Source organism: Cyprinus carpio, unplaced genomic scaffold, assembly GCF_018340385.1.
Source record: "Cyprinus carpio isolate SPL01 unplaced genomic scaffold, ASM1834038v1 S000006800, whole genome shotgun sequence".
Classification (NCBI taxonomy): domain Eukaryota; kingdom Metazoa; phylum Chordata; class Actinopteri; order Cypriniformes; family Cyprinidae; genus Cyprinus; species Cyprinus carpio.
The window spans coordinates 98531-170619 of record NW_024879386.1 but is presented as its reverse complement, the minus strand read 5'-3'; the positions used below and the strand labels follow the sequence as shown (position 1 = coordinate 170619).

Below are 72089 nucleotides of genomic sequence, written 5' to 3'. Positions count from 1 at the left end.
GTGGTTGCATCTTGTTTTTACAAAAGTTGCCTAGAATTTTAACTAGCTATCTACAGTACCTCAGAGGTTCCCAACCACTATCCTGGAGGCCCCCCAAACACGTGCATGTTTTTCATGTCTACTTAATCACACACACATTGATTCAGCTCATCAGCTCATTAGTAGAGACTCTACTAGTAGAGGCAAGACCTGAAGTAGAGACAAGACCTGAAATTGGTGTGTCAAGCAAAGGAGAGATGCAAAATGTGCAGTGTTTGGGGGGCCTCCAGGAACGTGGTTGGGAACCATTTGATCTACCTGGCTGCTTCATATAAAAAAACCACTGGAAACCACAGGAATTCCAAACAATGCAATACATCTGAAATTGTTGGAAAAGTGTGTGTGTGTGTGTGTGTGTGTGTGTATTTGTACAGGTGCATCTCAAAAAAATTAGAATGTCATGGAAAAGTTCATTTATTTCAGTAATTCAACTCCAATTGTGAAACTTGTGTATTAAATAAATTCATTGCACACAGACCGAAGTAGTTTAAGTCTTTGGTTCCTTTAATTGTGATGGTTTTGGGCTCACATTTAACAGAAACCCACCAATTCACTATCTCAACAAATTAGAATACTTCATAAAAAACAATTAAAAAAAAAGCAACTTGGGCTATGAGCTTCTCCACCCTTCCTCCAGACTCTAGGACCTTGGTTTCCAAATGTAATACAAAACTTGCTCTTATCTGAAAAGAGGACTTTAGACCACTGAGCAACAGTCCAGTTATTCTTCTCCTTAGCCCAGGTAAGACACCTCTGAAATTGTCTGCGGTTCAGCAAATTCCTTGACACGTCTGTGTGTGGTGGCTCTTGATGCCTTGGCCTTGTGAATTTCACTCAAATTCCGGAATCAATTTTGCCTGAGAATCCTCATAAGGCTGCAGTTCTCTAGGTTGGATGGTTGTGCATCTTTTTCTTCCACACTTTTCCTTCCACTCAACTTTCTGTTAATATGCTTGGATACAGCACTCTCTGAACAGCCAGCTTATTTGGCAATGAATGTTGCCAAATCAGATCAGCAGTCTTCCCCATTATTGAGTAGTCTAGTGAACCAAACTGAGATACCATTTTGAAGGTTCAGGAAACCTTTGCAGGTGTTTTGAGTTGATTAACTGATTGGAATGTCACCATATTCTAATTTGTTGAGATAGTGAATTGGTGGGTTTTTGTTAAATGTGAGCCACACAATTAAAGGAACCAAAGGCTTAAACTACTTCAGTATGTGTGCATTGAATTTATTTAATACACAAGTTTCACGATTTGAGTTGAATTACTGAAATAAATGAACTTTTCCATGACATTCTAATTTATTGAGATGCACCTGTATTGTAACTAATGTTATAAGCAAGAATATGTTATAAGTTATAAGAATGTTATAAGTCTTTTTTTAGACTTTCAGACTGCTGTATCACTGAAGAAGGTTATAAAGCTCTGGCTTCAGCTCTGAGATCGAACCCTTCACACCTGATAGAGCTGGATCTGACAGGAAATGATCCTGGACATTCAGGAGTGAAGGAGCTCAATGATATACTACAGGATGATTCCAGTAAATTAAAGGCCATCAGGTAATAAACCTTGAAATATTTAAAACTGAACCACAGATGTGAAATCAGCTGTATATCAACAGATTGAACAGATAAATAGATCAGTGTGGAATAGGAATGACGTGAACTGAATTAAACTGCAATTTCTAAGAATTTCAACTGACAACGTATCGTGTGGCAAAAATAATGTAAAAGGCACAAATTATCTAAAATTCTCATCTACTTCCTGTAGGTTTTTGAAAAGCCCTGCTGCAAAGGAAGCATGTGATTATCTCACTGAAGAAGTCTAGGTACAAGTCCATTAGTTCTGAAAGAACTGGATCTGAGTGAAGTTAATTTAGGACACCTGGATGGGGGGAGACTATCTGCTCTTTTTATGGACTCTCATAACAAACTGGAGAAAAATAAAGTGAGTTGTGAGCAGAGATCAAGAGCCTTGTTTATCATTATTAAAAGACTTTCAGTTACATGTGTGAGCAGAGATCAAGAGCTATTGATCTGATGTGTGTTAAATATATGCTGAATAATAACTTATGATGTTTTATTCTGTTTAGGCTGAATAATTGTAGGCTGACAGAGAAAAGCTGTTCAGTTCTAGCTACTGTTCTCTCTCCTCCAAAACCATCCTGAAAGAGATGAACCTGAACAAACACCTGTCTGCTGGACTCAGGAGTCAAAAGAGATCTGTGAGGGACTGAAGAATCCTGTGTGTGAACTGAAGATACTCAAGTTAGTACATTTCACCAACAGCTACAACAAATGCCACAGCAATGAGATTAATAGTGTACCTAGGGTGTTTTTGGGGACATTCACCAGGATACACACCAGTAAACTGAGGACCACCTTGACAATTTAGCTTTTTTTATGTCCTCATTTGTTTGACTATATAATAGCATTTAGCATGCACTAAAATGGTGTCTGGCCTTAAAATCTCATTTGTCCCAAAAATGCACTTTTAAGTGATTAAGTGTGTATAGTGTGTATGCCCCCCCACTGATTTGTGTATAATGCAGCGCCCTCTAGGAGGAACTGCACTTCCGGAAAGATACACACTTTGGGGATTCTGACCAATCAGAGGCCAGGGAGAATCAGGGCTCTATGGCGCTCCTATGGGCCATTGTAGGAATTGCACCTTTTGAATCGTTTATAAATTTGACCAATCACAAAGTCAATTACGTCATCATTATTAGACTGCGGAAGTTGCACATGAACGAATAAACAGATAATACAGTTGTTTAAAACAAGTTTACAGTATTTCGTTTTTAAATAAAGACTGACTTACCTACACTGAGTAGCAGGTGCACTCGTGACGTGTTTTCCGACTTTGAATCGTAAACTCGCAGTTTTGCCATAGACAGTAAAAGAAATGGACACAGCGACCCCATTGGAACTCAATTGAGACAAGTGAAGCCCGTTTTTAGCGCTTCCGTTTCTGACGCGCAGACTCAAACTGAGCTTGATGACGTCAGCAACCTGTCTGACAGATGTAAACCTTCTAGTAGCTGTGCGTGCAAACTGCCATGGTTAATCTTGCAGAGACGGCGAGTTTGAGCGGTGAGTTCTTTGGGCCTGAGTGAGCAGGAGTAAGTATTCTGATTAATTATTTTGTATAGTATTTTAAAATGTAACCGCCAGTACGCCATATCTCTTGACGTCTCCCCGATTGCCTGCGAGCTTCTCCTCCTGTCTGCACGGTAATTTCTCTACACTCGCGCGTCAGTCTCTGTGTAACGGCAGCGCGTGCAGCCCCTCCCCCGCCTCATCTCACGCGAAGAGCCGGATGCAGTTATGAAGCAGCGGAGCGCGAGAGCGGATTCAATGCAGACAATAAAGCACTATGTCCGCGCGATATTATAAAGTCCTAAACCAATCAGTCTGCATGAAGACGAATACAGATGGTTACTATTGATGTATGAGCAGTTTGATACGGGGGAGACGGGTTCAAAAGTGTGAACTTTTTGCCATTAAAAACTGTAATGAATCCTTTGTCCATAAATATCCCAGTGAAAGAAAAAAAAATATTGTTATCTACGTGTGCTAATAATAACTAAAGATCTGAAAAAAAAGATGTAATTTAAATTACCAATGCCTTATAGATAAAACAGAAAAAAGATTTATCCAGTGGCTACACAGATCTATCTGTGAGAGGTCACAAAAGCAGAAGGCCTTTCGAGGATTATTTATGTCTCTCAGTCTGATCCACATTATATTGAACATCTGTTAATGAACACTGATAAAGGGGGGCTTCATCTTTTGGAGTACAGTACTTTAAGTTACACTTTCATGATCAATTGGCTTAAACAGTTTAGAAAGAACCCAGTGTCTCTGTGGAACTTTATTCCCAATCATGTTTTGATTTTCTTCTCATGTGTAACTGTAAGATTGATAAAGCACCAGCTGTATGATCTGCTCTCCATAGACAGGTTCTCTGGGCTCGTCGTTAATATTCAAGCACTTTTCACCCCACAGATCTTTTATTTGGAATAACTAGGTTTTTATACAAGGGAAAATCCATATTTTTTCAGAGTTGGTTTGATAAAAACATACTATTGATCAGTCAGTTCATAACGTCAAGGGTTGTTATTTTCATATGAAGAATTTTTAGATTACTCTCAATTTCCTGTCTCTCCAAAATAATTGTCCATAGTTATGGGGTCTATCCCATCAGATGTAGCTGCTTTACTGAGAGATACTCATGCTTTGTCACCGGTTTCTCCTAATCTGGTTGATACTTTTGTTGGTAGATTATGTTTTGCATCTCCATGCAGTAATAATAATAGGATAGTTCGGTCATTATTTCAGCAGAATATTATTACTCTGCTAGCTGTGACTATTGGAATAATACAGTGGGTAACATCTGCTGGAAAAAAGTGTGGATGCTTCCTCATACTTATTTACTAACTAACAAAGTAAAGGAGATTTCCTACAAAACTCATAAATTCTGTCCTCAAAGCATTACATTAAAAAAGACTGAAAGGTGATATTTCCTCCAGTAGCTCTTTCCTGTGATGACTCTGCTGAAACTGTGCTTCATCTCTTCTGGAACGGTCCACTTACAAACAAATGCTGGCCAGATGTTTTAAGCTTCATAAGTACTAATATTTACAATGAATGTATTCTGTTTTGGAAGGACGTATTGGGTTTTACTGAGTATGAACCATCTAAAAATAAACTATTTTATGTAGTGAATCTGATTTTGCTTCTTGCTAAATTTCACCTCCACAGATGCAAATATTAAAACTCTAGACCTCTTTTCTTTTGTTTGTATAAAAGATTTTGAGCAATACCGTTCATTAATCAAGTTGTCTAAAAACAAAAAAAGCCTTAAAACTGTATCTGTGTGTAACTCTTTTCTAATCTTTAATGACATGTAAGTCTCAATTGTATTCTTTTAGGTTGTAATGTATTTTTATGTTGTACTTTTTTGTTGTTGTTGTTTCTACTTTATTTTTGTTATTATTGTCTACCACTTTTATGTTGATGGTTGTATTATTATATGTGTACTATTTCTTATTTTTGAGTATTAATAAAAATATATAAAAAAAAAGATAGGGGGGAGACGGACATTAGGCTTTGAATGCACATTTCTTCACAATTTAAGCAGATGGGCATGTTTACATTAGTTGATTTTTCAATGCGTTTAAGCCACAATAAGTATAGATAGTCTGTCTAAGGTTTGAATAAAATAGATCTGGTAATTTTCTCTGTGTATTCTGAGTTTATGAGCTCTTATGAGATGTCACTCGTCTCCCACAAACACTCAGGGTGAAGGCCGCTGATTAAATAACACAATCATATAAGTCCTGATTTCTTATCATTATTCATTGTTTATCATTATTATTGTTATTTATTCTTAGAGTATAATAATATTAAGTGATTATATATTAAGTATAAAAAAAAAGTTCTTAAAAGTATTACAAATCAGCTGACACATTCACATTTGGTTTAGAAATAATGTTTTCTTGACTTGATTATAAGAGTTCATCCCAAAGCTGCAGTGTGCTGATGAAGTTATAAGAGTGTGTCTCTCGCCCTTCCCCCACCTCAGCTGATCACCCCTCCCCCACACATCAGCACACACACACTGTTGAGCTGTTTGACTGACTCCTGTTGAACTATTAAGATTAACATATGCTGCAGTCCCTATAGGTGGAGAAATCCACGTGTAAATTAATTTATGGAAACATACACATTTTATGGTAAAACAAACCTCATTAGGCTATAATAAAAATTATAAATTCTAACCAATGTAGTTTAAACATTAGTAATTTTAATTATTTTATTATTACAATTAAATAAACTTCTTTAAATTAAATTAAATTCATTTCAATTAAATTAATTTCTTAAAAACACATTTAATTCTCACAGATTTGTGTCATTTGTTTTTTATGTGTAATTATGATATCCAAAAATCTGTCAAATCTAACTTTCACTCAGGTGCTTCAGGCATAGACGCTCATCTACAAGCATAACTTTTCATGGCCCTGATCACCCCTCCCCCACACAGCAGCACACTAATGTTCAACAGGAGTCAGTCAAACAGCTCAACAGTGTGTGTGCTGCTGTGTGGGGGGGGGGGTGATCAGCTGAGGTGGGGGAAGGGCGAGAAACACTGACACAAACTCTTCTAACTTCACTTCAGCAGCTTTGGGATGAACTCTAATCAAGTCAAGAAAACATTATTTCTACACCAAATTTGAATGTGTCAGCTGATTTGTAATACTTTTAGAACTTTTTGTTTATTATACAATTTGTAAGGAATATGTTTGTTTCCGATATTTTAAGTAGGACTTAATTTAAGAAATAATAGTGGAAGCTGGCTTTATTCCAATTAAAACACTACATTTTGATGAGAATGGAATTAAGGATCAAAATCATGATAATTGAAAATCCTTTTTTTTTCCTCATAGTAGATGATGGTTTATTACCTAATTAAGGATCAAAATCATGATAATTGATCATTAATATAATACAACAAATACATACTGTAAATAATTGTCACAGTATCTGGTTGACACGTCATCATAGTAGATGATGGTTTATTACCTGTTTAACATTTTACCTGAAGGACCACAGTATCAAACTCTCTGCCTCTCTACACTCGTACACTGAATGTGAGAAAACAAACAAAATAAACCAAAATCTGAAATTAATTTGACTGACAGAAGTATTATTTTTAAACTGTCATAGATATTGTGATAATATTGTTTTCATAATTTCTTTTGGCCACAGTTCTAAATGAAATGCTGTATACCTAAAAAGCAGACATTCATTAATGAATAGTATGAAATAGTTAAGACTCAACCACGTCCTCCTAAAATACCTCGTTCTAACACGCCCCACGTCTACGTCACAATGTGGGAAGATTTGCATAACGCCGCCCACGCAAAGAAAGAAGGTATAACTTTTATTCTCTCTGTTGCCGCCGGCGCCATATCGTGGAGTCGCTGTGTGTTTCATTGTGAAAGAGAAGCAACCTTGTTTGGTCTTCCAAATGAGGACACAACTAGAAATCAGTGGATAAGTTGAATTACAACACTGTTCCAGAACAGTCCAACCCTAATATTCAGATGTGTGCAGTGTATTTTACAGAGGACTGTTTCCTGTGAGATTAGACTACAATACCGGTGTATGTTTCTATAAAGTGGGGCAGTTCCAACTTTGCAAGGACAGTCTGGTGCTTCTGACTCACAGACTGTAAGTACGTTTACATATTTAAAGACTGTGCCACTGATGATTCAAACGTGAGTTTTAAGCAGTGTAGAGTAGCACTTGTTGTTTGTTGTTTCTCCGATCACAAATGCAGACATGGTTTTATGTTTACTCAGCGTGATACGCAACATGAAAAAAGACATTATAAGTCATTATAATCAGTAGTTATGTCCCCACTGGATGCAGCAAATGCCTTGTTTGTAATGGGTTTTATTGGTTTTGTCTCGTCGTGCTGGGACACGCATCACAGTATGTTAAGGGGCGTAACATTTCCATAGAGGGGGCATAGAGGAGAAACAATTGTAATAATATAGAGGAGAAACAATAATATACTTTATATGGAGAATAATGTGTTTTTTTTTTTTTACCTTAAACTGCATAAACACATTGCATTACACCAATTACTCAAAATAATGTTCTTTTTAGCAACATATGAACCCTTTAACACAATGTTGTGTAATATCCCTTTCCTATTCTTATTGTTCTAGATGTAAAATCTATAGGGAGAAAAGTTATGCTTGTAGATGAGTGTCTATGCCTGAAGCACCTAAGTGAAAGTTAGATTTTACAGATTTTTGCATATCATAATTACACATAAAAAAAAACAAATGACACCAATCTGTGAGAATTAAATGTGTTGTTAAGAAGTTAAGTTAGTTTATTTAATTGTAATAATAAAATGATTGAAATTACTAATGTTCAAACCACATTGGTTAGAATTTATAATTTGTATTATAGCCTAATGAGGTTTGTTTTACCATAAAATGTTTATGATGCCATAAATTAATTTACACGTGGATTTCTCCACCTATATGAAACATATGTTAATCATAATAGAACTTCTGCTTTAAGAAGAAAACCTCTGCCTTTTAACAAGAGATCTCTCTGTAACCAGCAACTGAATCGGAACACTCGCGATACTTGTCTGTCACGTGACGTTCGGTCTGCGCAATACAGCTGGAAGAACACAACACAAGATGTATTCGCTTTTATAATTTTTTTTTTTTTTGCTTTATATTTTAGGCGTCTCTTTACAGCATTGTTAAGTAATTAATTGATAGGAAAAGGTGTTTATGAGGTGTAAGTGCTTTACTGCTGTTTATTTTAAATACAAATAGACGGACGCACAACTTCAACGTGCAATCCAAAAACGTCACAACGTCATTTACATACACATGTCGGCGGATGACACGTGCCGATGACATCACCTCATTTATCCTCAATTTCCCGCGAAAGACCTACGCAGCGATTAAAGAGCAGAGGTGAGCTGTGATCATATAACGTTACTGTATAAAAACAGCTTCTGATCTATAATTTATGACAACGAAATTGAAAATATTAAAGGTAAATTTTAGTAGGATTTTAATTTCGTTGATAAGTATATATTATGTTAAGGAATTTGTTTCCTTGTCCAAATATATGGCATCTTTCATGCCATTTGATGATTTGTTGTACAGATATTTGTTTCTTTATGAATATCATTTGTGATAGTAGATATAATTGGTCAGATGACATATTAATAGGACTTGAGTCAAGTTGAGTTAATGGTTTCTCACGAGTCACGTGTTGTGTAATATAATCCTGTCAATAAACGATTAAGTATAAATTATGATTATCTACAACATATGGTGTTGTAAAGTATTGTAATATTCTGTTAATTAGCTGTAATAGACTGTAATTAATTAATTTTCGTTGTTTAATGGTTGGATCACTTATTATTATCGCAGATATTCCCTAGTGGGAAAATTGGGGACATATTTTATATGTATTGTATATTTAAACCATAGATGCACAGAATCCAACTATATCTATGTATGAAATGTGAACACGCATGTACAAATTCAGCTAAAGTCATTTCTTTCTGATATACAGATTTTTTTTTTTTTTTTTTTTTTTGTTTAATACATAAAATCATCTTACATAATGTAAAGAACATTGTGTGAAAATATAACCTTGATATCTGCAGCAACCACATCTTTGTCTTTTTGCTGCCCGAGACATTAAACCAGGAGAAAAGATTACTTACAGCTATGGAGACTGGGATTGGCAAGCCAAGGTACTCTCATTTCTCAAATCTGTTGTCATATTGATATCTGACTGTCTTTCTGTATGTTCTGTACATAGAACTCTTAAAGCTTTTCAAGCTTTTTTTGCAAAAGCTTTGTATAGTTGTTTGGTAACTAAAAGATTTAAAATTATTATCAGTGTTTCAAAAGATTATTCTACATTATTTTCTCCTCCCTTTTTATTTTCTCCTCCCTTTTGTGTTTTAAACATTATTTGTTCCAAATGCATTTGTCTTGCCCTTAAACTAAATCAATGCACTTTGAATTAAGCAAGCATTTATATTTACTTTTTGTTTACATCTGTGGTATTTTTTTTGTGTCTTTGGTCTTCTGTGCAGCGTTCATCACCTGCTCCTGTGACTGCTACATCATCCTCATCCTCATCCTCACCTGTGAGGAAAAGTTCATCACCTGCCCCTGTTACTGCTACATCATCCTCATCCTCACCTGTGAGGAAAAGTTCATCACCTGCCCCTGTTACTGCTACATCATCCTCATCCTCACCTGTGAGGAAAAGTTCATCACCTGCCCCTGTTACTGCTACATCATCCTCATCCTCACCTGCGAGGAAAAGTTCATCACCTGCCCCTGTTACTGCTACATCATCTTCATCTGTGAGGAATCATCCTCACCTGTGGAGGAAAAGTTCATCATCACCTGCCCCTGTTACTGCTACATCATCCTCATCCTCACCTGTGAGGAAAAGTTCATCACCTGCCCCTGTGACTGCTACATCCATCCTCATCCTCACCTGTGAGGAAAAGTTCATCACCTGCCCTGTTGACTGCTACATCATCCTCATCCTCACCTGTGAGGAAAAGTTCATCACCTGCCCCTGTGACTGCTACATCATCCTCATCCTCACCTGTGAGGAAAAGTTCATCACCTGCCCCTGTGACTGCTACATCATCCTCATCCTCACCTGTGAGGAAAAGTTCATCACCTGCCCCTGTGACTGCTACATCATCCTCATCCTCACCTGTGAGGAAAAGTTCATCACCTGCCCCTATGACTGCTACATCATCCTCATCCTCACCTGTGAGGAAAAGTTCATCACCTGCCCCTGTGACTGCTACATCATCCTCATCCTCACCTGTGAGGAAAAGTTCATCACCTGCTCCTGTGACTGCTACATCATCCTCATCCTCATCCTCACCTTTGAGGCAGAGTTCATCACCTGCCCTCACCTGTGAGGAAACGTTCATCATCTGCCCCTGTTACTGCGAGGAAAAGTTCATCACCTGCCCCTGTTACTGCTACATCATCCTCATCCTCACCTGTGAGGAAACGTTCATCACCTGCTCCTGTGACTGCTACATCATCCTCATCCTCACCTGTGAGGAAAAGTTCATCACCTGCCCCTGTGACTGCTACATCATCCTCACCTGTGAGGAAACGTTCATCACCTGCCCCTGTGACTGCTACATCATCCTCATCCTCACCTGTGAGGAAAAGTTCATCACCTGCCCCTGTGACTGCTACATCATCCTCATCCTCACCTGTGAGGAAAAGTTCATCACCTGCCCCTGTTACTGCTACATCATCCTCATCCTCACCTGTGAGGAAAAGTTCATCACCTGCCCCTGTGACTGCTACATCATCTTCACCTGTGAGGAAACGTTCATCACCTGCCCCTGTGACTGCATGCTTCCGGCTTTGCTACCCTTGTGAGGAAAAGTTCATCACCTGCCCCTGTGACTGCTACATCATCCTCATCCTCACCTGTGAGGAAAAGTTCATCACCTGCCCCTGTGACTGCTACATCATCCTAATCCTCACCTGTGAGGAAACGTTCATCACCTGCCCCTGTGACTGCTACATCATCCTCATCCTCACCTGTGAGGAAAAGTTCCATCACCTGCCCCTGTGACTGCTACATCATCCTCATCCTCACCTGTGAGGAAAAGTTCATCACCTGCCCCTGTGACTGTTACTGCTACATCCTCATCTCCATCATCTGCACCTGTGAGGAAAAAACGTCATCACCTGCCCCTGTGACTGCTACATCATCCTCATCCTCACCTGTGAGGAAAAGTTCATCACCTGCCCCTGTGACTGCTACATCATCCTCATCCTCACCTGTGAGGAAAAGTTCATCACCTGCCCCTGTGACTGCTACATCATCCTCATCCTCACCTGTGAGGAAACGTTCATCACCTGCCCCTGTGACTGCTACATCATCCTCATCCTCACCTGTGAGGAAACGTTCATCACCTGCCCCTGTGACTGCTACATCATCCTCATCCTCACCTGTGAGGAAAAGTTAATCACCTGCCCCTGTTTGACTGCTACATCATCCTCATCCTCACCTGTGAGGAAAAGTTCATCACCTGCCCCTGTGACTGCTACATCATCCTCATCCTCAACTACACATCAAAAAAAAAGTTCATCACCTGCCCCTGTGACTGCTACATCATCCTCATCCTCACCGGTGAGGGAAAAGTTCATCACCTGCCCCTGTGACTGCTACATCATCCTCATCCTCACCTGTGAGGAAAAGTTCATCACCTGCCCCTGTGACTGCTACATCATCCTCATCCTCACCTCACCTGTGAGGAAAGTTCATCACCTGCCCCTGTGACTGCTACATCATCCTCATCCTCACCTGTGAGGAAAAAGTTCATCACCTGCCCCTGTGACTGCTACATCATCCTCATCCTCACCTGTGAGGAAAAGTTCATCACCTGCCCCTGTGACTGCTACATCATCCTCGTCCTCATCCTCACCTGTGAGGAAAAGTTCATCACCTGCCCCTGTGACTGCTACATCATCCTCATCCTCACCTGTGAGGAAAAGTTCATCACATGGCCCCTGTGACTGCTACATCATCCCCATCCTCACCTGTGAGGAAAAGTTCATCACCTGCCCCTGTGACTGCTACATCATCCTCATCCTCACCTGTGAGGAAAAGTTCATCACCTGCCCCTGTGACTGCTACATGATCCTCATCCTCACCTGTGAGGAAAAGTTCATCACCTGCCCCTGTGACTGCTACATCATCCTCATCCTCACCTTCCTGTGAGGAAAAAAGTTCATCACCTGCCCCTGTTACTGCTACATCATCCTCATCCTCACCCTCACCTGTGAGGAAAAGTTCATCACCTGCTCGTGTGACTGCTACATCATCTTCATCCTCACCTGTGAGGAAACGTTCATCACCTGCCCCTGTGATACTGCTACATCATCCTCATCCTCACCTGTGAGGAAAAGTTCATCACCTGCCCCTGTGACTGCTACATCATCCTCATCCTCACCTGTGAGGAAAAGTTCATCACCTGCCCCTGTTACTGCTACATCATCCTCATCCTCACCTGTGAGGAAAAGTTCATCAAGAAAAAGACGGGTATTGTTGTATACTTTGTATGCTCTCTATAATTACCTCTCTTTGAAAATCATTTAGATATTGTCCTTAGTCAACCAAATGTTATTCAACAAGTTTTAAAAACATTTGGTTTAAGAAATTATTTTGAACAATTCGATTAAGCATTAATTTCTCTTATATTCTGGAAGTGCTTTTAATGATTTTATATATTTTTATGTTTACTTTTTGTTCACTTCTGTAGTGTTTTTGTTAGATCTCATACTTGTTGTAATTTAAATATGTCCTTATATGTCAGCAGGAGAGGTTTCAGTCAAGATTGGTCACACTACGGGAACATCATAACAATTGCTCCAAGCGCTTTAATAGAGCAGAAGTTGAAAAAACCAACAGAACAAAAAAGACTGCCATACTTGAGGATTGCGTTGTGAGTAATGTGTAAACATGATCATCACATTACTTTAACACCTCAGTGTATTTAAAGGGGTCATATTCTGCGTTTTCACTTTTGCAGCTCTAGGTTTTCGTCGGTCGAGAGGGAGCTGCTGTTGTAGTGGAGTATTGTTGTCATTGCCCCCCCCCCCCCCCCCCCCCAAAACAAAAGAAAGGAAAACTGATCCTGACTGAATCACTTATTAACTTAAATAAGAATCATCTATATTTAATGTATAGAGTGAAGATTATTTTTACATTAATTACTTCATAAAAATATCTGTAGTAGGCTATTTTTAGAAGCCTTTACTTGGCTACTATCTGAAAAGAAAACTATTTAATTTGTAATTGTGAGTAATATATTCATATATCATTTAGCTTGTAAGTAATACTTAGTGTTTAATTGCCTTCAGTAAGCCTGACAGTGTTTTATTACTATTTTTTGCTTTTGTGTTAGTGGCAGTTTCTTACTTAAAAAAAAAAAAAAAAAAAATAATACAAATTATTTGGAGGCTGCTTCATAAAAAACACAAGAAATCTGAGGGTTTGGCAGAGCTCAGGAGATTGGTCCTGCAATAATGTAAATTATTAGTAGTGTTATATAAAAAAAATTATAGTCTTATATATATAGTCGTGTTTTTTTTTTACAATTAAACATGAAAACCTATTCTAGAACACCTCCAAAAACAATATAAAGACTTCACAAAAGGACATAATATGACCCCTCTCAACTGCTAACGGTCATTAACCAGTTTCCTTTGTCATTTTAAGCTTTCCACTTATTTTTCTCTCTTATGTTTTGAAGGTATTCGAGTCTTCTGATGCACCATGTGCTATGTGTACCTCTGTAAAGGCATCACCACCCTCTCGCCCTTCTCCACTCCCCTCATCATCATCATCATCAGCTGCCCCTGTGATGGGCACATCATCTTCATCCTCCCCATCATCACCTGCCCCTTTGCCCTGTGATGCATCCACTTCTGTGATCTCTCCATCACAGGTGTCCCAGACACTCTCAATAAGGGAGGTGTGTAAATAAAATTAGTAAAGGATCTCTGGTAACACTTTCTATGAAGCCTGTATTTATAATACATTATAAGGGTATTCTTAAGGCATTATAATGAATGCATAACGCATTATAAAAAATCTTATAATATGTTGTATCATCTCATGAATATTCATAAGAACAGTTTTAATATATAATATAATATTTACTTATTTGTGGTTATAGCTTAAGAGTATGATGATTTATAACACAATGAACACGTTGCATCAACTTTTACAATGGATAATACTTTTCATAGTTATAATGTAATATAAGTGTCATATCTTTACTTAAAAGCAGTCAAAGACCACTTATAAGTATGGTAGTAATAATAATAATAATAATAATAATAAAAATAATACATTTTCTCTCAAACAGCCATAAGATCAGAAAACCGATCAGATGAATCTGTAATATGACACATTTACTTTGAACTATTTTTATTGTAATATTAGTTAGATTATTTTGATGGTACCCTTTAGACAGCTGTTGATAAGTAACTCTGCAACTACATATCAACTAGAGGTCATTAGAGTATTAGTATGTCTGCTGCTGATCAACAATCTGTTTCACAGAAAGATCAAGGTAGAAAGATCTGAAAACCATATTAACAACAATGAAATAATCATGATTTACTGAAAACATTTTATGCAGGCATCAATAACCAGTTTTTTCAAAATTATTAAAGTCTATACAGTGAAACAGTGTTAATTTGGTTATAACTCACTGAGTTTAGTTGTAATGATGATGCTTTTTTACATTTTATAGGTTCATCAATCCCTTCAAAAAGAAAATGGGAAGACTCTGAGGTAAAAGCAGTTGAAAAACATATGATGAAGTTCATAAAGACCTGCAGAGTTCCTGGTAAGCAAGACTGAGAGATGCATTAAAGCAGAGTCAGAAGCCTTAAAGGAACAAACATGGACTGGTGTGAAAAATTATGTGCGGAACAGGATCACAACTTGAGGTGGATTTTAGAGGCTACATTGCCTTTTACTGTAAAGTGAAGAACATGGTGAGGAAAATTTTAAAATTATCAATGCCATTTACACCATATCAAACTTTAATAACTTCTGTAAGGCCCTGTTATTCCCCGTTTCCACATCATACACTTTCCACATCATGCTCATCATTTTAAAGAAATTAGATAAAAGTTTAAGTAGAAAGATGTATAAAGAGGGAGAATTTGTTTGAGGACAGAAGGAAACAAAATGTTAACGAAGTAAACTAGACAGGAGAAGAGAGCGGAGTAAACGTAATATTGAAGTGATGGATTATGAGAAAGGACGAAGAGTCTAGAAAAAGACACTGTACTGACAAACTTTTCATTGTTTAACTTATTTTAGCATGTTGCCTTTGCTATTTCAGATGTGCACTTTCACAATGTGTGAATATTGTTTATTTGAAAGTGAAAGTGACGTGACATACAGCCAAGTATGGTGACCCATACTCAGAATTCGTGCTCTGTATTTAACCCATCTAAAGTGCACACACACACCATGAACACACACACACCGTGATAACCCGGAGCAGTGGGCAGCCATTTATGCTGCGGCGCCCGGGGAGCAGTTGGGGGTTCGGTGCCTTGCTCAAGGACACCTCAGTCGTGGTATTGCCAGCCCGAGACTCGAACCACCAACCTTAGGGTTAGGAGTCAAACTCTCTAACCACTAGGCCACGACTTCCCCTATTTGTTCAGTAATCACAACTGTTTAATATAGTTAGAAGATCACAGAAGTAAAGGGATGAAAGAGGGAGGAGTGTAGGTAAAGGTGAAGAAAAGGAGGAGCCAAGGTAAAGCAGAATAAAGAGGGAGGAGTGTAGGTAAAGAGGTGTGTTTGAGTTGAACTATAGTAGCCTTCTAGCTGTGTTTCTGCATGCAGATCAGTACAATGAACACCAAAGTGAGTACGTAGAACTAAATGTATCAAAACACAATACAATACACTTCATGGTTATTGTGTAGAGTCACGGCCAGTGAGAATGAAGTGTTGTCATGAAGCCAGGCACAGCTGATTTGAGGGCAGCATCAGTGTCTGATCTGGGTAGTTGGTCTCGTCTTGCTCTTGCTGTAGTTTGATGGCACATGTGATCACAAGACGGCTGCAACTCCAATCAAAGTCAAAGTCCAATCAAAATGTTCTAACCTAAAAGTGTTTGTTAGGAGGCAGTCGGTCTGCCCGACTACATATAAGGATAAGAATAGAGGAGGGGCAAAGGTAAAGAGGAAGAAAAGATGGAGGAGTGAAAGTAAAGGGGAAGAAAAGAGGGAGGAGTGAAGGTTAAGGGATGGAAAAGATGGAGGAGTAAAAGTGAAAAGGAGTGTGTGTGAGAATTGATGGATAGAGGTATTGGGAATTGATGGATAGAGGTATTGGAAAGGATTGTTGGGCATCATTTCCAAGTTCCTTGGTATGTTTGGCTTAACCCTCTGGAGTCTAAGGGTATTTTTGGGGCCTGGAGAAGTTTTGTCATGCCCTGACATTTTGTGCTTTTTTCAGTTTCTTATAAATATCTAAATGGCTAAAGTCCAATCTCACTGTAATCAGCACAAACTGGGCTATAATAATATGTGAGCAGCATGTATGTACATGATTGTGTTTTTGAGAAAAAAAATGTTATGCGTGGTTAGTGAAAAACTAAAAATGTTAAATCACTTGAATAAGGCAATAAAACACATACAGAACATTGGTTCCCGGGACTTTTGAGAACTGGAGCTTGTAGCCTAGAATTTTTCTTTCTAAATGATGTGAAAATCATCTTGTTTACTCACCTACAGAAAACAATATATTGATTTAAATTTTCTAAGACACTTTTTGTTGGTAAAAGTCATATGCGAGTAGGTGTCAACTATCATGAAAAAAGGCCTGCATAATGAGCTGCATAATGAGCAATTCAGTCAGCTGTGTCACTGAGAGGGATGAGTTACAAGAAAGAATGTGAGGACAAAATAAATGTATATAATTTTATGTTTGTAGTTTATTTAGAATATATTTAATTATACACAACATAATTTAATATTCACTTGTGAGTGCAGTTAAACAGTTTATTAGGAAAAATCAAAGCTGACTTTCAAACTGAATTTTTTGCATCATTACTCCAGTCACACAATCCTTCAGAAATCCTTTTAACAATCTTATTTTCTACAAAAAAACATTTATTGTTATTATTATTATCATCATTCTTATTATTATTATTATTATTATGTTGAAAAGAGCTGAGAATATTTTTTTTTGATAAAAGGGGGGATAAATTGAAAGAACAGCAATGTTTGTTACATTTGTTACAGTTACATTTATTGGTACATTTATATTATTTACATCAAGCTTTTGAATGGTATAGTAGTGTATATTGTTATTGAAACTTCATGATATTTCACTTGATTGTACATTTAGTCAGAAATTATAGTTTGGAAAAAGTCTTTGGAAAAAGTCTAACTAGTAAAATGTTTACACGTTATGTGAAAACTAGTACAAGTATATAAATAAATAAAAAGAGACTTACTCATGTTTATGATCTCTGCTGAATAAAGTGCTTCATTCTTTTTTTCTTAGGAAATCCAAATCTCAAATCCTCAACCACATCACATCTTTTTGGGGTGAATTATGTCTTATTCCTCTCATCGCGAAGCAAACAGTAAAATAAAAAAAAACCTGAAGAACAGTCTCGCTGCGTTGTCTTCTGTTGTGTGGGCGTATTCAAAAGCCGCGCGCTTCAGTGAAACATTTGAATCTCAAAAGCGCGCTCGGCGCGGGGGCGTGGTCGCATTAGAAGATAATGAAGGGAGACATGAAAAACGGACATCGCGTTGTTTTCATATGGATTACTTTATCACAGAATATTTGTTTTTGGCAGCACTTGCACAGTTTAAAAGTAGACATGTCAAGCTTTCTATAGATATCTCTCTCATGCCTCTGTGTTGAGTATTCACGGAGTTACAGTTCATTTTAATGACGCGTTTGTAAATGAAGATCAGCGCAGACAAAGGCTGCAGACAGAACTCCTGGTTTGTTATCTTTATTTTATAAGTGCACAAAGTTTTGTTGTTATTACGTCTGTATACAAAAAAAAGTAGACCCTTTACAGATTCGATTGATGTATTGCTCTTATCTGTACGATCAAAACTGAAAGTGTAATTTAAGTTCTTTTCGGGGTTATCAGGAGAAAATACCCCAAAACGCGTATACGCATTAATCGACTCCAGAGGCAGACCGGGCATGTTACCGGGCAGACCGACTGCCTCCTAACAAACGCTTTTAGGTTAGAACATTTTGATTGGACTTTGACTTTGATTGGAGTTGCAGCCGTCTTGTGATCACATGTGCCATCAAACTACAGCAAAAGCAAGACGAGACCAACTACCCAGATCAGACACTGATGCTGCCCTCAAATCAGCTGTGCAAGCAGTTGGAGTTTGTGTATCACTAGAGTCTCCAAAGTCACATTAAATTGGAGTTTGTGTATCATTAAAGTCTACAAAGTCACATTAAATTGGAGTTTGTGTATTACTAGAGTCTACAAAGTCACATTAAATTGGAGTTTGTGTATTACTAGAGTCTACAAAGTCACATTAAATTGGAGTTTGTGTATCACTAGAGTCTACAAAGTGACATTAAATTGGAGTTTGTGTATCACTGGAGTCCACAAAGTGACATTAAATTGGAGTTTGTGTATCACTAGAATCCCCAAAGTGACATTAAAGTGGAGTTTGTGTATCACTAGAATCCCCAAAGTGACATTAAAATGGAGTTTGTGTATCACTAGAGTCTCCAAAGTGACATTAAATTGGAGTTTGTGTATCACTAGTCCCCAAAGTGACATTAAATTGGAGTTTGTGTATTACTAGAGTCTACAAAAGTGTTTACAAAGTCTAGTTTACAAAGTCCTAGAGTCTACAAAGTGACATGAAAGTGGAGTTTGTGTATAACTAGAGTCTACAAAGTGACATTAAATTGGAGTTTGTGTATCACTAGAGTCTACAAAGTGACATTAAATTGGAGTTTGTGTATCAGAGTCCCCAAAGTGACATTAAATTGGAGTTTGTGTATCACTAGAGTCCCAAAGTGACATTAAATTGGAGTTTGTGTATCACTAGAGTCCCCAAAGTGACATTAAATTGGAGTTTGTGTATCACTAGTCACCAAAGTGACATTAAAATGGAGTTTGTGTATCACTAGAGTCTACAAAGTGACATTAAATTGGAGTTTGTGTATCACTAGAGTCTACAAAGTGACATTAAATTGGAGTTTGTGTATCACTAGAGTCTACAAAGTGACATTAAATTGGAGTTTGTGTATCACTAGAGTCCCCAAAGTGACATTAAAGTGGAGTTTGTGTATCACTATAGTCTACAAAGTGACATTAAATTGGAGTTTGTGTATCACTAGGGTCCCCAAAGTGACATTAAATTGGAGTTTGTGTATCACTAGAGTCTACAAAGTGACATTAAATTGGAGTTTGTGTGTCATTAAAGTCTACAAAGTGACATTAAATTGGAGTTTGTGTATCACTAGAGTCCCCAAAGTGACATTAAATTGGAGTTTGTGTATCACTAGAGTCCCCAAAGTGACATTAAATTGGAGTTTGTGTATCACTAGAGTCTACAAAGTGACATTAAATCGGAGTTTGTGTATCACTAGAGTCTACAAAGTGACATTAAATTCGAGTTTGTGTATCACTGGAGTCCACAAAGTGATTAAATTGGAGTCTGTGTATCAAAGAGTCTACAAAGTGACATTAAATTGGAGTTTGTGTATCACTAGAGTCTACCAAAGTGACATTAAATTGGAGTTTGTGTATCACTAGAGTCTACAAAGTGACATCTAAATTGGAGTTTGTGTATCACTAGAGTCCCCAAAGTGACATTAAATTGGAGTTTGGTGTATCACTAGAGTCTACAAAGTGACATTAAATTGGAGTTTGTATATCACTAGAGTCCCCAAAGTGACATTAAATTGGAGTTTGTGTATCACTAGAGTCTACAAAGTCACATTAAATTGGAGTTTGTGTATCATTAGAGTCTACAAAGTCACATTAAATTGGAGTTTGTGTATCACTAGAGTCTCCAAAGTGACATTAAATTGGAGTTTGTGTATCACTAGAGTCTACAAAGTGACATTAAATTGGAGTTTGTGTATCATTAAAGTCTACAAAGTGACATTAAATTGGAGTTTGTGTATCACTAGAGTCCCAAAGTGACATTAAATTGGAGTTTGTGTATCACTAGAGTCCCCAAAGTGACATTAAATTGGAGTTTGTGTATCACTAGAGTCTACAAAGTCACATTAGATTGGAGTTTGTGTATCACTAGAGTCTACAAAGTGACATTAAATTCGAGTTTGTGTATCACTGGAGTCCACAAAGTGACATTAAATTGGAGTTTGTGTATCACTAGATTCCACAAAGTGACATTAAATTGGAGTTTGTGTATTACTAGAGTCTACAAAGTGACATTAAATTGGAGTTTGTGTATCACTAGTGTCCCCAAAGTCACATTAAATTCGAGTTTGTGTATCACTAAAGTCTACAAAGTGACATTAAATTGGAGTTTGTGTATCACTAGAGTCTCCAAAGTGACATTAAATTGGAGTTTGTGTATCACTAGAGTCTACAAAGTCACATTAAAGTGGAGTTTGTGTATCACTATAGTCTACAAAGTGACATTAAATTGGAGTTTGTGTATCACTAGAGTCTACAAAGTATAAGTTTGTGTATTAAAAGTGATTGGAGTTTGTGTATATCACTAGAGTCTACAAAGTGACATTAAATTGGAGTTTGTGTATCACTAGAGTCTACAAATTCACACATTAAATTCGAGTTTGTGTATCACTATAGTCTACAAAGTCACATTGAATTGAAGTTTGTGTATCATTAGAGTCCCCAAAGTGACATTAAATTGGAGTTTGTGTATCACTATAGTCTACAAAGTCACATTGAATTGAAGTTTGTGTATCATCACATTAAATTGGAGTTTGTGTAGTCTACAAAGTCACATTAAATTGGAGTTTGTGTATCACTAGAGTCTCCAAAGTGACATTAAATTGGAGTTTGTGTATTACTAGTCTACAAAGTCACATTAAATTGGAGTTTGTGTATCACTAGAGTCTACAAAGTCACATTAAATTGGAGTGTTGTGTATCACTAGAGTCTACAAAGTCACATTAAATTGGAGTTTGTGTATCACTAGAGTCTACAAAGTCACATTAAATTGGAGTTTGTGTATCACTAGAGTCTACAAAGTCACATTAAACTGGAGTTTGTGTATCACTAGAGTCTACAGTCACATTAGATTGGAGTTTGTGTATCACTAGAGTCTACAAAGTCACATTAAATTGGAGTTTGTGTATCACTAGAGTCTACAAAGTCACATTAATTTGGAGTTTGTGTGTCACCACTGTATTCCAAACATTGAAGTCATTCACTTGACAATTTAAGTAATTTTTATTTGTATAGAACTTTTTACAATCATCAGAAAGTCATGTCTTAAATGTTTTATGGATAGTATTTTTGAAAATAAATACAAATTGAACTAGAGAGGTGCAGGCAGTTGTCATGGCATGATTCTTTGCCATAGAGACACTTGTTTTTAAAGTAATAATTATTACTGTTCTGTGATCTTCATTAGGCATTTCCCTGGGGCTGAAATGTTTTATATTTTTTGTTGAAATCATGAACAGGATCCCTTTTTTTTTTTATTGTTTATTGGCAGTGGCCTACATCTTGTGCTCCTATTAATGACAATGCAGGTGTGATGGCCTAATTGTTAAAAGTAACCAATCATAAATGAGTAGGAAAAAAACATTTTCAGTTATGCAGTGGAAAAGCTTACCAATCCATAACCATCAAATAGGAAAAAACAACTTTACCATGTCAAACGTTTACGTCATATTCCAATATTTGAACTTGGAATTGTACTTCTGTTTCTAATTAGCATAAATTATATGTATCTTCTAAAAGTCCTTAAAGTATATCACAACCAGAGATTGTGTATCAACATAGTCCTCAAAGTTTCACTTGATAAGAGTTTGTGTTTGTCCTCAAATTGGACATAAAAAATACTGTCCCCAAAGTGAGGTAAAAAGTCAGGTCTGTAAAGAAGGTTTTAATTGAAAATATCAAGTGATATTTGTACTGAAGGCTTCATCTGTAACGGTGCAACTTTTTTTAGCCAATTGGCAATTTTTTTTAATTTATTTGTTTTTGTTAAGCAGTATATTATAAAATTTTACACATCGACGTCATGGTTCCATAAAACATGAAAACATAAGTGTGAAAACATATTGTAACGGCAGGGTAAGAGTTGTAGATCCAAGTGCGAGCTTTTATTAAAACACAGCGTGGTGAAAACAGGCAAGGTCCGAACACCAGCAAACAGGAATATCCAAGGGCAAAACAGAATTGTAATCCACAAACGTTCAATGGTCAGGGCAGGCAGCAAAACATTCACAAAACACAAGGCAACAGTCCAAGGTCAAAAGTTCTGTTTGGCATGGCCATGCTTATACGGCTACCAAACAGGAAGTAACCATAGAGGAAGCAGAGGGAGTGGTAACAGTCAGGGCATAGGTGAGAGCTCCCTTTGCTGGCTTGGCATTACATATTCATTACATATACATTCATGGACGGCCTCCTTGGCCATGACAGGACAGACAGTGATTTCATGAATGATCTCCATGGCCGTGACAAGGCAGACATTGACTTCCGAAGTGACCGCCACCCTCCTCTGGAGTTTCTGCAATGGATGCCGCCACCTCCAGAGGTTCTGCAACGGGTGCCCAGGAGCAGACCCCTGAACAGGAAAGGCCTCTGAGGCAGACTCATGGCCAGGAGAGGCCTCTGGAGCAGACTCATGGACAGGAAAGGCCTCTGCAGCAGATTAGTGGACAGGAGAGGCCTCTGGGGCCTCAATGTGCAGCCTACACACACACACACACGATGGCAACCTCCATAACAGGAATCAATGATTTCAAGGTAACAGTCTCTGTGATAGCCAGTGCTGAGGCCCTAGTGATGCTAGCTGCTTGCACTGACATTAGTGGCGGGTCCATCACACTGGCAATCAGTCCTGGCCCAAGCTCCACATCCTCAGGATGGATACTATAGCCCTTAAAAATTCCTTAGGGGAAACTTGCTTGGCAGCAGTGGCATGTATGGGGCTCAGGTGTGGTGGCCATCTTGGCTGGGGACTCAGGCGTGGGGCAGCTGTCTTGGCTGGGGGCTCAGGCATGGGTGGCTATCTTGACTGGGGGGTCAGGCATTTCGGAAGAACGGCTGAGATGTGGCGAGACTCTGGAAGGTCTGCTGAGATGTGGCAAGACTCTGGAAGATCTGCTGAGATGTGACAAGAATCTGGAAGATCGACTTAAAGGTGACGAGACTCTGGAAGATCAGCTGAGAAGTGACGAGACTCTGGAATGGTGGCCATTTTGTGAAGAGACTTCTGAGTAGCGGCCATCTTGCGATGAGCCTCTGGGCAAGAAGCCATCTTGTCAAGAGACTCTTGTGTAGCAGCCATTTTGCACCAAAGCTCTTGAATAGCGGCCATGTTCTGAATCAGCTCTTGAATGGATTGAGAAGGCTCAGGCTTGGCAGACATGAAGCTAGCAGGCATGGCATGAGCAGACCCTGGAGTAGCAGGCATGATGTTAGCAAACTCTTGCTTGGCAGACATGATGTAATCAGCCTTAGACTTGGTAGACATGGCATGAGTGAACTTTGACTTAACTGGCATGGTGTAAGCAGGTCCTCGAGTAGCAGGCATGACGTGAGCAGGCGGTGGTTTGGCAGACATGACATGAGCAGGCTTTTGGGCTTGGCAGGCGTGATATAAGTTGGTGCAGGAATGGCAGCCATGTTGTGAACACAGTCTCTGGCATGGAGGCAGCCATTTTGTGAACAGGCTCAGGTGTGGCATAAACTGTTCCTGACATGATGATACTGACATGGGGGGCAACTGCAGGATTGCAGGGTCCCTCATCCGCAACACCCACAGTGAATGCAGAGCCTCTCAACCACAATGCAAAGTCTATGTACTGCTCAAGAGTCCAATGTGGGGTATTGTGTGGCATTAAACATGATATGTCCTTGTGTAAACCATAATAGAAAATGTCTTTCATGAAAGTGTCATTGAAGTTTACCTTATAGCAAAGTCCACAAAAGTCCTCCACATAATCCTAAACTGAGTGATTACCTTGACGGAGTTGAACAAGGCGTGATGCTGGATCCAAGGTGATCTGTGTTTGAAAAGCTGCTGGATCTATGGAAGGCAAAGTATTCTGTAATGGCAGGACTCAGACAAGCATTGTAGATCCAAGTGTGAGCTTTTATAAAAACACAGCATGCTCAAAACAGGCAAGGTCCAAACACCAGCTATCAGGAATATCCAAGGGCAAAACATAATTGTAATCCAGAAACATGCAATGGTCAGGGCAGAGAGCAAAACATTTACAAAACACAAGGCAAATGGTCCAATTTCAAAATCCAAATGGGCAATCCAAAGTAACAAAACAAAACAAGACAAAGAAAAACAAGACAATGGATTGAAAACAAGATAATGGCTTTGGCAGGGAAAACGCTTGGTAAGAGTCTGCATCAGCAAAACAATACTTTGCCAGTTCTGTTTGGCATGGCCATGCTTATATGGCTGCCAAACAGGAAGTAACCATAGACCAAGCAAAGGAAGCAGTAACAGTCAGTGCAGAGGTGGGAGATCCCTCTGCTGGCTTGGCATTACATAAATGCAAAAGTGTGTATATTGTGGTACAATTATAAACATATAGAAGTATGTTATATAAAGCCCATAGTAATCATCTGTTTTCTTCATATTCATTTTATTACCTAACTCTTTCCCTGCCACTGACCTTTTTTTTTTAGACAAAGCTTCACTGCCATTGACAGAATAGTACAGCTTTCTGTGTATGGAAGAAAAATAATGCCATATGTCTTTGAACAAAAAAAAAGCATGTTGAATAGCACTAACTGAAAAAAAAAAAAAAAATGAAAAATTTGTCATTAATCACTTAACCCCTAAAGAGATACTCCATCGCAAAATGAAAAATTTGTCATTAATCACTTAACCCCATGTTGTTTTTCAAACCTGTAAAAGCTTTGTTGCCTTCGGAACAAAATGTAAGATATTTTGGATGAAAACCAACAGGATTGAGACTGTCCCATAGGCTGCCAAATAAATAACACTGTCAAGGTCCAGAAAACTATGAAAAAGCATCATCAGAATAGTCTATCTGCCATCAGTGATTCAAAATTGTTGAATAATGTTGTTATTTTTCATTTTCTTTCTTCGTGTACAAAAAGTATCCTTATTGCTTCATAACGTTACGGTTGAATCAACATGTTTTTTTTTTTACATGTAATTACGATTTGATTTGAAAGCAAAACAGTGCATCGGTGCAGCGTAGCTGACACAGAAGAGCGTACGCCATCTGCGTACAGCTCAGAATTACTAAAATGGTGCTTCACTGATTTGGAGAGACACAGAGGAGAAGAATTGTTGAATAAAGTCCTTATTTTTTATTCCTTTGTGTACAAAAAGTATTCTCATCGCTTCATAACGTTTACGGTTGAATCATTGATGGCAGATGGACTATTCTGATGATGCTTTTCATACTTTCCTGGACCTTGACACTGTTATTTATTTTGGCAGTCTATGGGACAGTCTCAAGCCTACCGGTTTTTTATCCAAAAAATCTTAAATTGCGTTCCGAAGAAGAACAAAGCTTTTACGGGTTTGGAACGACGTGGGGTAAGTGATTAATGACAAAATGTTCATTTTGAGGTAGAGTAACCCTTTAAGTGTTTTCTCCTCCTTTCCATGGATTCAAGGGGGGAAATAAAACATCATCAGTGGTCAAGGAGCTTGTTTTACCATAGAATATCACTGGTCACTGTTGGACAGTGTTATTCCTGCTTCCTGCTTGCCTTGCTGCTGTTTTGTGATCGTAGCTCCATGTAGCTTTGTTTTTCTGTAAAATCTTTATCTTACTATCACTTCCTGTCGTTTAAAAGTGATAGAATATAACTTAATTCTCACCATATTTCTGATATTGTCTATCAATCTAATCTGATTAATTTGATCATTCAATTTTATTTTAAATCCGTGAGTGCAGTGCTCCTGCATCGCATTAGCACTCGTTAGCTTGTCATTAGCATTTCCATTCGTGCCTATCATTGTTTTCTTTTCTCCTCTCCTCTCTCTTGCTACTCTCTCTCTCCGGTTTTTTTCACAAGTTCATCAAACAACTGTGGTAAGAATATTTCATCAAGCACGGTGAATAATGGCTTCTGCTGCTATTGTTATTTGCACTGCTTGCCACATGTATACTTTATCTATCTCTGTCAGTGATGAGGGATTCACATGTGATAAATGCAGGTAAAAATAGTTAAATAGTTAAATAAATAGTTAAGCTTACAGAGAAGATTTCAGAATTAGAGACACACATCCAAACTTTAATTGAGGACAGTAAGAATGTGAGGGCTCTAGATACGGCTTTGGATTTGTCTAACTCAGGGAGTCCTGTAAATTGTTCGGTTCCGGTAACAGTACCTCTGCAGCAGGGCAAACTGGGTGACAGTAAGGGGGCATAGTTGCGGGTCAAAAAAAAAAAAATGCTCCTCTGTTCCGATCAAAACATTAAACAGGTTCTCCCCACTCAGCGATGCACCCACTGAGAAACCTGATGAAAGTGCTCTAGTTTTGGCGATTCTATTGTACGGAACGTGAATATAGAGACACCAGTCACCATAGTCCAATGTTTACCGGGAGCCAGAGCGCCTGACATCTTGGCAAATTTAAAAGTGCTGGCTAATGCTAAATGTAAATACAATAAGATTTTTATTCATGCCAGCGCTAATGATATTCAACTTCGCCAGTCGGAGATCCCTAAAAATAACATTAAAGAGGTGTGTGAACTTGCAAGCACGATGTCAGACACTGTAATATGCTCTGGTCCCCTCCCTGCTTACTGTGGTGATGAGATGCATAGCAGATTTTTCTTCACTCAATGGCTGGGATGTCTAAGTGGTGCCCGCAGAATAACATAGGTTTCATAGACGATTGGACGAGCTTTTGGGACAGACCTGACCTGTTGAAAAGGAGATGGTCTTGAACCCTCCTGGGGTGGTGCCGCTCTTCTCTCTGGAAATATGGCACATAGTCTTAGAGTTTGCACTTGACTAACTGGGGCCTAGGTCAGGAAGCAGACAGACTGACTTAACTGTCCGTCTGCTAGCTGCCTCACGCCACAGAAATCAGCTACTACTTCTCAGCACATAGAGGACTCTTTCACCTAGATATCACACTACAGAGACTGTTTCTGTTCCCTGAACTAGAAAATACAAAAAACGTCCAAAAAATTTAAGAGTAACAATTTACAGATGTAATACGGATAAACAAATGATAAAGCTTGACTTATTGAATATCAGGTCCCTTTCTACAAAACCACTTTTGGTAAATGATATGATCACTGATGATAATCTAGATGTGCTATGTTTGTAAAAACCTGATGATTACATTCTTTTTAAATTAGTCTAACCCCAAGATCACACTATAGAGACTGTGTCTGTTCCCCAAACTAGAAAATACAAAAAACGTCCAAACCAATTTAAGAGAGTAACAATTTAATTGAGGTTCAACAAATAAAAAACAGATGCAATATGGATAAACAAATGATAAAGCTTGGCTTATTGAATATCAGGTCCCTTTCCACAAAAGCACTTTTTGTAAATAATATGATCACTGATGATAATCTAGATGTGCTATGTTTGTAAAACCTGATGATTACATTCTTTTAAATTAGTCTAACCCCCAAGATTTCTGTTATAAACATGAGCCACGACCAAAAGGTAAAGGGGGAGGTGTTGCTTCAATTTATAACAATGTTTTCAGGATTTCTCAGAGGACAGGCTTTTCAAGTATAACTCATTTGAAGTAATGGTACTTCATATAACATTATCCAGAGAAACAAATGTTAATGATAAGTCCCTGTGATGTTTGTACTGGCTACTGTATACAGGCCACCAGGGCACCATACAGACTTTATTAAAAAGTGTGCTGATTTTACATCTGAGTTAGTGCTGGCTGCAGATGAAGTTTTTTGTTGTTGGTGATTTTAATATCCATGTTGATAATGAAAAAAAAAAATGTACTGGGATCAGCATTTATAGACATTCTGAACTCTATGGGTGTTAGACAACAAGATTCAGGACCTACTCATTGTCAAAATCATACTCTAGATTGTCTAATACTGTCACATGTAAATGATGTTGATGGTGTTTAAATTATGCAGCCAAGCGATGATATCTCAGATCATTATTTACTTTTGTGCAAAACTTCATATAGCTAAAACTGTAAATTCTACTTCTTATTATAAGTATGGTAGAAACCATCACTTCTACCACAAAAGACTGCTGGCAAGTACTCTTCCTGATGTATCCGAATTCCTTAGCATATCCAAAACCTCAGAACAACTTGATGATGTAACAGAAACTATGGACTCTCTCTTTTAGCATTTTAACCTCTTAGCCTGCAACCCGACGTGTGCATTCTCAACTCCCCATGTTTGCATGTGACCAATATTTATCGAATTGATTAAATGAAACGGGACAAATTTAATCTTGACAAACTATATATCATTATTAAGATCTAAGCCCCAAGCATCGACACACATCCACAGCTTTTCAATGGAAAGTTTATAAAGAATGTATTTGCTAAATCTGTGTAAGCAGTACACATCAAAACATGAAGAATGAAAACACAGTACATACCAGATTTGTTGTTATAACGAGTCATAAACACATCCACAGCTGTAAATCCCGGTTTAGTTATAAAGGTAAGGGTCCACTGAACGACATCTCATGGAGCACGTTTAGTCCAATGAAGCAATAACGTTGTAATATGGATGATAATTCCTTTGTTTACGTTTCAGTTCTTCAGGGACAGAATTGTTTGTGTCCGTTATGGAATAACTCATGCTCAGAAACTGCATCTTGGTAGTAAAAAAGCGGCATGGTTTTGTAGCGTATAGTGTAGTGTATAGTGTCACAAACTTAATGAGACAATCCACAAAAAAAAAAGTGAAACGCTGAAAGAAAGGCGGAAGATAGTTTATTTGAATTCTGGCGCTCGGCTCGTGACGCGCACTCTGTCATCTGATGGGGGCGGGGGCCCCAGAACAAAAATTGTGAGAACTGTTTTTATTTTTCAACAGTTTTCATATATGTGTGATTGTATTTTATGTTGAATGTGCCTGTATCTGCATGATTACCATCTGTTTTGAGTGCAAATCAGCTAGCTATTACTGTGTAATCACAGCAATCAATTTAAACGCCATCTATATGAATAGAGAGTGCTTTATTGACTTTATGGCGCATTAGTATTATTACCATCTCTATAACTGGCCATCAGCACATCAGCACGTATTTTCAGTGTAATTCATTGTAAATTCTGCATTTCTAGCACTCTCTGGATAATTTTTCTTATTTTTCTTTTTTTTTTAACTAAAATAATTCTTATTGAATTTTCTTTTGCTCAAATAAATCACTTATATGATGTATAAGTTTCTGTCTTGTGTTCTATAATTGAAAAAAAAAATGCAGTGGTATGTTTAATGACTAAAGATTTGTAGAAGCCTTCAATACAGTTGTTAAATACTCTTTATATTTTTATTTTTTTTTTTGGGGGGGGGGGGGGGCATAGTCTCAAAAATGTTTGCAGGGATCTCATTTTCATGATATCTTCTTCAGATTTGAAATAGAAACTTATGAGACATGTCACTTTCAACCTTAAAACTTTTCTAGATTGCTCCAGGACTCATGTATTTTATATCAAATAAAAATATAAAAAAAAATCAGTGTGGTAAAAAAAAAAATAATAATAATAACTCAAGGCACTTCAGTGTCTATAACTTTTAATATTTTTGAGCATTATCAAATCTGGTTGATAAAAAGTAAAGCCCAAAGGGTCTTCTTTCCAAAGACACCAAAAAATTATGTGTGTTACACACTGAAGTAAGGAACTGTTACTATTTTAAGTTAGGTAGGGCACTTTCAGCTGTGAGTCCCATAATGGGGGGTGCTGGCTAACAGGTTAAATTCTTGTTTTTATTGTTTGTAGACTTTCAGACTGCAGTATCACTGAAGAAGGATATCTAGCTCTGGCTTCAGCTCTGAGATCAAACCCTTCACACCTGATAGAGCTGGATCTGACAGGAAATGATCCTGGACAATCAGGAGTGAAGGAGCTCAATGATTTACTTCAGGATCCAAACTTTCAACTGAAGACACTGAGGTGAGTGATATTAAAAATAATAACATTCAATAGTCTTAAACCCATTTTAGCTGAAAGAGAATGAAACTGACAAAAATAAATTTATAAAAACTTTGGAATAAGTAAAATGCATTTTACATGTTTGTGAAAATAAAATATATGGCATGCTATGTCAATACATTTCATTTCATCAGGTTTTTGGGTCCTGTTGCTGATGAAGCCTGTCAGTATGTGACTGGAATTTTGGGTAAAAACCCGTTACTCCTGAGAGAGCTGAATCTGAGTTTACATGAATTAGGACACACAAGAGTGAATCAGATCGCTGCTCTACTGCAGGATAAACACTGTAAAACTCAATACACTGATGTGAGTAGTTTTAGTTCAGGTTTTTTTCAAGAATCACTTAATACTGGCATCAGTATTCAAGCATGCTGTATTTGTAAATATCCCTCTCCTGTTTAATATTTTAGGCTGTGTGATTGTGGTCTAACAGACGAAAGCTGCTCAGCTCTCGCTACAGTCCTGAGATCAAACTCGACTCTGAAAGAACTTGACTTGAGCAACAATAATCTGCAAGATTCAGGAGTGAAGAAACTCCAGAATGGATTAGAAGATACAAACTGCACACTGGAGAACCTCAGGTGAGTTCAATTAACCCTTTGTTTGGTTTTAATAATATTATTTTCTTTTGTTCAAAGTTTACATTACTGTAGTAAAGAGTTTAGTGTAGTAAAACATTATCTGTGCAGAAGAGGTTTTATATTATAAAACTCTTTCACTGATATTAATTTTAGATAATAGATCTGATTAGATAATTGGTCATTTCAAACTTCTTTTCTCTAGACTTTCAAACTGCTGTATTTCTGAAGAAGGTTATACAGCTCTGGCTTCTGCTTTGAGATCAAACCCTTCACACCTGATAGAGCTGGATCTCACAGGAAATGATCCTGGACAAACAGGAGTGAAGCAGCTCAATGATTTACTACAGGATCCAAACTGTCAACTGAAGACACTGAAGTGAGAGATGATGAAAAAAATACAAAATAAATTATATGCATGTGAATTATTTATAGACACTGCATGAAAAGGTCAGTTTCCGGACTGTTCACGTCAGCGCAAAAAAAAAACCCATAAATGGAACGTTTCCCGCAGTTTCCATCTATGTGCTCTGGCATTTTTTATCTCCTTAAAATCCAGGCAGTTAAATCTCCGTAAACGGACACTTGTGTCTCAGTAAACATCTATAAATTACTGTACACTTAGGATGTTTTAATGCTACGTGCCTTCTATACAAAAAAATGCGTCATATGCACTTATAAAAAACTGTCAACAAAGCCACAAAACACCGCAAGGCATCAACAAAAACTCAATTTTTATTTTTCAGCAAATGCAAGACTGCAAACATTTAATAGGACTGCAAATATTATTGAACAAACTCAGCAGGACTGCAACATCATTTAGATTAAGAAAGAATATTTTAAATATTTTGTAAAGACAGACACTTCGAGTAAATTATTAAAATGAATAAAAATAATAATGATAATTTTGAAAAGAAACAATAAAAAAAATGTATACTAACCAAAAGACAAACACAATAATGAATACACCTCAATGGACACTGCAAAGTCAGGACAGTGAATACTGCTCTCTCAATCAGACACACACAAACATATTCTACAGCTCTAATGGCACCATCAGGACCATGCCATGTTTTTTCATTTAATGCTCTCTTTCAGAAGCTACAGAAGATACTGTTATGCTCACCTGCCTGTAGCCTTCTAGAAATCCTGAAGACCTTGATTAGCTTCAGGTCTGTTTAATTAGAGTTGAAGCAAAACTCTGCAGGACAGTAGCCCTCCAGGACTGAGTTTGCCCCTCTGTGCCCTAGCAGAATATACAATCATTTTAACAAAATAAGAGGGATCATAATGTATGCTATTTATATTTAGTACCGTCATGAATAAGCAATTTTACATAATAGATATTCACATTTACTGATTTTATAAAAATGAAAGTGTATAATTTATAAAAATGTTCAAAAGTTTACATACACTGGATGACCCACAGCTGTTTTTGTTTTAGGATAGTTTTTCATGAGTCCAAAGCAGTTCAACTGCCTGCTGTTCTTTAGAAAAATCCTCCAAGTCCCACAAATTCTTTGGTTTTCCAGCATCTTCTGCATATTTGGCCCCTGTCTGACAATGACTAGTAATTCTGAGATATAGCTTTTCACTCTGAGGAAGAATGAAGGACTCATACACAACTATTATAAAAGGTGAAAGCATTGTCCATTGATGTTCCAGAAGGAAACACAATGCATTAAGTGTTGGGGGTGTACATTTGAACAGGATGATAAGTAAATGTTTCTTGTTTTGTTTAAAGATCATATCTGTTCATTTAGTGCTGCCCTTCAGAAGTTACATACTTTTTTTAATACTGATTTTCATAACAAATTAGTAGATTTCCCTGATCATCCAATTCAAGTAGTTCACACCCTGTGTCTCTTAATAAATTGTGTTGCTTTCTTGAAAATCAATAAACACATTTACCTTTTGAAATAGTTGTGTATGAGTCCCTCAATTGTCCTCAGTGTAAAAAAATACATCTGAAATCATACATTCATTGCTGGAAAGGGTTCAAATATGCAAAAGATGCTGGAAAACCTGAGAAAGTGAAGGATCTGGAGGATCATTTAAACTCTTCAGGACAAAGGGCTCGTGGATCACTATCCCAAAAAAAACGAAACACTAAATAATTTAATTTAATCAGCTATAATTCTGACTAGCAGACTAAATGTAATAAAATTATATTTCATTTCAGTGAAATAGCAATACCCCTATCATCCTCATGTGGAAACTGTCACCGGTGGTTCAAAAGGTTCATATTTTCACAGTCCTTCAGATGAATGGTTGGTCCTGGGAACATAGGATCCTGTAAAAATATAATAAAACACACTTTCTATAAATACATTGTACAATTTTAATTGTTTAAACACAAGTAAGAATGATGAACATAACATGATAATACAAATGTAATAAAAAAGGCAGTTATTTTGTTACCAGAACTATACAGCAATTCACAAGGTCACATAATTATTTATAATAGACAGAATAAGCATATTTGGCCTGCTGTCGTCTGGTGAGAAAAGCAGCGATATATAGACTTACTCTTATGCTAATTGGTTGGATTATCTGAAAATTTTTCTTCTAAACTTTGTTAAAATAAACTTCATTAATAATTGAAAAAACAACAACAACAACAAAAACAAAGCTAGTCAAAGTGATTTAGTAACTGAATAAAAAAAAACTGTAGTAATAGAATGGTATTCGAAAACTGTTCAAGTTACAGTGTCCCAATATTTTCTTTAAAGAGCAGGTCAGATGGTATTTTAAAGTGTCCCAATATTGTATTGGAGTACCCTACATCAGGTTTTAAATGCATCTAATGTCAGGAAAACATTGTAATTTTCTCAGAATATACATTTAATATTAGAGTCATTTGCCAATGATTAGGAAATTATTAGTTTCAAGTAAGTTCGGAGCAAGCCCCTCCGTTCCTCAAGCCTACTCTGCTCTGATTGGTCAGCTGGCCAAACCTGTTGTGATTGGCACAGAGATGAGTCCTTGAGCCAGTAAGCCAGCGCTACCATTGACAAAGCACCTTTACATAAAACCAATAATATAGTCAAATCCGTTCTTATAATGACATAAAATACAAAAACACTTATGCAAGCGAAACATACAAAAAACTAAAGTTTAGCTGCTAAACTGTGAACACTAGGTGGATACGTTAGCCGAGTGCTAACGTGACTAACTGATTAAACAATACAGTTTGTAAACCAAAATATGTCTACTGTAATGTTTGAAGAATGACAGACAAAAGACGCTTGGTCTTAACTTTTAACCAGAACGGAGAACAGTTGTATCACAGGAGCACCAGCCGAAATCACTCATCTCTCCCGCATTAACCCTGTAACTGCCAGTGTAGCACAATAAACAGCAGTTTCACAATTATTATAAGTCTGTGTGCTACACTACATTCTTTATTATTAAACAAAGTAATTAGAACAACGTCAGTGTACAATAATCGACATATTCTTAGGTTCACTGCAAATTTTTAGAACTACTCAGTAAGACAGTAATATCGTGCTTTACCTGGAAACCTAAAGCTGCACTAGGTATACATCACATATTGGCACAAAAAAATTATATTTTTTTCAGCACTCAATTGAAAATGTACACCTAACGTATCAATCGTACTACTTACAGGTCGTGGTTCAGAGAGCTTGTTAGTCCAAATTAAGAAGATTAGAAGCCAAGGAAGATAAAAGCCCAGATTAGAGAAGCAGTTCTTGATAAAATGACAAGCACACAACAAAAGGCCTTGAATTGTATTTCTGTGGTATCCTTGAACACCGCGTCTTCTCAACATGATGTAAACGCACTAATAGCAAAAGTGTTTGTGGGCAGATCAGACTCTGTTCTTATTGCGCAGGCAGGCGGGGGATTATGCAAATGTGTTACCCAGTGACGTACACCAGTAACAGGCAAAAGAGTCGAAAATATAATGAATCGTTACGGCGATTCAGAACCGACTCTCTCTTTTGAGACACAATATCTTTATTTATCATGCACTTTTTTTGATTAACAACTTTGCAGATTGTTTTCATTTAAGGATAGCTACGTTATAAACTGTAAAAGAGAGATTTTTCAAAAACCCATCTGACCTGCTCTTTAAAGACCAGCAGTTTTCCAGAAGAATGGAAACATTTGCTATCTGACCTAAAAACATTATATATATGATAAATGATGATATATTAACAAATGAAGACACACCATTTCTCCTCAAAGGCTGTCTCCAGTGAATCAGAAGTCAGCTGCAGTGTTTGGAGACTCTGAAATCAGATGAGCAGAAAGTAACAATGGGGAATATGTAACCAACTAGCTAAACTAACGTTAATTAATAAACATGTAACTTATATTGTATTAAAAGCTAACTTTTAAAAATGTAACATTATGTATCAGTTGCTAAGTTAACAGTTAACATTAGCAGTTTATCAAGTTATCTAGACTAATTTAACAACATAAACCCACTCAAATATATCCATTACAAACAACACTTAACATTAAGCTTTGGTAAATAGCTTATTTAAAATTCTTCCTTACTTTCTTCTGATATAAATCTCTCTGGACGCTGTGATCATGCGCTGACTGAAGGCCACTGAAGCGGGAACAAACGGATTGAAACAACACCGGACTATAAATACAGTTAGAGAGAAAAAAAATACAACATTGAAAAATAAACAACTCGAAAAAAAAGTAATTTAAATGGGTTTATGAATTTATACTAACCTTCGTCTGATGTAAATCTCTCAGACATTCAGCACGCACAACAGCGAAGCACTTGAAGTGGGAATAAACAACTCGAAACATCTTTATGCTAGAAATACAACGTTTTAATGTTATGTTCTTGTAAACATGTTTTTCAAAATGGTTTTATGTATTCACACTTACCTTCGTCTGAGGTAAATCTCCCAGAAGTGACCGAACGCTGTCAGCCAGTAGCCCCTCACTGCAGAACACAAGCTGTCCTGTCAGCACACCCGCGCAAATTCAAACAACAAGCGGCGGGAGGGGTAAGAACAGTGAGTCGATTCCGAAAAGATTCGATTCAAGGGCGTCAAGAATTGCAAGTCTCGTGTAAATCAGCTCTAAATACGAGGTCTGGAATGTCAGTGGCGTGATATATTACTGTTCATTACCTATATTACCAAACTACAACAAACTATAAAGCACTACCGTGAATAATGTGGATTTTATTTTATTATATTCTCACTCCAATTTTGCGATTCTGTTCAAAAGATATGTTTAGATTCATTCAATTCGGATGAATTTAAACTAGCCTACATATTTAAAATGACAGGACGATTATTTTTAACTGAAAAACACCATTAAAAAACACCACAACTATTACACCAACAATTATAAAAAAAAAAACATGATTATTGTACTTAAAATAAATAATTAAAAACATGATTATTGTACTCATCATGGTACACTAACCATAGTTTTACCTGGTCGCCTATGTGTAGTAAAACTGCCGTTATACAAATGGCAGTCAAACTGCCCAAAAACATAGTATACACTATTATAAAACCATGGTTAATTTTTATAAGGGCTGGTGTACTGGAAACCTCTGGACACGTCCAGTGTAAGCAATCAGAAAATATCCTGAATCTGGAAATCTCTGTGTATCTCAAGTGTATGGTCGTGTATGGGACTCAGCACCCTTGCCTGGGAAATTTTCGTACATGGGTCGTACACCTTAAGTTTCACTGAAATTTTCCATGTCAGATTTATCCCGGGAATTCCTCTTTTCACGCAGTGAGATGTATTATTTCCCTAACAGAGTAAGTGCCTTTGACAACTTTAAAAGACATTCAAGTCAAGTCAAGTCAAGTCACGTCACCTTTATTTATATAGCGCTTTAAACAAAAAACATTCCAACAAAGCAAAAAGTCAAGTCAAGTCACCTTTATTTATATAGCGCTTTAAACAAAATACATTGCATCAAAAGCAACTGAACAACATTCATTAGGAAAACAGTGTGCCAATAATGCAAAATGACAGTTAAAGGCAGTTTATCATTGAATTCAGTGATGTCATCTCTGTTCAGTTAAATAGTGTCTGTGCATTTATTTGCAATCAAGTCAACGATATCGCTATAACGATATAACTTTCCTCTATGCACGTGACTTAGAGATATGTGTACTTCTCCATCTTCCACTCAAAAGCAGCTCTCCAGGCTGTCTTCCCATGGCACAGTTAGTTCAACCATGATGACTGTTCTTGTGATAGTAGACCAGAGCAAGGTGCCTGGCCCAGAGGAAGGTTACGGCTGCGGGAAATTCAGCTGGTGGTCAGGATCAGCTCTCAGCTCCCAGTTGCCTTCGGGTGATGGCAGGGATCACTCCTATGTGGTGCTTCCAAGCTCCTCAGCCCCTTGCCTCACAAACTGGTTTCAGGGCATGAGATGTTTATTGAAATGTTCAAAGTAAAACTGTTAAGATTAACAAGAGCTTTCATTACAAACAATGTTTGATAATCTTAACATGTTTTGTAATATAATGCATATTGAATTGAATCCTGCTTCAACTTCCCTTCTCCAGGTTTTTGAGTCTTGCTGCAGATCAAGCCTGTCAGTTTTTGACTGCAGTTATGTGTAAAAACCCGTTACTCCTGAGAGAGCTCAATCTGAGTGAACGTGAACTAGGAGACACACGAGTGATTCAGATCGCTGCTCTACTGCAGGATAAACACTGTAAACTCAGCACACTGATGTGAGTATCTTACAACATTTCACATGTCACTACGAATAGATACTAGTAATGTTACATTAGTTGATAATTCTGATTCAAGTTAGTCCAGTTTTTCTCTTAGCATCACAAAAAAAAAAAAAAAAAAAATCACAAAAATACAGCTTCACTATGAATACACAGATGTCTTTCCTAGCTGAGTTACAAAAAAAAGTTTTCAGCTGAAAATTTCAATATAAGTTAAATTTAAGTGCACATTCAAGGTTTGGACAAAATATTGTAAACGCATGGGAAAAATCCAATATTTTATTCAGGTGTTTTGCACCATTGTCTATAATACAGCTTCCTTCTCAAAATTAGCAATATATTGTTATAGCATTTTTATGTTAATGTTAATAATAAGTACAGTTGTTTGTTAATGTGTTACTTCTCATTTTTAAACTTCTAACAGAAACAACCTTTGATTTTTTTTTTAATGTATTAGTAACATTATTAACATTATGATGCCATTGCTCATTGTAAGTTCATGTTAACTAGTTATTTATTTTATTTACCATTTTTTTTACAAAATTATACCTTATTGTAGAGTTTACTGAGCAGAAATTAAACAACAGATGTAACAACTTAATAACAAATAACAAACTTTGTGCTATTTGTAATGCACTTGTAGTGATAATTTCTGAGTCAATTTAAAATGACAAATTACTGTCAGACATGGCAAGAAAATCCTCCAAAAACTTGATGATTATCATAAAATTGACATTTTCTTTTTCTTTCTCTTTTCAGTTTGTGTAGATGCAGTATTACAGAGAAACAATGTATCATTCTGACTTCAGCTCTGAAATTAAATCCATCTCTCTTGAGAGAACTGGAACTCAGTGAGAATGAACTAAAAAACATAGGAGTGAATCACTTATGTGATGTACTTAAGGATTCACAATGTAAACTGGAGAGATTGAGGTGAGGAACATTCACATACAAGAATCAAAGACTTAGGTTGCTTTCCACACTGGCACATTTGGTGCACACCCAGGTTTCATTGACGTCAGAGTTTGGTTTATTTGGATGATGAGAATGCTGTCTTCCGAACTCCGGTGCACAACTGCGAACCATACTCGGGTCCGCTTAAAAAGGGTGGTCTGGGGGTACGGTTCAAGTGAACTCTGTTACGGTTCAGTGCTGATGTGAACACACTCGTACCAAATCGTGGAAGTGAACCGCTATAAATGTTGTATTATTTGATAAAATGTGTGTGTTTTGTGTATGTGTTGCACTCACTTTCCTGATGCGTGTGACTGACACGCTGCAAACAGAGAGCTGTATACTTCATTTCTGTTCACCCTTCAGCGTTCTTTAGATCATTTGCAGTACATTCGTAAGACAGACTTACAGTAAGTGCCATTATGTACCGAATCTCTGTAAACAAAAATTAACAGTTTCAAAAAAAACGTAAATATATAAAAGTGCAGAAAGCAATCTTATTCGTTTGCCGCCTATTCCTGCGCCGTTGTTACTAAGCAATGGGGGTAAACAGCTGCTGGCTTGATGACGCAAATGAACCGCTGTTCGGACCCCAAATGAAATAATATGAACGCAGCCTAGTGTGGGCATGGGGAGCAATTGAACTGGGTTTGGACCAGGGTAAGCGAACCAAGTGTGAAAGCATCCTTAAAGTCACTTGAACACTCTAAAGCAAAACAGTTTTTTACACAGGCAAAAATATAGCTGATCTATGTTTTAAGATTTATATTCACAATTTACAGACAAGATTAAACTATTTACATGCTGTTTTCTAATATCTTTATTGCATTATAGTAGTATATGTTTAATAATGCATCACGCTATTAGCAGCCCCTACACTCTATTACTATTATCTATTATCTACTATTATAAATGTCACTTTAGATGCAGATCAGAGACTCCTATGCACTGCAAAGACAAATTTGTGATGCTGATGTTTTGATAAAGATCTGATACTGAGTTTGGCATAAAAGATTATGTACATTTAGTAAGGTTAGAAAAATCTTCCCCTTTAAAGATTAAATATCCCCCTCAATTCAATAATAAAAATATATTGGACAGTGGTTTGCTGTTTGTTTGACAGACAAAAAAAAAAAAAAAAAACATTGTATTACCCACCTAAAATAATGTAAAATACAAACTAATGACATATGTTTTAGGCTTTCAGACTGCAGTATCACTGAAGAAGGTTATAAAGCTCTGGCTTCAGCTCTGAGATCAAACCCTTCACACCTGATAGAGCTGGATCTGACAGGAAATGATCCTGGACAATCAGGAGTGAAGAAGCTCAGTGATTTACTACAGGATGATTCCTGTAAATTAAAGATCATCAGGTAATACATTGAAACACTGAAATATTTAAAACTGAACCACAGATGTGAAATCAGCTGTATGACAATAGAGGGGTCAAATAGACCAGTGTGGAAAAGGAATAACATTAATTTAATTCAAATGTAATTCAGAGAAATTCAACAGACACACAACAGAAGTTGTGATGACGTTATATAAAAACACTAAATTAACTAACTAATGATCTAAAATTTGTATCTTCTTTCTGTAGGTTTCTGAAAAGTCCTGCTGCACAGGAAGCATGTGATTATCTCACCAAAGTTCTGGGTAAAAGTCCATTATTTCTGACAGAACTGGATCTGAGTGAAGATAAAATTGGAGATTTGGATTGGGAGAAGCTCTCTGCTCTTTTGGTGGACTCTCATAGCAAACTGGAGAAAATAAAGTTAGTGATGTTATACATTTATAACTTTTGTTCACCATTACTAAAGACTGGCAGTCACATGTGATCAGATATAAAGGCCTGTTGATCTAATGTGTGTTGAATATGTCCTGAATTATTAATTAATGCTGTTTTATTCTGTTTAGGCTGAATAATTGTGAGCTGACAGAGAAAAGCTGTTCAGTTCTAGCAATTGTTCTCTCCTCCAAAACCACCCTGAAAGAGATGAACCTGAACAACAGCCGTCTTCTGGATTCAGGAGTCAAAGTGATCTGTGAGGGACTGAAGAATACTGTGTGTGAGCTGGAGATACTCAAGTAAGTACATTTTACCATCAGTTACACTCAACAGCACAGCAGTGAGATCAGTATTACACATTGGCAGATTATGGAAATATTATAATATATATATATATATATATATATATGTGTGTGTGTGTGTGTGTGTGTGTGTGTGTGTGTGTGTGAGTGTGAGTGTGTGTGTGTGTATATATATATATATATATTAGTGGTGGGCCGTTATCGGCATTAACGTGCTGCGTTAATGTGAGACTCTCGGGCGATAAAAAAAATATCGCCGTTAATCTATTCTCAAAGTTGGGTTGGGAGCTGGGTCTATACTATGCAAGCTATAATGACTTTCACCTTGATATTTTAGCGAGGATGTATACCTATCCGAATTGCACTGTAGGGGGCGGGAGAACGAGTCTTCGAACCTGTGGTGTATGCCTACTGTGAAATTACCCACATCAAAACGTGACGTGCTAACATGGATGCAGCTAAGAAGCCGCGGGTTTGCTTCAGGGAAATTTTTTAAGAAGCTTCCCAATGGAAACCTTGACAAGACTCACGCCTGTTTCACACATACTCTGTCTGCAGTGCGTATGCAGTCCGTGTGCGTTACGCAGAAGCAGCACGGACTCATACTCATTGTGCTTTCACACAGGACACATTTGCAGTTCCGCTACGTAAACGATCACTGCACTGCTGCAGACGCACCGCTCCTGGAATGCACTGACGGGCCGCAACCGCGTGAACGCTGGAATTCGTTAACATGGGCGCGTAAAAAAATACGCAACGCATACACACTGCAGATGGAAAACATGAGATGAGCCCCTTTTACAACTTTACAAATTCTTAAATAACTTACAGATTCATCTTGAAAAAGTTAGTAAATCATCCCCTAAATCCCTGGTCTAATGCGCCACCTTGAAAAACCCATTCTCAAAGACTTACTTTTAGTCATTATTTTATTTGGGTAGCACACATATTTTGAATGCCTTCGCAGAATTCAAATGAGCCATTTTAATCTAGATTAATCTAGATTAATTCCAAGATTACAGTGAGATTAATCTAGATTAAAAAAAAATATCTATGCCCACCACTAATTTTTTTATATATATATATATGTATATTTGCAGGGTGCGATTTGCCGGGGGGGATGGGGGGGATTTCCCCCCCTCTGGTCTATGCATCCCTGCCTCTGCTGAATAACTTTTATCCCCGGTGGGGGATAAAAACATCATGCAAACCCGCTCAGACATCCAGATCTGAATCAAATGATTCGCGATACACGCTTTGAAGTCCCGATCTGAAGCAAAATGATTCACGATACAACGCTCTGACGTCCAGATCTGAATCAAATGATTCGCGATACGCGATCCGATTGGAGAGCTTCGAAACAGGGAATCATTTTGCGACGGAAGCGTTTCAGAGTTTCAAAAAAGCTCCGTTGTGTTCTTTCATCGCTTTCTCTATGTAATTTGTTGTTTGAATAACCCCTGGACATTAAATCATTACAATTTAATAGGCCCTAACGTAGGCCTACAATGTTTTTATTAAACTGAGATCACACTAAATACAATTTCCGTCGTATTAAAATCATTTCCATAAAAATTTTCAAAAGCATCCCCCCCTCTGTTTTTTCAACAAATCGCACCCTGTATATATGTGTGTTCACCTCCAGAAATAGGAAAACATGTAAGATTACCAGTTTTCTAACTAAAACTAAATTCTAAATTTGTTAACCCCTTTGTGGTCAAGGATCGTCAACGGCCCCAGATTATTATTGTTTCACTTTCACAGCACGTTAAACATCACTCTCTTACTTGATCTGGACAAACTGTGCATCAGCTGAAAGTTTAAAGACTCTTAAAATAAAAGTGTACTAATAATTTCTTAAATAGTCTGATGTATTTTGATGCTAGCGTTAGCTCTAATGCTGCTAATAGCAGGTGCAGTTCTTCTATGTCTTCTTCATAATGCAATTTTTTTCATAATAATTAATGTAAGGTCATAAGAAAATGTTTTGTTGTATTTTTATAGTAAGACTTTTGATAATGGAGGGGTAAAAGTTTACTGAGATTAAAGCGATGTGGCTTGTAAACCTTGAAATACCAGAATAAAGGCTAATAATGGTGGAATAAAAACAAAAGAATAGTGATAAAAGAATAATGCGGATAATGTGTCATGCCTGGCGGAGGTGTGAAAGACTCATTTTGTGAGAACAATAGAATCATGAAATGGGGCAGTATTCAGAGCCAAACATACAAGTGATACACACAGCAGAGCTTTACATGAGAGATTACAGAAGATGACAAGTGTCATAAATCATCTGATTAGCCTCCTCTAAAAACACACACATGACATGGCCTTAGAAAATATATCAACTTCAGTCAAGTATCCTTTGGTTGTTGTACAGTAGGCTTGACCATGGCTGCGTCCGAAATGGCATACTTCCCTACATGGCTGCGTCCGAAATGGCATACTTCCCTACTATATAATATGGAAAAAAGCAGTACGCGACAAATTAGTATGTTTGAATCTTTTGCGTTCATAAAAGAGTAGGCGAGAATTGCAATAATTCTCGCGAGATTCAGTTGTACGTATACTTACTTTGCGTTCTGATATGCCTACTCGCCTACTATATAGTAGGGAAAAAGAGTATGTGAAGAAAGAAGTACGTTCGAAACCTCAGTACTCATAAAACAGTAGGCGGAGAAAGAAATCCCCGAAATCCCCGGATGTCCTACTGCTTCAGCCCAGATTCTGGAGTGTTCATCGATGGACACTTTTCAATCCCAGGATGCCACGCGACAGGATACGTCATCATCGAACGTGAAGGAGAGCAGTGACGAGGGTGTTTACAAAGGTGAGTATTATAAAGCAAAACACGGTTCCCGTGTGTTAAAATCATATTTGTTGAGCTACTGTAAACTTGTTTGCTAAAAGTCTGAGCTCCATTGTTGAGCTACTGTAAACTTGATTTGTAAAGGTGTAAAGACGATAGCCATTAACATGTTTTATTATGTATAGCGAACAGCTGAGCTCCAGTAAGCACATGTACGTCTCCAAAGTGGATTTACATAAGCCATATACATCTTAAAGATGATTAAATGTCTATTTAATATGAGACAGGAAAATGTTCTAAGAGAATTGCAGATGAGAAAATCACAACAGGAACAGACATCTGAGTGAGATATGTGTGTGTTATTATGTAGAATTCACTGTCAACACTGCTTTAGAAGAATGTAAGTCATGTAAATAAACAAATCTACGTAAAGTAAGTAAACATAAGTTATCTATTTCATTTGACTATTATTTGTTGATAAATTGAGGAACATTTGTGTTGGATAAAAAGTGAGTGAACACATCAGCATCTAGCTCAACATGTAAATGCAGTATATCACAGATAAATCACAGAGGAGACTGACTCTTGTCTGGCTGTTACAGGGACAGATGAGACACATTTGTGTTTATCTGATGAAGAGTGACTGACGAAGGAATGCTGCCATCAAAGACTCTCAGTGAGTACACTACATTCATCAATAAAACATCTTTGAAATCTTAGGTTGTAGTTTATTTTAATTATTTCAAACAGAGTTATCACAGCACTTTTCTGATTCTTGATTGCTGTTCATTTCATGCAGATCTTTTGTGGTGGAGCAGGTGACAGCGGCATCTGTGGAAAAAGGAAAACCTGAAGCCAAAATATAAAGTAAGATAATTGTTACCTCTAATTTAGAAATGAAATGACACTGTGCTGTTAAAATGACTGCTTTTGTTTTGTGTTTGTGCATCTTTGCAGGATCTGAAATGTGTGGAGACTGCTGTCTGCACTGAGGATGTAAAGTCCACAGCATCATCCTGGAAATGGTCAAGTGTCATGGATGAAACGCTCCATCACTGCATCTCCTCTTGTTTTCTCATCAGGACCGGAAGCTGCTGTGGTCTCTTCATCCCCTGTGAGCCCAGAGCCAGCGAGAGCATCTAGAGAAAGACCAAAAAACACTGAAGATGTGATTTTGGTCAAGTTTGTTCTGCTGGTTTCTGTTCATACAACATCAGTCAATAAAACCTGAGTTTCAGAAACTTCAAAAGCACCATCAAATAATGTCATGAAGAATCTGAAAGTCAGGCTCAATTAATCACATTTATATTTATTCATTTGTCAGAAACTTTTTATCTGAAGTGACTTACAGTGCTCTTATTACAGGACCTCAATCCCTCTGGAGCCACCTGGAGTAAAGACACACCGGTGGAGACAACTGCAGAGATTGATCCAGCAACCTTCTGCTGACCAGTGCAGTTCACTACACCACAGAAGTAATGAAGCTTTATCAAATTAGCATGCAATTGTTAAAATATGAAATTAAATATAGCAATCAGAATCAGAAAGAGTCAGAAAAGAGCTTTATTGCCATAACCTTCCAATACACAGAGACAACAACACACAGAAAAAAAATAAATAAAAAATTGCTAATAAATAAGTGTATAACAAATTGTGCTATAAATTATAATGGAATAGGATTGAATAAGATGCAGGGATATACTAGGATGGAGGGGTAACAAATAAATCTAAGGATATTGCACGTTTTTATTGCAATAAATAAATAGAATGCTGACAACATGAGATATAAAGTGTTTTTCTCTGTGTAAATGTTTTTCAGGTAGTAGTGCTCATGGAGAGCAGCACACAGATGTTTGGAGCAGACACAGCAGCAGTCAGATTGTCCCGCACATGTTCAGTGTTGTGTGGTTCAGGGTCTTCATCATGGTCTTCCTCATCCTATCTGTGCACTCAGACAAGGACTCGATGTCCCTCTCTCATCATGATCAGATTCAGTCTGACTGCATCAGTGAGGGTCCTGATGGACGGATGTGGGTTCACCATCTGTAAACTTTCAAAAACAGAACAATGTTTGAATAAAGCTTTGTTTCATGTGTTGTTGACTTGTATTTATTTATTGTGATGGTTATTTTTATTTATTCTTTTACTCATTTATTCATGTCTCCTGTTGTTGTCAGTAACACATGCATTCATTCATTACTTGACTGAATGTTTAGATGTATTCATCTTGGCTGCATTTGTCTAGTGTGAAGTCATGCATAGCTGTGGCATATGAAAAAAACGAATTACAATTTTTTTGTTTTACAAAAAAATATATAATTATTAGTCACCATTTACGATTATTATTGTTGATAAGTGTTGGGGTGGGCTAGAAAGGCTTTCTGAGGTAATCTTCATTTCTAAGTAGTAATACTTACAGTGTAAAATCAACAGTCTTCTCCAAAGGTGAGATCTAATATTAATTCAAATTTTACTTTTTTTTAATGTTGGCAGACTTTCAGACTGCAGTTTCACTGAAGAAGGTTATAAAGCTCTGGCTTCAGCTCTGAGATCAAAACCCTTCACACACTGACAGAGGCTGGATCTCACAGGAAATGAATCCTGGACAATCAGGACCAATGAAGAAGCTTAGTGATTTACTACAGGATGATTCCTGTAAATTAAAGAACATCAGGTAATACACTGAAACATTGAAATATTTAAAACTGAACACACAGATGTGAAATCAGCTGTATGATAATAGAGGGGTCAAACAGACCAGTGTGGAAAAGGAATAACATGAATTGAATTCAAATGCAATTCAGAGAAATTCAACAGACTCACAACAGAAGTTGTGACAACGTTATATAAAAACACTAAATTAAATAACTAATGATCTAAATTTTTATCTTCTTTCTGTAGGTTTCTGAAAAGTCCTGCTGCACAGGAAGCGTGTGATTATCTGACCAAAGTTCTGGGTAAAAGTCCATTATTTTTGACAGAACTGGATCTGAGTGAAGATAAAATTGGAGAAATGGAGATTTGGATTGGGAGAAAGCTCTCTGCTCTTTTTGGTGGACTCTCATAGCAAAACTGGAGAAAATAAGGTTAGTGATGTGTATACATTTATAACTTTTGTTTATCATTACTAAAGACTGGCAGTCACATGTGATCAGATATAAAATCAACGCCTGTTGATCTGATGTGTGTTGAATATGTCCTGAATATTAATTATAATGCTGTTTTATTTCTGTTTAGGCTGAATAATTGTGAGCTGACAGAGAAAAGCTGTTCAGTTCTAGCTACTGTTCTCTCCTCCAAAACCATCCTGAAAGAGATGAACCTGAACAACAGCCGTCTTCTGGACTCAGGAGTTAAAGTGATCTGTGAGGGACTGAAGAATACTGTGTGTGAGCTGGAGATACTCAAGTGAGTACATTTTACCATCAACTACACTCAACAGCACAGCAGTGAGATCAGACTTGCACATTGGCAGATTATGGAAATATATATATATATTTATATATAATATATATATATATATATATGTACATGATATATATATATATATATATATATATATATAATTATATATATATATGTATGATACATATATATATATATATATATGTACATATATATATATATATATATATATATATATATATATGTACATATATATATATATACTTATATATATATATATAATATATTATATATATATCTGTATATAGTAGATATATATATATCTATATATATATATATATATATATATATATATATATATATATATATATATAGTACATATATATATATATATATATAATATATATATATATATATATATATACCGCCACGCGTACTGCCTCCGCAGGGCCGCAAGCGTTAACTGCAAGTCAGTCCCGTGTTAAAATCATTTTGCGAAACTAGCACCAGGTGGCGCAAAGGGACGGATTGCGAACTGAATGTTATTGTAAAATGTTGGTTTGTAAACAGAGATGAAAGGAAGACGTAAAACAACAATAGCATTATGATATACAATATAACATCCTTAAAAGCCATTAAAAAAAATAGGATTGTCTTAGGCTACAGCATCTACTACTAATCAAAAATTTAAAGAAAGGCCTTTTACACAAAGGCTCTTATGCATGCTATTGTTATTAAACAGTCATAACATGAATTCAGTTCAGCTGGAAGGGGTTGGTTTTTTTAGGGGGTAGGTATGTATAGCTTGTGGGGGTTGAAATAAAGGTGTGAATTTCTTACCTCCGTGAAGTTGGGCACCCCATAAAAAGGAATAATCACCAAAACTATGCCATTCGTTTGTGCTACGTTTTGTGCTGATTTGTGCCGCAAAAATGAACGTTTGTGCTGGTTTGGTGTTTGAGATATGAAACATTCTTTTTTTGACCGTGTGACGTCACTCTCCACCCACCATGTTGCCCAAATCGCTGTAAACCAGCGCAGTTCGTTTGTGCTCGATTTGTGCCCATTTGTGCCGTTAAATCAAACACTGTATCTATTTCCTTCCGTAGATATAACCAAAATATTTTCGGAGGCCGTGACGTCACTCTCCACCCCAGTTCGTCTAAATCGCACAAAACTGGTGTCATTCGTTTGTGCTCGATTTGATCCGTTTTTGTGCTGTTGAAATGAACATCAAATATATTTCTCCTTCTTAGAAATACCAAAAACAATTCTGGGCAGTGACGTCACTCTCCACCCCATGGCGTCCGAATCTCTCCAAACCGGTGCCGTTCGTTTGTGCTCGATTTGTGCTGGTTTGTGCCGTTCAAAAGAAACCCTGTAACTATGACACCTTCTTTTATATATATAAAAAATAACCTTTTTTCGAACAGTGACGTCACTCTCCACCCCATGCAATCTAAATGCTTCCAAACCGGTGCCATTCGTTTGTGCTCGATTTGTGCTGGTTTGTGCTGTTCAAATTTGTATTGTATCTATTTCCCGTCGTCAAAAATAACAAATACAAAAACGGGCCAGTGACGTCCCTCCAAACCGGTGCCGTTCGTTTGTGAGGTATTTGACCTCGGTTAAGTTGGCCCCCCACCCAACGCAAAACGTCAGCAAAATAGTCTCAATCGTTGTGCTGTAAAATTTGTCGTTTGTGCCGCTTTGGTTTCTTTTGATTAAAATAATATTTATAGGTCAATCTGAGGTCACTCAGCCCCCCCCCCCACATACTCCAAATTCACCCCAAATAGACTTGTTTGTTTGTGCTCCGTTTGTGCTGGTTTGTGCCGGTAAAAGAAACACCATGACCTCTTCTTAAAGATAACAGAAACATTACTCTCCTCCCTGTTTAGCGTGGCCGCCAGAGTTAAAAAAAAATTTTAAAAAATAAAATAAAATAAAAAGTGCTCGTACTGCCTTAAAATTTTAAGTTTAGTAAGCTCCAAGTTTTACTAACTTCATATTTCAAAGTTCACTAAGCTTAAGTTTCAAGGCAGCATCATTCTGTTTCATTTGGTGTTTGATTTGTGCCATTAGAATATCAAACATCTAGGTCTATACCCACAAATATTCGTTAATATTAATAATATTAATTAGGTCATATAGCCTATATAGCCTAATTCCAGGTGATCTCCACATCCATTAGCTATAGGCTATATGTCACTGTTATTGCATGGTATTACTGCCATTGAACAGTTAATATTATTATATTAATATTATGTAAAACTTTTTTTCTGTCCCCCTTACAAACGACTATTTATCGCACTGCATAATAAGACAAAAAGGACATAATGGACTGTAGAAAAGTGCTTAAATATATAATAGCCTTAACCTATAGCTGAACATGTGAAAAAAAAGACCACAAAAAAATTATAGATAGGCATACTGTAGATACATATAAAAGAGGTAAAAACGTTTTATGAATATTTGCAATCAAAAAACATCTAAGCAAAAACGAAAAGAACGCCGTTGGCATGGACTGAGAGCTTCCTAAATTAGCATATATTTGTTATGTATTCTAATGGCACAAATCGAGCACAAGAGAATTAGAACGATTTAAACTTGCCAGTAAAAAAAAAACGGTCTCACCATTTCAACTTAATGCTGCCTTGAAATTTAAGCTTAGTCAACTTGAAATATGAAGTTAGTAAAACTTGGAGCTGACTAAACTTTAAAAATTTAAGACAGCACGAGCACGTAGTTTTTTTTAACTCTGCGGCCATGGCACGCTAAACAGGGAGGAGAGTAATGTTACTGTTCTCTTTAAGAAGAGGTCATGGTTGTTTCTTTTAACGGCACAAACTAGCGAGGTTCGAGACCTACGTGAAGTTGGCCCCCCCACCCAACGCAAAAACGTCAGCAAATAGTCTGTCGTTTGTGCCGCTTTGGTTTTTAGATATATAAAAATAATATTTATAGGTCATTCCGAGGTCACTCACCCCCCCACCCCCATACTCCAAATTCACCCCAAATAGACTCGTTTGTTTGTGCCTCGTTTGTGCTGGTTTGTGCCGGTAAAAGTTTTGTTTGTGCTGCCTCGGTTTTTAAAATATTAGACATTGAATTTAGGCGATGACGTCACTCAGCCCCTCATATACTCCAAATTCACCCAAAACAGGTTCAATCGTTTGTGCTTCGTTTGTGCTGGTTTGTGCCAGTAATATTTTCGTTTGTGCTGTTTCAGTTTTTTTAGATATTAAAATAATATTTATAGGTCATTCCGAGGTCACGCTCCAAATTTACCCCAAATAATCTTGTTGTTTGTGCTTCGTTTGTGCTGGATTTATTTTCGTTTTGCTACTGTGTGTTTTTTTAAAGATTTTTTTTTCTTGTCAGCTAGTCCCATGTTTATATTAAATTGATTAATAATAACCTATTAAACCATCCTTTTAATATATAGGCATTTATAGCCTATTCCACGCTCAAGCGCGAATAAAGCACTGGAAAATATTGATTGAATGCATAGGGGAAAAATAAGACATTGTAATTATTTATTACTTATTACTATTAGAAGTATATCTCTGTGATAGATTATTGATGGGGAGCTGGGCAATTACTAGTGAATATGACCAAAATAGGGTGTTATTATTATTTTTATATAGGCGCATTCATGTGTTTATGAGGAGTGTGGGAGTATTATCGCGCTTACTGTATGAAATGGAGGCGCCCGCATAATCCCCTCGCATTTTTTTTTTTTTTTCTTTTTTTTACTTTTTTTTTTTTCCTGCGGAAAGAATTTTTTGGATGTGCTTTCTGTCGTCTAATGCAGTCTCCCTGAATGGAGCACGTCACAACAATGAACCGGCTGACAGACAAGAAATAAATCTATATAAATCTTAAATGGAATAAGCTATAAATGTCTATATATTAAAAGGATTGTTTAATAGGTTCTTATATTAATCAATTTAATATAAACATGGGACTAGTTGACTAGGAAAAATCTTTAAAAAAACAGTAGCAAACCCAAAAATATTTCTAGCACAAACGAAGCACAAACAAACAAGATTATTTGGGGTAAATTTGGAGCATGTGGGGGGGCTGAGTGACCTCGGAATGATCACTAAATAAATAAATAAATAAATAAATAAATAAAACACAAAAATAAATAAATAAATAAATAAATAAATAAATAAATAAATAAATAAATAAAAAAACATCTGAACCAGGACACAGACAAAGAAGATTATTTGGGGTAAATTTGGAGCGTGACCTCAGAATGATCACTAAAAAATATCTAAAAAAAACGAAGCATCACAAACGAACATTTTGACGGCACAAAATTAAACATAACCAAAGAAGATTATTTTGGGTGAATTTGGAGCATGTGGGGGGTTGAGTGACATCATCGTCTATAATTCATTATCTAATATTTTAAAAAAGCAAAAGCAGCACAAATGAAACTTTTACCGCACAAACCAGCACAAACGAAGCACAAACAAACGAGTCTATTTGGGGTGAATTTGGAGTATGTGGGGGTGGGGGGGGTGGCTGAGTGACCTCAGAATGACCTATAAATATTATTTTAATCTAAAAAACTGAAACAGCACAAACGAAAATATTACCGGCACAAACGAAGCACAAACGATTGAACCTGTTTTGGGTGAATTTGGAGTATATGGGGGGATGAGTGACGTCATCGCACCATAAGTCAGTGTCTAATATTTTAAAAACCAAAGGAGCACAAACGGAACCTTTTACCAGCACAAACAAACGAGTCTACTTGGGGTGAATTTTGGAGTAGGCTATGTGATGGGGCTGAGTGAACTCATACTGACCTATAAATATTATTTTAAACAAAAAAAAACCAAAGCGGCACAAACTAAAATTTTTACAGCACAAACGGAGCACAAACGATTGAGACTATTTTACTGACGTTTTGCGTTGGGTGGGGGGCCAACTTAACGGAGGTCAAATACCTCACAAACGAGCGGCACCGGTTTGGAGGGACGTCACTGGCCCTTTTTGTATTTGTTATTTTTGAGGACGGGAAATAGATACATACAAATTTGAACGGCACAAACCAGCACAAATCGAGCACAAAACGAATGGCACCGGTTGGAAGAATTTAGATTGCATGGGGTGGAGAGTGACGTCACTGTTCGAAAAAAAGGTTTTTTTTTTATATATAAAAGAAGCTGTCATAGTTACAGGGTTTCTTTTAACGGCACAAACCAGCACAGATCAAGCACAAACGAATGGCACCGGTTTGGAGAGATTTGGACGCCATGGGGTGGAGAGTGACATCACTGCCCAGAATAGTTTTTGTTTTATCTAAGAAGGAGAAATATATTTGACATTCATTTCAACAGCACAAACCAGCACAAATCGAGCACAAACGAATGACACCAGTTTGTGTGATTTAGAAGAACTGGGGTGGAGAGTGATGTCACGGACTCCGAAAATAATTTGGTTATATCTACGGAAGGAAAATAGATACAGTGTTTGATTTAACGGCACAAATGGGCACAAATCGAGCACAAACGAACTGCGCTGGTTTGGAGCGATTTGGGCAACATGGGGTGGAGAGTGACGTCACACGGTCAAATAAAGAATGTTTAATATCTCAAACAACAAACCAGCACAAACGTTCATTTTTGCGGCACAAATCAGCACAAACGTAGCACAAACGAATGGCATAGTTTTGGTGATTATTCCTTTTTATGGGGTGCCAACGAGAAATGGATTTATTTCTTGCTCTTTCATATGGACAGTGTGGGGTTCAAACTTGCAGAACAGGTTTTAAGACATACTGGTTTTAGAACAACTTTAAAGAAAGGTTTGATCCACTACTGTATAGCGCAAAAAAAGTTTATTAGTTTTTATAACTTAATTTCAGAGGAAGCTGCCTTAACTCAAAAAAAGAAGAAAAAAAAAAAAAGATGCAAACTGTTGCATTAGGGCGGGTGATATGGCCAAATAAAAATCCCCGATTTTTTTCACACAAAAAATCTGATTTACGATTTAAATCGATTTTTTTGCCCCCCTACTTAACATCAATATTTAAATGACAAAGAAATTATTCAAAACATGTTTTAATATAATTCTTTATCATTTACCAGTAAAGTTTATAACTGAGACAAGATGATAAAAAAGCAGTAACATCATTACCTTAATGCTGGAAAGACCTTTATTTTATTATTATTATTATTTTTTTTAATAAAGGCCCATCATGCATCTAACAATCCACTCGGCGTTAAGAGCTGTTCAGATTACAACTGGCAACTCCGCAGTGAGTCAGTGTCATGGACGTAGGAAAGACCAAGTGTAAATATATTTTCTGGTCTTTATTTTATATAGGGCTCGGGAGACTTGCCGGGCTCGAAGCTCTCTCCCCGGACAGCATGCCAAATACACATAACCGTTATTTAATTATAAGTAAATGTGAACTCGTGAAAGACTGTTTTCATATGGATTACTTTATCACATAATATTTGTTTTCGGCAGCACTTGTTTAGTTTAAAAGCAGACATGTCAAGTTTTCTATAGATATATCTCTCATTTCTCTTTGTTGAGTATTTACTGAGTTACAGTTAATCTTAATGACGCGTTTCTAAATGAAGACCACCGCAGATCAAGGCTGCAGACAGCACACCTTGTTGTTATCTTTTATTTTATAAATGCACAAAGTTTTGTTGTTATTATGTCCGTATACAAATAAAAGTAGACCCTTTTACAAATTCATATGGCTAAATATGTTTATCATGTGAATTCTTACCTAAATATGCAGTTATATTATGGGCCGTTGGCAAGAATTGTACTCATGATTGAGTGGTGGTGGAGCGCTCTTGGAGCGAGTGAAAACCACGACGCTCCGACTTTTTAAAAAATCCGCTCCTGGCTCCAGTCAGAATAACACCCCTCCTCACATACTCAGCTCGGCAGCATGTCTCAAACGTGCGAGGGAGGGTTGAGCCCAATCAGAACTACGGGAGCCCTGAGTGGAGCATCGGCGGATGTAAAAAAAAAAATATAAAAAAAATAATATTATGATTTTCATTCAAACAAATCGATGTAAACTACACATTCGAATTAATCAATAAAATAGATTTATCGCCCAGCCCTATGTTGCATTAATTTTATTTTGTTGCGTCTATACAATATTTGATATATAAATTATCACAGAATGTAGCCTATTCATAAACAATATATTGAACCATCTCTTTAAGTTTTTCTAAATCCCAAACAGAGTCAGACATCAGTAAAGTATCCGTCTATGAACATGTTATATAGGCTTTTTTAGATTTGGGAATACACATGCGTTACAAACGTGAAAAACAAAAAAAACACCAATTTTGGGAGACATTATATTTTGTAGACTTTATGTGATTTAAAATGCACAAACCAGAAGCACAATATCTGCAGAGAAGATGGGCATTCTCAAAAAATAAAATATAATTTTTATTTAAATTTTTGTTGTTGTGTTTCAGAGGAATAATCAGTGTTAAGACATCTCTCCATTATAGACCGTTCTGAAAGCAGAATTTATGCAGACATGTATAAAATGCTTTAAAAACTTTAACAGAGATGTCTAGAGGGTATTTAAATAGGTCTGCCCCCACGTAAGATTTTTCTAGTTCCCTTTCAGTCGGTCACTCTTGACGCCACGTCGGTGACCGACAAAAATGTGATATCACTTCGATAGACCAATCTACTTCGAGTGTAAACTAAACAAGCCAATGCACATTTGCATGCATTATTGCATCCAGCTGCCGCTGATCACAGCATGAGTATAATAAGGCAGCAGGTGCAATGCATAACAGCTTTTCGCTTCAGAGCCAAGTGACAGTATCGTTCTGCCCAACTGTGTCTGCTGTGAACTACGAGTTCAGCACGCTCTCGGAAGCTTCATGTGAGATGGCTCTTCAGCGTCAGTCGTTCCTGTGTCGATTGGGTTGCGCACTTCAGGCTGCACTATCCCCTGTCCTGTTGCCGCTGCCGCGATCTGGGGCTCGTTCTGGCGGCCGACAGACGAGAACCACTTCTGGCAGTAGCACGGGCCCTATGTGTGTGCCATATGTGTATTTGCTCCCGAGACCTCGGGAAGGATGGGGCTTCCACAGTGTCCCTGTTCCAAGCGAAACGGGTACATTTTCCCAGCATTATCCAATCTCACCCAGTGAGGTAGTGCTTTGACAATTGTGAGTGGAACTACTTGTTCCGAGCCACGGCCTACACCTAATAGGGGTGCAGGCGGCTCGCACAGGGCACTGGAAGGGGCAGCACCTATGGCACTTTGGTAGGGATCCCATTTTTGTCAGTCACCAACGTGGTGTCGAGAGTGACCGACTGAAAGGGAACGTCTTGGTTACGTATGGTAACCCTCGTTCCCTGAAGGAGGGAACGGAGACACCACATCCCGTCGCCATGGTTTGCTGTACCGCCGCTGAGCTGCCGGGTCTCTGGCTCAGCTCCTCAGCGAAAACCTGGTATGCATTGCACCTGGTGCCTTCTTATACTCACGCTGTGATCAGCGGCAGCTGGATGCAATAATTGCATGCCAATATGCATTGGCTCATTTAGTTTACACTCAAAGTAGATTGGTCTATCGAAGCGATATCCCATTTTCGTCGGTCACCGACGTGGCGTCTCCAATCCTTCCTTCAGGGAATGAGGGTTACCATACGTAACCGAGACGTTACTAGTCGTTCATTTGTCATAATCCGTTGCATTATTCAACTAATTGCAGGTTTTTTTTACATCTATAATCCAAAATGAGCCTTAATATATTCCGCGCTGAAGCACATGCATTAAGTTTGGCACAAAGCACAGGCAGAAGTAGCCTGATAATTGTGAAAAAGGTGACATTTTAATTATTTATTAATAAACAAATGTTTTCTTGTCAGCTGCAAGATGAAATTCACAGTGCTGACTCTCTCCACATGGATGCACCTTTAAAGAGAAATGCAACCATCACAGATTACACAATGCTTTCCTTTTGAATCGATGCGTTTTAAAAGACATTTCAAGCTTTCTATAGATATATTTCTCATGTATGTGAGAAACCCCAATTTTGAGTAATTTTATTATCAGGGAAATCATGTGATCTAGAGGGCACCTTACTGTCATGCATGCGCATTAATAATTTTTGCACAAACAATTGAATATTAATAATAATTCATATTTTGCATATGTATTACAAAGTAAATATTTTTTTGACATGCAATTATCCAAAATAAAACCAAATAAGATTTGTAATAAAGATAAAATACGTAGACAAATAAGAATAAATGATGTGCAAGCACTCAGCATCATGCATGCCAATCAAATCTTGCACTCTGATATTTTAAGGAATATTATACAAACCTGCATTTAAATGCGGGCTGGGATTTTTTTTTTTTTTCTTTCCTTAAATTATATGACAGCAAGTAAAGAACATTTAAAATCACTGAAGTTGTCAATTAATGAAGCTCTTTTTTTACATTGTGTGCATTTTATTGATTCTAATGAGAGAACTTGAGTTTATATGTGAAGACGTTTTATTAATCAGTCCATTCTTTAGAGTTTCAATGATTTAGTTAAATTGTGCAGGTATAATTTATTCGTTTCTTGTTTTAATTAGGCCTAAATAATGGGAGCGAAATTATACAGTGCCTCAATTTTTCAACGTTTTACTAAAATAAAGAAAATAATTTATAAAACACGCAAGCCTAGCTCACTAAAATAGACCACTTTTAATGCTCCGATGCAAAGTAAACCACAAATTCTTTTGAATAGTAATATTTTTTTTAATATAAATAATACTGCACACAATTTAAATGTTTCAAATCTAAAATATGGTGTGGAGAAATATAAGCATAGGCTCATAGGCTTGACATTTATCCTGCTTGATTTCATCTAAGAAACGCACATATCTTCATAAGGACTAAACTTTCATCTGTGAATATTAAATATTTTAACTAGCCTACAGTGTTTTTCTTTCATTTTCCCCGAGCTGCAGCCATCAAATGTAACACATCGGAGAGGCATAGCTGACGGTTATTTGCGAAAATGTGCTTTGATGCGCTTGTTTGAAAACTTGTGGTTAAAGTGCCACATAGTGGTGAAAAGCTGCAAATGCACTTTGCAGACGCGGCGGCAGTACGTGCGGCAGTAGAACCATCATTTTGGATGGCCACCTACTGTATATAAAAGTAGGTAATATACAATATTAGGCTGTGTATAGTAATCACATGTTTTCTCCATATCCTGTAATCTCTAAAATGTAAAAAAAGGAAGAAAAAAAAGAAAAGCAAAATTAAAAAATAAATAAATAAATAAATAAATAAATGTAATTCCTGAAACATACATATTAATCTGTTGATATGTGATCTGTAGCCCTAAACTACTAAATAAATACATAAAAAAATGAAACCATAAAACAGTCATGAATTTGAGCCACAATATTAATTCAAATTTAATTGCTTTAATGTTGGTAGACTTTCAGACTGCAGTATCACTGAAGAAGATTATAAAGCTCTGGCTTCAGCTCTGAGATCAAACCCTTCACACCTGATAGAGCTGGAACTCACAGGAAATGATCCTGGACAATCAGGAGTGAAGCAGCTCAGTGATTTACTACAGGATCCAAACTTGCAACTGAAGACACTGAGGTGAGTGATATTAAAAATTATTAAGTGCAATAGTTTTAAAACCACTGTTACTGAAAGAGAAAAATTACTGAAAAATCACTGTTACTGAAACTGTAAAAAATAAATTCATAAAAGCTTTGATTGTCTTAAAGCCCTTTCACAAAATTAATTTTAAAATATTATCATTCAATATGAACATAAACCCAGTTTAGCTGAAAGAGAATAATTAAAAAAAGATGTTTAAAAAAGCTTTGTATTCATTAAAAGACCTTTCACAAGCTTGTGAAAAATATTCTCAATATATGTCAATATATTTCATCTTTATCCAGGTTTTTGGGTCCTGCTGCAGATGAAGCCTGTCATTATGTGACTGGAATTGTGGGTAAAAACCCGTTACTCCTGAAAGAGCTGAATCTAAGTGAACATAAACTAGGAGACACACGAGTGAATCAGATCGCTGCTCTACTGCAGGATAAACACTGTAAACTCAACACACTGATGTGAGTATTTTTAGCTACATTTTTTATTACACATTTAAAATATCTTAAATGAAGTGACCAAAATCAGTTTTTGGGAATCCCTTAATAGTGGAATCAAGTACTTTGTATTTGTAAATTTTCCCTCTCACGTTCATTTTAGTCTGCGTAAGTGTGGTCTGACAGAGGAAAGCTGTGCAGTTCTTGCTACAGTCTTGAGATCAAAACTCCAGTCTGAAAGACCTTGACATGAGCAACAATAATCTGCAGGATTCAGGAGTGAAGAAACTCCAGAACGGGTTAGAAGACACAAACTGCACACTGAAGAAACTCAGGTGAGTTTAATAAACCACTGTTTGAGTTCAATAATATTGTTCTCCTTTGTTCAATGTTAAAATAAAATACTGGAGTAAACTAAGGAAAATGAAAAGTCATTATTCTGACCCTAGACCAGACATTCTCTGCCCAGAAGAGAAAATAAATGTATTGTATTTGAGGTTATATTATATATAAACATTCACTGATATTAATTTTCTTATAGATTTTTTTTTTTAATCCTCTTTTCTCTAGTCTTTCAGACTGCAGTATCACTGAAGAAGGTTATAAAGCTCTGGCTTCAGCGCTAAGATCAAATCCTTCACACCTGATAGAGCTGGATCTCACAGGAAATGATCCTGGACAATCAGGAGTGAAGGCGCTCAGTGATTTACTACAGGATCCAAACTGTCAACTGAAGACACTGAGGTGAGAGATGATGAAAAAAATACAAAATAAATGATGTGCATTTAAATGATTTATAGATGTATTATTTCCCTAATAGAGTAAGGTACACAATTTGTTACATTAAAATTGCTCAAACTTGAAAGATCAGAAGGTGCCATTTAGGCTGGCTGCAGAGTCATCAGCCGGGAGCCACCCATCATTGATGTTCAGCTCCTTTCATCCCAGAACATCTCTGGGTGGTGGAGCAGTAGCAGGGACGTCTCCCTGCTGTCCCCTGCAGTCAGTTCTATGATCATTCTGGCCCCCACATCTTGTCCCTTTTCTGAAGCTAGAGCCAGTAGCTCTCTTCCTCTGCCTCCTCTGCCAGATTTTTTATTGCCTTTGACAACTTGGTGCCTCTAATACCAAGAGACTTCAGGAGCTGTTGAGTGGAGGTACTAGTCAAGCTTCGACAGCCAACTTCCACTGGATAGGTGAAAGCACTCTAACTTGCCTCTTTGTACACGACTGAGAGATTTGTGTACTTCTACTTACTCTCAAAAGCAGCCTCCACGCCATCTTCCAATGGCACAGTCAGTTAAACCATGATGACTGTTCTTGTGATATTAGACCAGAGCAAGATGTCTGGCCAGAGGGAGGTTATGGTGATCTTCTGTGGGACATTCAACTGGTGGTCAAGATCAGCTCTCAGCTCCCAGCTGCTTCTGGGTGACAGCAGGGATCACTCCTTTGTGGTGCTCCCAAGCTCCTCAGCCCCTTGTCTCACACAATGGTTCAGGCCATGAGATGTTTATTAAAATGTTCAAAGTAAAACTGTTAAGATTAACAAGAGCTTTCATTACAAACAAGGTTTGATAATCTTTACATGTTTTGTAATAGAATGCATGTTAAATTGAATCCTGCTTCATCTTCTCTTCTGCAGGTTTTTGAGTCCTGCTGCAGATGAAGCCTGTCAATATGTGACAGGAATCGTGGGTAAAAACCCGTTAATCCAGAGAGAGCTGAATCTGAGTGAACGTGAACTAGGAGACACACGAGTGAATCAGATCACTGCTCTATTGCAGGATAAACACTGTAAACTCAACACACTGATGTGAGTATCTTACAACACTTCACATTTCACTACTAATAACTGCTAGGAATGTTACAGTAGTTGATAATTCTCATTCAAGTCAGTGCAATCTTTCTCTTAGCATCAAAATAAAATCCCAAAAATACATAACACTTTATTTCGATAGTCCACTTTAGACATTCTACTAACAGTAAGTAACTTTGCAACTACATGTCAACTGGCAGTTAGTAGAGTATTAGTAGACTGTCTGCTTAATATCTTCTTACACTTTCTTTGTCAACGTATTCAACTAACCCTTAACCTATCCTAACAGTCTACACTGAGAGTTAGTATACATGTAGTAGCAAATAATGAGATTTAGGTGCTATGTAGTTGACATGTAGTTACAAAGTTACTTATAGTTAGTAGAATGTCTAAAGTGGATTTTCAAAATAAAGTGTAACCTAAAAATACAGCTTCACTATAAATACACAGATGTCTTTCCTAGAGTTACAAAAACAATTTTCACCTGTAAATTGCAATAAAAGTTATAATTAAGTGCACATTCAGGGGTTGGATAAAATATTGTGACCACTTGGGAAATAGCCAATATTTTATTCAGGTGTTATCCCACCATTTGCCTATAATACAGCTTCCTGCCTTCTCTAAATTATCAATATATTTTATAGCATTCATGATAGATAATAAGCATTAAGTTGTCATTGCTCATTGTAAGTTAATGTTAACTAGTTTACTTTTGTTTATTTTTTACATTTTGAATTAACATAATTAAATGATACCTCATTGTAGAGTTATTGTGTAGAAAATAAACAACAGATGTAAAAAACCAAGGGTGAGATTGAATTAATCTTGAATTGACATATCTTTGTATTTCATATCGTTTTTCACAGCTCGTAACTTTGTGGTAGTTGTAATTCACTTGTAGTGGTAATTTCTGAGTCAATTTAAAATGACAAATTACCGTCAGAAATGACAAGCAAATCCTCCAAAACCTTGAATGGTTATCATAAAATTGACCTATTTTCATTTTCTTTCTCTCTTCAGTCTGTCTAGATGCAGTATTACAGAGAAACAATGTCTCATCCTAATTTCAGCTCTGAAATTAAACCCTTTACACCTGAGAGAACTGGACATAAGTGAGAATGAACTAAAAAACACAGGAGTGAATCACTTATGTGACGTTCTGAAGGATTCACACTGTAAGCTGGAGAGACTGAGGTGAGGGACATTCACATACAAGAATCAAAATACTTAAAGTCACTTAAACACTCTAAAGTAAAACAGTTTTTTACACAGGCAAAAAATGTATCGTTTGATGTTTCAAGATTTAGGTTCACAATTTACAGACAAGATGAAACTATTTACATGCTGTTTTCTAATATCTTTATTGCATTATATTAGTATATGTCTAATAATGCATCACATTATGAGCAGGCCTACACTCTATTATTATCTGTTATATTTTTGTAAATATGTAATTGTCACATCAGATGCAGACATCAGAGAATCCTCTGTACTGCAATTATACATTTTTCATGTTGATTTTTTTTATACTGATTTGATACTGAGTTTGGCATAAAAGATTATGTCAATTTAGTAAGTTTAGTAAAAAAATCTTCTCCTGTAAAGATAACATCTTCCCCTCAATTGAAGGAGGAAAATATAGTGAACTGTGGTTTGCTGTTTGTTTGACAGAAAACAGGCATTGTATTTACCTTTTGAGTGGTACGGTCCCACATATGGGATTCTTATTTCCGTGCCCCTGAGAGTATGGTCCCACATATGGGATTTAGAATGTTCAGTGACATCGCATAACTGCCAGATTCAAAATTTCAAATCGGCCTCTTGCGCCAACACACAGAGAGGCCAGCATGATAAAAGCTACTCAAACAGCTTTTATAGGCACTTGATGTGTTTATTTTGTAACATACACTTATACTGTCACAGAAGCACCAGACAAAAATTTAGGGCATATAAGCACAATAATGTATGAATGAAACGAGCTCAGCCTGTTTGTTTTAGGCTGATGGGCTGTCATTTACATTCACTCAAACAGTGTTTACATGCACATGATGTGCTTAATTTATGCCACGGACACTCCGATTGTCACAGAAGTACCACAACAAAAGTTTATAGAGCATATTAGCGCAATAAATTAATGTATTAATGGAATGCGCGCAGCCGTCTTTGTTTTCATCTTAGGCAGCGCGGCTGTCGTTTACGTTCACTCAAACAGTGTTTGCATTCGCATAATGTACTTATTTTATGCCACGGACACTCCGATTGTCACAGAAGTACAACAACAAACGTTTATAGGGCAAATAAGCAGAAGAATGTCAATTATGAATGAAATGCGCACAGCCGTCTCTTTTCATAATAGGCTGATGAGCGGTCATTTACGTTCACTCAAAGTGTGATTATTTTATGTCACAAACACTCAGATTGTCACAAAAGTACCACAACAAAAGTTTATAGAGCACATAAGCACAAGAAATAATGTATGAATAAAATGCGCGCAGCCGTCTTTGCTTTCTTCATAGGCAGCGCGGCTGTCATTTACGTTTACTCAAACTGTTTATAAGGCACTTTATGTGATTATTTTATGTCACAAACACTCAGATTGTCACAGAAGTACCACAACAAACGAATATAGGGCATAAAAGCATAATATATCAATGAAACACGATCACCCGATGCGTTGCTTTACTATACAGTTTATTGTTTACATAACTTAGTACTTATAGTATACAAACAAACATGGCTTCCTACTTGACAGCTCATGACATCACTATTACTATCTATGTAAATATAGATAGTAATACTAACTATCACTATTCCAGAGTAAACATGGAAAGAAAACTTACTCGTGATGATATTTTGGACATTCTTTTTGACTCGGACACTGAATCCAGCAGTGGCAGTGACAGACAGCTGTCAGACAGTGACGAGGAAGCCCACCTCCCAGAAAACCTTGCGGGCTGTGATCGTTCCGAAACGTCGCCGATCCCTGACAATGCCGGCGCTGTTGTGGAGAACTTCCTTCCAACCTGGACGTCCAATCCATTCTTTCCATCAGCCCTGGATTTTGACAACACTACCAAAGGTATTCAAAGTAACCTAACAAATCCTTCTGAAGCAGAATGTTTCAGATTATTTATAAATGAGCAACTTGTGGAGCAAGTGGTGCAGGAGACCAATAGGTATGCTCATCAGCTGAAAGAGTCGGCTACTATCCCTGGGAAGCTGGCAAAGTGGACTGAAACAACTGTAAATGAAATTTACACATTTCTGGCAGCTGTTATTATTACGTGCCTGGTAAGAAAAAAACTCTTTTACTGAAGATTACTGAAGCACCGACCCAGTAATACAGACCCCATTTTTCTCTGCTCTCCTCTCTCTGGATCGGTTCCAACTACTCCAGAGGGCCCTCCACTTTGCTGACAATGCTACAGCATATCTCAGAGATCCTTTGAATAAAATTAGAAGCGTTTTCACCTCTCTGATGGCTGGGCAGTTTTGGGCAGATGTTCATTCCTCACAGGGACTTGTGCATTGATGAGTCACTGCTGCTGTGGAAAGGCTGGCTTGATTTCGACAGTACATTCCATCAAAGAGGAAGAGGTTCGGGATCAAGCTCTTCATGCTGTGTGATGTTCTGACTGGGTACGTCATCAATGTGGTAGTGTACACTGGCTCCAGCACAGACATCACACACACACTCCAGGACTTGGTGTGTCTGGTTTAGTAGTGCTGACACTATTGAAGCCATACTTGGGGAGAGGGCATACTCTGTACATGGACAACTGGTACACCAGTTCTTCTCTTTTCAATCACCTGCTGAGAGGCAAAACCGGGGCTAGTGGAACAGTGAGGCCAACAGAAAAGGCATGTCACGCTTCCGAGACAGGATGTCCAGTGGGGAGGCAGACTTTAAAAGTTGCGAAGAAATGCTGGGCCATGAAGTGGCATGATAAACGAGATGTCCACATGCTGACAACAGTCAACTCAGCAGAGATATCACCCTCTGGAAAGATAGACCACACAACTGGAAATGAGAAAATCAAACCCCAATGCGTGCTGGACTACAATAAGAAAATGGGTGCTGTGGATGAGGTCGATATGATAGACAGTTTTGTTGGCTGTACTCGCAAGACCTTAAAATGGTATCAGAAAATGTGTTCTTCCATTTTGAGGACCTTGCAGTACACGATGCATTCATTGTGTACAAGGTGAAGAATGATTCTAGCCTGACATACCAAAAGTTCCGTAAAAATCTTGTCCGCCAACTTGTGAAAGAACACCGCACTCCCCGGAAACCATCTTCTGGTGGTCACCCTCCTGCTTACAACCCACTTCGTCTCACTGCCTGGCATTTCCCCTCTGAGATCCCTGTAACTGTCCAAACAGGGGAAGAACACACGCAGGTACTGCAAGGTCTGTCTGGCCACCAAAAAGTGCCCACAAAAAAGGCAGAAGACGAGGTTTATGTGCAGACCTTGCAACACAGTGCTGTGTCCAACAGAGTGCTTTGAACAGTACCACACTTCAGCCTATTTCTGAGGAAAAAAATAAAAAAATTGTTATAGCACTGTTATAGCAATACTTGTTCTTTTTTTGTTACTGTGTAAATAATCTTTACTGTATAATTAATGTATATTGTTTTAAAGTGCAAAATATATATCAAACACACACACACACACATAAACACACAGCTATTAAATCAACCTTGTAAATATGTCAAGCTGTAGTTGTAATTATATTTAATTTATATGTAATTATTTATCATAATTATTATAGAATGACCTTATATTTAGATATTTCATGATATATATTATAAATACTTTGTAATTGCTGTACAAACATTTGATGACTGTTCTACATATATGAGATGTAAATCTCTTCATGCTGTTAAAACTACCTTTATTTTTGTGCAAATAAGCAAACTGCACCAAACCAACTTTGGTTTAAAAAAAAAAATGTTCAATACTAACTTTGGCTTCGCGTTTTCATTAATAGTATTTGGATATTTTGGCACTTTAATATAAAGGATTCATGCACATTGTTTCATCGACATGCCATTCTGGTTGATGTTATTTCTTGTTTACAATGAAATTAACGAGATTAAATTTGAAATAATAAAATATGAGAATAATACATTTGCAATACATAATCATAATACCTTGTGTGATCACCGAATGCACGACTTCCATCTGCACATGCCGGTAAGCACAAGTTACCTGTTCCATATATCTTCCTGTTTCTGAAACACAAGCGTTTTTGTTCATTTCTTTGTTTTAGAGAGTGATCCAATGTACCTGGCTTGAAATAGAAGTAAAATTGACCGCCTTGTGCTTCATCTTTACAAAGAGTCCAGTGTTATAGCTAATAATTGTTTTACCCTGCCGCACGCAGCACAGGTCACGTTTTCTTTGAGTCACTTGAACCCCATGCTGCTTTGCAATGTAAACAAACAAGGCTGTGGCCATAGCCCGTATTAAATGCAAATAGCAACAGATTTCTTACATTTGCTGCTCATGTCGACTTGTGCGCAACTGCTGCAACATGTTTAGGATTATATTTGCCATGAAAAGAAAACAACATAAAAAGTTTATTATAATTAGAACATTTACAAAAGACTTACAATTAGAAGAAAAAACCCTCAAATGTGTCTTCCTGGCCACGCAGTATTAAAGCGCCAATTTCAGGTGTTAACATGGAAACTAAAACGTAATACAGCCCAACGTTCTATGGCCGTTAAAAAATTCACTCCAGGGGGACAGCTGAGATATACTAAACTCACCACTGAAAAGGTTAATCACCTTACATACCGTAGAATATAATATAACAACATATGTTTTTAGGCTTTCAGACTGCAGTATCACTGAAGAAGGTTATAAAGCTCTGGCTTCAGCTCTGAGATCAAACCCTTCACACCTGATAGAGCTGGATCTGACAGGAAATGATCCTGGACAATCTGGAGTGAAGAAGCTCAGTGATTTACTACAGGATGATTCCTGTAAATTAAAGATAATCAGGTAATAAACTGAAACATTGAAATATTTAAAACTGAACCACAGATGTGAAATCAGCTGTATGACAATAGAGGGGTCAAATAGACCAGTGTGGAAAAGGAATAACATGAATTGATTTCAAATGCAATTCAGAGAAATTCAACAGACACACAACAGAAGTTGTGACGACGTTATATAAAAACACTAAATTAACTTACTAATGATTTAAATTTTTATCTTTTTACTGTAGGTTTCTGAAAAGTCCTGCTGCACAGGAAGCATGTGATTATCTCAACGAAGTTCTGGGTAAAAGTCCATTATTTCTGACAGAACTGGATCTGAGTGAAGATAAAATTGGAGATTTAGATTGGGAGAAGCTTTATGCTCTTTTGGTGGACTCTCATAGCAAACTGGAGAAAATAAAGTTAGTGGTGTTATACATTTCTAACTTTTATTCATCATTACTAAAGACTAGCAGTCACATGTGATCATATATAAAGGCCTGTTGATCTGATGTGTGTTGAATATGTCCTGAATATTAATTATTGCTGTTTTATTCTGTTTAGGCTGAATAACTGTGAGCTGACAGAGAAAAGCTGTTCAGTTCTAGCTACTGTTCTCTCCTCCAAAACCACCCTGAAAGAGATGAACCTGAACAACAGCCGTCTTCTGTACTCAGGAGTCAAAGTGATCTGTGAGGGACTGAAGAATACTGTGTGTGAGCTGGAGATACTCAAGTGAGTACATTTTACCATCAGCTACACTCAGCAGCACAGCAGTGAGATCAGTATTGCACATTGGCAGATTATGGAAATATTATATATCTGTTCACCTCCAGAAATAGGAAAACATGCAAGATTACCAGTTTTCTAACTAAAACTAAAAACTCAATTTGTTAACTATACTAAAATAAAGCAAACACAACAGGAAAACTGAAGTAAACTCTTTAAAACCAATTAAAATAAAAAATACTACAAATTACTTTAGCACTATCTGATCACTTCTGTATTTTCTTTGATATATTGATCTCTGCTACCACTGAATCTAGATCTGTCTCTGTCAGAAGGAGATGCATAAACGAGAACACAAGTGTACTATTTATGGAGGCTATATCTTTAACACCAAGCATTTCTGCAGAGTCTGTTGATATTTGATGATATTGCTCCAATAATAGTCAGTAAGAAAACAAACAGACAGAAATCAATTTGGAGAAGATCAACAGCAGTTCAGACTATGAAAAGACAATGCAGAAAAGCCAAGTGGATGTGGCGGAAGACGAAACTTGAAATTCACTATAGCATCAATAAAGACTTTTTATATGCTTTTAATGTGAAACTAGCCACAGCTAGACAGAATTTCTTCTCAAACCTTAAAAACAGTAACTTAAACAACACTCATACTCTTTTTGCCACTGTTGAGAGACTGTCAACCCCCCCCAAGTCAGATTCCCAGTGAAATGCTCTCAGACAGCAAATGCAATGAGTTTGCTTCCTTCTTTTTTCTGAGAAGATCATCAATATCAGGAAGGCGATTGGCACATCCTCAAGCAATGCAGAGGTCAGACAGATTGGCCACAATATCAAAAAGATTCTATGTCTACTTTTGAAGCAACTGATAGCAAAATTTTGGAAGAAATAATGCAGCACCTAAAATCATCAACCTGCTATCTTGACACAACTTCCCACATCTTTTTTCAAAAGTGTAAAAAACATTGCAAGAATTAGATGTTTTGTTTTCAGTCAAGACTTGGAGAAAACTTGTTCATGCCTTTATCGCCAGCAGTGTGGACTACTGTAATGGGCTCCTCACCGGCCTTCCCAAAAAGACCATTAGACAGCTGCAGCTCATCCAGAATGCTGCTGCCAGGATTCTGACTAGAACCAGAAAATCTGAGCATATCACACAAGTCCTCAGGTCCTTACACTGGCTTCCAGTTACATTTAGGATTGATTTTAAAGTACTTTTCTCGTTTATAAATCACTTAATGACCTAGGACCGAAATATATTGCAGATATGTTCACTGAATCTAAACTTAACAGACCACTCAGATAATTAGCATCGAGTCAGTTAGAAATACCAAGGGTTCACACAAAACAAGGGGAGTCCGCCTTTAGTTACTATGCCGCCCGCAGTTGGATACAGTTTCCAGAAGAGATCAGATGTGCTAAAACATTAGTCACATTTAAATCTAGACTCAAAACTCACTCTGTTTTTAGCTGTGCATTTGTTGAATGAGCACTGTGCGATGTCCGAACCGATTGCACTGTATTTTACGTATTCACTGTATTTTATGTAAAATCATTTTCTATTTTTTAACTGTTTTAAATTCATTTTAAATAAGTCCATTTTAAATCAATTCCAAAGTTGTAAAATAGCTTGTTTTCATTTATGATTATTTTACTTTCATGTTAAGCACTTTGAATGACCATTGTGTACGAAATGTGCTATATAATAAACTTGCCTTGCCTTGCCTTGTAATATCATCTTATGTTCTTGCCTTGCATTGCCTTGCCTTGCCTAATTTGTTTTTGCTGAGCAGTATAATATAATTATTGACGTATATTCATATTGCTTTCATTAAACATGAAGAATATACAAAAGTGTGTTTAATGCAATACAAATTTAAATATATAAAAGTAGGTAATATAAAATATTAGGCTGTGTATAGTAATCACCTGTTTTCCCCATATCCTGTAATCTCTTAATAAAATAACAAGGGAGATCAATTAAATAGACAAATTTAAAAAAAGGAAAAAAAAGAAAGAAATGTAATTCCTGAAACATACGTATTAATCTGTTGATATGTGATCTGTAGCCCTAAACTACTAAATAAATACATAAAAAAATGAAACTATCAAACAGCCATGAATTTGAGCCACAATATTAATTCAAATTTTACTTTTTTAATGTTGGTAGACTTTCAGACTGCAGTATCAGTGAAGAAGGTTATGAAGCTCTGGCTTCAGCTCTGAGATCAAATCCTTCACACCTTATAGAGCTGGATCTCACAGGAAATGATCCTGGACAATCAGGAGTGAAGCAGCTCAGTGATTTACTACAGGATCCAAACTTTCAACTGAAGACACTGAGGTGAGTGATATAAAAAATTATTAAGTGCAATAATTTTTAAACCACTGTTGCTGAAAAAGAATATAACTGTCAAAAATAAATTCATAAAAGCTTTGATTGTCTTAAAGCCCTTTCACAAAATTTATTTTAAAATATTATCATTCAATATGAACATAAACCCAGTTTAGCTGAAAGAGAATAATAAAAAAGATGTTTCTTGTGAAAAACTATTCTCAATATATGTCAATATATTTCGTCTTTATGCAGGTTTTTGGGTCCTGCTGCAGATGAAGCCTGTCAGTATGTGACTGGAATTGTGGGTGAAAACCCATTACTCCTGAGAGAGCTGAATCTAAGTGAACATAAACTAGGAGACACACGAGTGAATCAGATCGCTGCTCTACTGCAGGATAAACACTGTAAACTCAACACACTGATGTGAGCATTTTTAGTTACATTTTTATTACACATTTAAATTATCTTAAATGAAGTGACCAAAATCAGTTTTCGGGAATCCCTTAATAGTGAAATTAAGTACTTTGTATTTGTAAATTGTCCCTCTCACGTTCATTTTAGTCTGCGTAAGTGTGGTCTAACAGAGGAAAGCTGTTCAGCTCTCGCTACAGTCCTGAGATCAAACTCCAGTCTGAAAGACCTTGACATGAGCAACAATAATCTGCAGGATTCAGGAGTGAAGAAACTCCAGAACGGGTTAGAAGACACAAACTGCACACTGAAGAAACTCAGGTTAGTTTAATAAACCACTGTTGGAGTTTAATAATATTGTTCTCCTTTGTTCAATGTTAAAATAAAATACTGGAGTAAACTAAGGAAAATGAAAAGTCATTATTCTGACCCTAAACTAGACATTTTCTGCCCAGAAGCGAAAATAAATGTATTGTATTTGAGGTTATATTATATATATAAAAAACATTCACTTATATTAATTTTATTATAGATTTGATTTTTTTTATCCTCTTTTCTCTAGTCTTTCCGACTGCAGTATCACTGAAGAAGGTTATAAAGCTCTGGCTTCAGCGCTAAGATCAAATCCTTCACACCTGATAGAGCTGGATCTCACAGGAAATGATCCTGGACAATCAGGAGTGAAAGAGCTCAGTGATTTACTACAGGATCCAAACTGTCAACTGAAGACACTGAGGTGAGAGATGATGAAATAATACAAAATAAATGATGTGCATGTGAATTATTTATAGATGTATTATTTCCCTAATAGCGTAAGGTACACAATTTGTTACATCAAAATTGTTCAAACTTGAAAGATCAGAAGGTGCCATTTAGGCTGGCTGCAGAGTCATCAGCCGGGAGCCACCCATCATTGATGTTCCGCTCCTTTCATCCCAGAACATCTCTGGGTGGTGGAGCAGTGGCAGGGACGTCTCCCTGCTGTCCCCTGCAGTCAGTTCTATGATCATTCTGGCCCCCACATCTTGTCCCTTTTCTGAAGCCAGAGCCAGTAGCTCCCTTCCTCTGCGTCCTCTGTAAAATATTTTAGTGCCTTTACAACTTGGTGCCTCTGATACCAAGAGACTTCAGGAGCTGTTGAGTGGAGGTACTAGTCAAGCCTCGACAGCCAACTTCCACTGGATAGGTGAAAGCACTCTAACTTGCCTCTTTGCACGCAACTGAGAGATTTGTGTACTTCTACTTCCTCTCAAAAGCAGCCTCCACGCCATCTTCCAATGGCACAGTCAGTTAAACCATGATGACTGTTCTTGTGATATTAGACCAGAGCAAGATGTCTGGCCAGAGGGAGGTTATGGTGATCTTCTGTGGGACATTCAACTGGTGGTCAAGATTCAGTTCTCAGTTCCTAGCTGCTTCTGGGTGACAGCAGGGATCACTCCTTTGTGGTGCTCCCAAGCTCCTCAGCCCCTTGTCTCACACAATGGTTCAGGCCATGAGATGTTTATTGAAATGTTCAAAGTAAAACTGTTAAGATTAACAAGAGCTTTCATTACAAACAATGTTTGATAATCTTAACATGTTTTGTAATAGAATGCACGTTAAATTGAATCCTGCTTCATCTTCTTTTCTGCAGGTTTTTGAGTCCTGCTGCAGATGAAGCCTGTCAGTATGTGACTGGAATCGTGGGTAAAAACCCGCTACTCCTGAGAGAGCTGAATCTGAGTGACTGTGAACTAGGAGACACACAAGTGAATCAGATCACTGCTCTACTGCGGGATAAACACTGTAAACTCAACACACTGATGTGAGTATCAAAAAACATTCACTACTAATAACTGCTAGTAATGTTACAGCAGTTGATGATTCTCATTCAAGTCAGTGCAATTTTTCTCTCAGCATCAAAATAAAATCCCAAAAATACATAACACTTTATTTCGATAGTCCACTTTGTCCACTTTTTTTTTTTTTTTTTTTTATTTTTTTTTTTTTTTTTTTTTCCTTTCTTTACTTGCACACATTATTTAGTGCAGCCTTTTTTTTTTTATTTTTTTTTTTTTTTTTTTTTTTTTTTTTTTTTTTTTTTTTTTTTTTTTTTTTTTTTTTTTTTTTTTTTTTTTTTTTTTTTTTTTTTTTTTTTTTTTTTTTTTTTTTTTTTTTTTTTTTTTTTTTTTTTTTTTTTTTTTTTTTTTTTTTTTTTTTTTTTTTTTTCATATCTCATTACTTTTTTTTTTTTTTTTTTTTTTTTTTTTTTTTTTTTTTTTTTGTTTTGACTCTACTAACAGTAACAGTAACTTTGCAACTACATGTCAACTAGCAGTTAGTAGAGTATTAGTAGACTGTCTGCTTAATATCTTCTTACACTTTCTTTGTCAACTTATTCAACTAACCCTAAACCTACCCTAACAGTCTACTCTGAGAGTTAGTATACATGTAGTAGCAAATAATGAGATTAAGGTGCTATGTAGTTGACATGTAGTTACAGAGTTACTTATAGTTAGTAGAATTTCTAAAGTGGATTATCAAAATAAAGTGTAACACAAATATACAGCTTCACTATAAATACACAGATGTCTTTCCTAGAGTTACAAAAACAATTATCTGCTGTAAATTTCAATAAAACGTTATATTAAGTGCACATTCAGGGGTTGGGTAAAATATT

General features: G+C 37.0%; 1 protein-coding gene and 2 long non-coding RNA genes across 4 annotated transcripts in view; all 3 read left to right on the top strand.

Moving 5' to 3' along the window:
• LOC109110884 overlaps positions 1–1923 on the top strand; it is a 4834-nt gene extending 2911 nt beyond the window's left edge. Inside the window, exons 5-6 of the long non-coding RNA XR_006159946.1 lie at positions 1428–1601; positions 1813–1923. This is a non-coding gene — a long non-coding RNA (uncharacterized LOC109110884). The remainder of the gene's footprint in view (positions 1–1427; positions 1602–1812) is intronic.
• A 10721-nt stretch (positions 1924–12644) lies between these two features.
• LOC109094404 lies at positions 12645–15118 on the top strand. Of its 2 annotated transcripts, none has more exons than XR_006159934.1 (4): positions 12645–12701; positions 12976–13104; positions 13915–14136; positions 14923–15118. It is a non-coding gene; the product is annotated as an uncharacterized LOC109094404 (long non-coding RNA). The 2 variants fall into 2 exon arrangements; XR_006159935.1 differs by having other exon boundaries at positions 12646–12701; positions 12979–13104.
• A 15148-nt stretch (positions 15119–30266) lies between these two features.
• On the top strand, positions 30267–71087 carry LOC122144921 (ribonuclease inhibitor-like; the record flags this gene model as incomplete). Its single annotated transcript, XM_042756132.1, is given in 15 exon segments — positions 30267–30454; positions 30628–30781; positions 30783–30799; positions 30904–31074; positions 31277–31450; positions 37602–37772; positions 38535–38708; positions 39929–40102; positions 57498–57671; positions 58697–58870; positions 60966–61139; positions 69578–69748; positions 69990–70070; positions 70750–70948; positions 71064–71087. Coding segments are annotated over 15 exon segments (2220 nt in total), but the record flags the coding sequence as incomplete, so codon positions are not given.
• Between the last annotated feature and the right edge of the window lie 1002 nt (positions 71088–72089).